This window comes from Palaemon carinicauda, chromosome 3 (assembly GCF_036898095.1).
Source record: "Palaemon carinicauda isolate YSFRI2023 chromosome 3, ASM3689809v2, whole genome shotgun sequence".
Lineage (NCBI taxonomy): Eukaryota > Metazoa > Arthropoda > Malacostraca > Decapoda > Palaemonidae > Palaemon > Palaemon carinicauda.
This window is the reverse complement of record NC_090727.1, coordinates 154,253,297-154,322,101: the sequence shown is the minus strand read 5'-3', so window position 1 is coordinate 154,322,101 and position 68,805 is coordinate 154,253,297. Positions and strand designations below refer to the sequence as shown.

The 68,805-nt window shown below is 39.3% G+C and overlaps 2 protein-coding genes across 5 annotated transcripts in view; one reads left to right on the top strand and one right to left on the bottom strand.

Moving 5' to 3' along the window:
- The first annotated feature begins 13,740 nt into the window (after positions 1-13,740).
- On the top strand, positions 13,741-57,306 carry Dus3 (Dihydrouridine synthase 3). The gene is made up of 12 exons (XM_068371012.1): positions 13,741-13,906; positions 16,053-16,195; positions 18,596-18,824; positions 20,259-20,361; positions 31,994-32,230; positions 32,380-32,574; positions 41,203-41,319; positions 41,599-41,775; positions 48,997-49,156; positions 49,366-49,517; positions 50,079-50,257; positions 57,206-57,306. Exons 1-12 carry the CDS (start codon positions 13,860-13,862, stop codon positions 57,273-57,275), a joined length of 1,809 nt encoding a protein of 602 aa, XP_068227113.1. The 5' UTR covers positions 13,741-13,859; the 3' UTR covers positions 57,276-57,306.
- A 1,681-nt stretch (positions 57,307-58,987) lies between these two features.
- Positions 58,988-68,805, bottom strand: part of LOC137638695 (glycerophosphocholine phosphodiesterase GPCPD1) — a 73,827-nt gene continuing 64,009 nt past the window's right edge. For all 4 annotated transcript variants that reach the window (XM_068371008.1, XM_068371011.1, XM_068371009.1 and 1 more), the window contains 4 exons: positions 65,654-65,866; positions 63,918-64,121; positions 63,437-63,597; positions 58,988-61,383 (listed from right to left, as the gene is read on the bottom strand). In XM_068371008.1, the coding sequence (XP_068227109.1) occupies positions 61,224-61,383; positions 63,437-63,597; positions 63,918-64,121; positions 65,654-65,866 (738 nt within the window). In that variant the 3' untranslated portion in view covers positions 58,988-61,223. The remainder of the gene's footprint in view (positions 61,384-63,436; positions 63,598-63,917; positions 64,122-65,653; positions 65,867-68,805) is intronic.

The following is a 68,805-nucleotide window of genomic DNA, read 5'->3' as shown; positions in this document are numbered from 1 at the left end:
ATGTTTATATCTTCAATATGAATTTCAAGCTCTGCGAGATGACTATTCTATATATGTAAGGCCACAGAGAGAGAGAGAGAGAGAGAGAGAGAGAGAGAGAGAGAGAATTAACCTCTACGACATTAGAGGAAAAAGGAAGGAGAGACAGAGAAGGACAAAGAAACGTAATGAAATCAGGGAAGTCTTATGTAAGTGGAGAAATCAGGTAATGAGGTTGGAGTAATATATTGGAGTAATAAAATCTCGGTTGGGTAATGGAAAAAAGAAATCATGTTTTTAAAAATAACAATTTAATAATAAAAAAGCAAAACAACTTAAAACAAATAATTTCAGAATTATTTCAATTCTATTGACCCAATATGAATTGTCAAAAATTGTAAATGTACTGTATATTTCATAATAAAGAAATTAACAAGTTTGAATCAAATCTTGAAATACTTCGTACTATAAATTTTCAAAAATTTTAAAAATACATTCATAATAAAAAGAAATTAACAAGTTTAAATCAAATCTCCAAATTCTTCGTACTATAAATTGTCAAAAATTGTAAATATACATTTCATAATAAAAAGATTAACAAGTTTAAATCAAATCTTGAAATACTTCGTACTATAAATTGTCAAAAATTGTAAATATATATTTCATAATAAAAAAATAAATTAACCAGTTTAAATAAAATCTCGAATTACTTCGCTCCATAAATTGTAAAAAAAAATACTTTAAATATATATTTCATTATAAAAAGAATAATTATCCAGTTTAAATCAAATCTCCAAATTTTTCGTACTATAAATTGTCAAATATTGTAAATATATATTTCATAATAAAAATAAATTAATCAGTTTAAATCAAATCTCGAAAGAATTTATACATCTCCCATAATTTCTAACTAATTTCCATAACTTTCATAATAAATAATGAATTTTCCTTTGATATATATTTCTTAGTAAAAAAAAAATTAACCAGTTTAAATCAAATCTCGAAATACTTCGTTCTATAATCTGTCAAAAATTGTAAATATATATTTCATAATAAAGGAATTAACCAGTTTAAATCAAATCTCGAAATACTTCGCTCCATAAATTGTAAAAAAAAAATACTTTAAATATATATTTCATTATGAAAAGAAAAATTATCCAGTTTAAATCAAATATCCAAATTCTTCGTACTATAAAATTGTCAAAAATTGTAAATATATATATCATAATAAAAAATAAATTAACCAGTTTAAATCAAATCTCGAATGACTTTATACATCTCCCACAATTTCCTCTTCCTAATTTCCTTAACTTCACAATAAATAATGAACTATCCTTTGATCCATTCAATTTCCTTTGATATTATATATTTCTTAATAAAAAAATAAATTAACCAGTTTAAATGAAATCTCGAAAGAATTATACATCTCCCATAATTTCTAACTAATTTCCATAACATTCACAATAAACAATGAACTATCCTTTGATCCATTCAATTTCCTTTGATATTATATATTTCTTAATAAAGAAATAAATGAACCCGTTTAAATCAAATCTCGAATGACTTTATACATCTCCCATAAAATCCTCTACCTAATTTCCATAACATTCACAATAAACAATGAACTATCCTTTGATCCATTCAATTTCCTTTGATATTATATATTTCTTAATAAAACAATAAATTAACCAGTTTAAATCAAATCTCGAATGACTTTATACATCTCCCATAAAATCCTCTACCTAATTTCCATAACATTCACAATAAACAATGAACTATCCTTTGATCCATTCAATTTCCTTTGATATTATATATTTCTTAATAAAACAATAAATTAACCAGTTTAAATGAAATCTCGAAAGAATTTATACATCTCCCATAATTTCTTCTGCCTAATTTCCATAACATTCACAATAAACAATGAACTATCCTTTGATCCATTCAATTTCCTTTGATATCATATATTTCTTAATGAAAAAAAAAAAATAACCAGTTTAAATGAAATCTCGAAAGAATTTATACATCTCCCCATAATTTCTAACTAATTTCCATAACATTCATAATAAATAATGAACAATCTTTTCATCCATTCATTTTATGTGATCCCAAAATGTCCTTCCAAAAATGGCAGGCATTGTTTTGCCTCTGGAAATCTCCCAAAACCACAGTCTCCTTCCAAAAAAAAACCGCTGACATTTAAGGAAGATCTATGAGGAATAAGCTTAGGTCAGATTGGGTCAGCTAAGGTCATCTCTGGTGGTTTTGCCCTAATCGAGGGACCTCGTTTCGGATAACTGAATTAGATGACCGAATCGTACCTCTTAAGCTATTTGATTTTCCACCCGAGGGGGACCTCCAAGGAACAGGAGTTAGTGATGGCACAGGGCCAATTTTTATTTTTAGGACTCCAGAATAGATACGAGGTCAAAGGGATTTACGTCTTGTGGATAAGTGGGCCACTTTTACGAATTTACTTAATGAAGTGCCACTTAATTGAATTTACATCTTGTAGTGAAGGGGACCACTTTTGCGAATTTACTTAATGAAGTCCCACTTAATTGAATGTACTTCTTGTAGATAAGGGGGCCACTTTACGAATTTACTTAATGAAGGCCACTTAAAGAAAGTCCACTTTAATGCATGTGAAGTCCACTTTTGCGTTATACAGAAAGTTCAGCATTATTTCATAAAGTCCACCTTACGTTTTATGAGAACTTTCAACGTCATATTGGAAGTCCAAATTTACTTTTAAAAAATCAATCTTTGTGTCGTAAATGAAGTCCTGTGCGTCATTGATGAAGTCCACTCTTGCGTTATAAGTGAAGTCCTTTGAGTCATAAACGAAGTCCACATTTGTGTCCTTTAATTCATAGATGAAGTCCACTCTTGCGTTATAAATGAAGACCTTTGCGTCATAGATGAAGTCCACTCTTACATCATAAGTAAAGTTCTTTGCGTCATAGATGAAATCCACTCTGGCGTCATAGATAAAGTCCTTTGCATCATATAAAAAGTCCTTTGCGTCATAGGTAATGCCCTTTGCGTCATATATGAAGCCCACTCTTTGAGTTCCTTTGCGCCATAGATGAAGTCCACTCTTGCGTTATAAATGAAGTCCTTTGCGTCATATATAAAGTCCTTTGCGTCATAGTTAAAGTCCTTTCTGTCATATGTGAAGTCCACTCTTTGGGTTCCTTTGCGTCATAGATGAAGTCCTATGCGTCATAGATAAAGTCCTTTGCGTCAAAGATGAAATCCACCCTTACATCAAAGAGAAAGAGTCCACCTTTTTCTACCCATGAAAACCTACACGGAAACCTGGAGAGAGAGAGAGAGAGAGAGAGAGAGAGAGAGTTGAGCAATTTGCATTTCAGTTTTGATTAAGAAATGCAGATTTGGATTTTTTTAAGAAATACCATAACAATAATAATACATCTCAGCCTCATTGAGAGAGAGAGAGAGAGAGAGAGAGAGAGAAATGTAAAATTATCCTTAATACAATGATTATCATTGAGAGAGAGAGAGAGAGAGAAAGAGAGAGAGAGAGAGAGAGAGAGAGAGAGAAATGTAGAATTATCCTTATTACAATAATTATCATTGAGAGAGAGAGAGAGAGAGAGAGAGAGAGAGAGAGAAATGTAAAATTATCCTTAATACAATAATTATCATTGAGAGAGAGAGAGAGAGAGAGAGAGAGAGAGAGAGAAATGTAAAATTATCCTTAATACAAAAATTATCATTGAGAGAGAGAGAGAAATGTAAAATTATCCTTAATACAATAATTATCATTGAGAGAGAGAGAGAGAGAGAGAGAGAGAGAGAGAGAGGTGAATGGCAAAAACTGGCAAAAATGATGACCAATTGATCCAGATAATCAGAGCTTATTAGCATAATGATTTCCCAGTACTTGTTAGCTTGGAGTGTCCGAACCAGGAGACACTTTTTGACGTTCGCTTCTACATGAGTTGGGTGACAGGCTGAGGGAATTTTTTTGCGAATGTAGAGGAAAATATCATGGCAGTTTTATATACATATGGATGTATAATTAGGTTAGAAGCAGAGGTTTACATATATACATATACACATGCATGCACACATTATATATATATATATATATATATATATATCTGTAGTTTTCTATACATATGGATTCATAATTAGGTTAGAAGCAGAGGTTTACACATATACATATACACATGCATGCACACATTATATGTATGTATATATATATATATATATATATATATGTAGTTTTCTATACATATGGATACATAATTAGATGAGAAGCAGAAGGTTCTTCTATACATATACATATACACAGGCATGTACACATTATATATATATATATATATATACATATATATATATATATATATATATATCCCCTTTCTGAGTGGAGCTACCTTAACGTGGTAAAAGACTTTGTATATCACCATGATCAGCAAATCTGTACTAGTCAGGGCCACCCATACTAGGTTGGTTTGCTGCGAGCGATCAGACAAAAGTCTCCCACCATCACCAATCTGCAGTTGGCCAAGGTGGTGATGAAAACTGTCCAAACCCCAGACATGAAAAAGGACATGTCTGAGGCTTTTGTCCTGCAGTGGACTAGAAACGGCTGCATATGTTGTTGTTGTTGTTGTTGTTGTTATTGTTGTATATACATAAATATACATAGAAACTAGACCGATAGAACCACAAGGGATGAAACCGTTACCCTCACACCCTATTTCAATCTAAAAACTGCTCATTTTACCTATTCATATACCAAACCACTGCCTTTGCAAATGCGAGCTCAGTGCTTTACCACTAAGCTATACGTGTTAGAACGAGCATTATATATTCCATAGCATAACTGATACAGTTGGAAATTATTACCTAGTTGTTTGGAGACTATGATAAAAGCTTCGATAGCCCCAGGCCGTGTTCTGGGAAATTCTATGTGTGACTGTATGAAATTACAGTATGTTTTAGACATTTTTCAAAAAGGTGGGTGGTGGTTTTATATATGGTGTTAGTGATACACACACACACACACACACACACACATATATATATATATATATATATTTATATAAATATATATATGTATATATATATATATATATATATTATATATATATATATATATATTTATGTGTGTGTAAACTCTATTATTATTATTATTATTATTATTATTATTATTATTATTATTATTATTATTATTATTATTATTATTATTATTATTATTATTATTAAACTTGAAGTAAAGTAAATTACCTTAAACGTTTGCTATCATAATAAAAGTATGCAAAATATACATTTAAAATCAATTTAGAAATAGAATATTGAATTTGTATTAAAAATCAATCGAAAAAAATATAGATAAAAAATCCTTTCTTTTTGTGGCATTTTATTTATCACAGATATTCTATATATCTATTTAGAATGCCAGTCCCGACGGCCTTTAGTTCAAAGTTTAGAAAAGATGAGAGAGAGAGAGAGAGAGAGAGAGAGAGAGAGAGAGATTGTCTCTCTTCTCGACCTTAAGTCTCAACGTACAAATTTCGTTGTGTTCTAAAATTATTTAGTAAGACTTCTTTTTCTTCTTCACGAATTCCACGTGAGAGTTCACCATCAAACATAGAAAGTATATTAATAATACCTTTTTTTCTTTTTTTTTGCATAGTTCAAGAACTGTCGTTTTTCTTCGCGCGAGAACTCACAGTCACAACATCCATTATCAAGAATTTGAAGAAGAGCTCTCTCTCTCTCTCTCTCTCTCTCTCTCTCTCTCTCTCTCTCAATTGTCTTTTCTGTTTGCGTATTTAGACAGTCCTTCATTTCTGTTGTAGTAAATATTTTCTTAGAGTAGACAAAATGTGTGAGAAAGGATAATTTAGTTTTCTTATTTTCTTATTTATTAATTTGTCAATGATAAACTACTAGTTTTCTATCTTTCAAAGTAAGATAAAGATAGTGTTGCTTTAAAAAATCATGTAATTTGGCTTAGCTTAAATTATATATTTACAATTTAGTGCTTAAAAAAATAAACTCAAAATTCTAATGGCGTTAACCAAACTTGCATTATCAAAGCCTATAATTTTTTACTTCTGATAAAAGAAATAGCTTTCTGGCACCTCAATCATGTCGAAAAACTAGTCCTGGACAATTTTATTAGAGAGAAAATAGCCTCGCCTTCAATAATAACAGAGAGAAAACCATAAAAGATTGCCTTTTAAGTTTATGATGGAGAGCTGTTTCTATCAATAGAGGTTGTTCGATGGGGAAAGAAAACGGAGAAGGACAAATTGGGAAAGAAAACGGAGAAGGACAAATTGGGAAAGAAAACGGAGAAGGACAAATTGGGAAAGAAAACGGAGAAGGGCAAATTGGGAAAGAAAACGGAGAAGGACAAATTGAACTCGCGGGTAAACTGAAGTAAAATTTGACACTGCTTCGAGAAATTTTTATGTCACATTTTTATTGTTCTTTTAACGACGGCTTCGTCCTTTATGGCATCAACCAGACCCTTTTTTTAATTATATCTTGAAGATATTAATGTGTTTTGAAATGTAGGAATTGATATTATCTATTATTTTCTTATTTATTATGTTTTAAATATGCAGTTTTTCTTCAAATTTCTTCACATTGAGTTCATTTATAAATGAACATTGAGATTAGAGCTAATAATAATAATAATAATGATAATAATAATAATAATAATAATAATAATGATGATGATAATAATCATCATCATCATCATCATCATCATCATCATCATCATCATCATCATCATCATTATTATTATTATTATTATTATTATTATTATTATTATTATTATTATTATTATTATTACAAGCTAAGCTACAACCCTAGTTGGGAAAGGCAAGATGCTATAAGCTCAAGGGCCCCAACAGGGAAAACTAGCCCAGTGAGGAAAGGAAACAAGTAAACAAACTTCAAGAGAAGTAGTGAACAATCAAAATAAAATATTTTAAGAACAGTAACAATATTGAATTAGATATTTCACATATAAATTATAAAAAACTTGAAAGAAATAAAATTAATGAAATAATTATATTTATTTTATTGGTATTACAAAAAACAACAGATTAAAAATACAAAATAACCAGGACTAAAAATTAAAAAATATAGAAGTTTGCTAAAATATATATGAAAGAACAACATTAAATTAGATATTTCACATATAAACTATAAAAACTTAAAAGAAAATGATTGAAATAATTTTGTTTATTTTGCTGGTATTAAAAAAAACAGAATGATACAAAATAACAGAGTAAAAACGAAAAAAAAAAGTATAGAAGTTTGCAAAAAATATATAAAAGAACAACAGCAAGAACTCAAAGTGGAAAATTTTGATAGGTATCAAAAATATTGGAACATTTGTCCTTCCATGTTGACACAGCCCTTGGGAACTTGGGTTGAGGGGCAACTCAGTGTTTAAACAAGCGGTGCCTTAACACGTGAAAATGAAGAGTTTCTGCTGTTATGTTGGTAATAGTTTCATACAGTTTCATTCTGTTTCATGCTGTTTCGTGCTGTTTCACTTTTCAAATAATTGTACTTGGGTTAAATTAATTTAATTCTATCCCATTTGTGGTCTATAGGCATAGTTTTATAGTCATTTTTTTATGGCATGAGCTATAATTTAGTATTATTCTATTTTTTCATACCATAGGCTTACCAGTTTCACTTTTCAAAATAATAATACTTGGATTAAATTATCTTAATTCTATCCCATTTATGGCCTATAGGCACAATTTTAGAGTCATTTCTTTATGGCAAGAGCTACAGTTTAGTATTATTCTATTTTTTCATACCATAGGCTTACCAGTTTCATTTTTCAAAATAATAATACTTGGCCTAAAATCATTTAATTCTATCCCATTTGTGATCTTTAGGCATAGTTTTGGAGTCATTTTTTTCATGGAAAAGCTACAGTTTAGTATTATTCTATTTTTCATATCATAGGCCTACCAGTTTCACTTTTCAAAATAATAATACTTGGATTAAATTCATTTAATTCTATTTCATTTGTGGTCTATAAGCACAATTTAGAGTCATTTTTTTTATGGCAAGAGCTATAATTTAGTATTATTCTATTTTTCATATCATAGGTGTATCAGTTTGACTTTTCAAATAATGATATTTGGATTAAATTCATTTAATTCTATCCCATTTGTGGTCTATAGGCACAATTTTGGAGTCATTCTTTTTATAGCAAGAGCTACAGTTTAGTATTATACTATTTTTCATATAATAGGTCTATCAGTTTCACTTTTCAAATCATGATACTTTTATTAAATTGATTTAATTCTATCCCATTTGTGGTCTATAAGTACATTTTGGAAGTCATTTTTTCATATAACAATAACTACAGTTTAGTATTATTCTATTTCTATATCGTAAGCCTATCAGTGGTCTGTAGGCATAATTTTAGAGTCATTTTTGTTTTTCATGGTAAGAGCCCGTGCTATACAAGCCAACTTTAACTAACAACAACTACAATTTAGTATTATTGTATTTTTATATAATATGCCTATTAAATCTAACTGTGTTTTCTTCGTCTTCTTTTCATTGGTTAAACCCTTTTTTTCATATAATCTATATATATATATATATATATATATATCAAATAAGCCATATATGTTATCACATTAAAGTCTGGATTCTGTTAACAACCTCGGGATCAGAGCCCCAGGCGAAATCACTCAAAGACTATAGTATCTGTCCGGCCGGGTTTCGAACCCTGGTCCATGATACTTGTGTGACATTGACCATACCATTCAGCCACTCAGTGGTATATATATATATATATATATATATATCTTTTGGGAAACCAGTCCAATATTTCCCAGAAGAAACTCTGAAAGTGATCAAAAGTGATCAGGTCACGAGAGAATTGTAGGGCTTCTCCAATGAGTACACCTTTCTCTAAAGCAAATCTCGAAGTCAACGACGTGGAAGGCAGACGAAAAATGACAGGATAAAATCGAAAACTTCCAAGAAAAAGACGAAACAGAATACGAGAGAAGGAGAAACATCACTTCCATGAAACGACGTAAAAGAAAATCAAGGGGGGGATGAATTGCGAAGAGATAAAACAGGTTAAGGTAAGCTTCATTAATTTATGGAGTATATTATAATGGTGATAGTATACCGATGTATACAGCAATACCATTACTCTTGCCTTCCTCCTCTTCCATCTCCTCTGTTCCGTGATTCACACTTCTTGACAATGGACCGTAGGAATCTTGTAAGGATAGGAGGGAGGGGGTAGGACGATACATGACATCTTGCCAAAATGGAGGAGGGGGTCCTTTCTTAACCATGATACCACAGACGGTAGTTACAGTCGTTGGAAATCCGGAGAGGAAGCGTTAAATAAGCCGAGATCAGACATCGGGGAGACTTACGGTGTCATGAGATACACACCACTCCTGGCTATATCTCCCCTTTCCAGTTCATGGGTTTTCCAGGGATAATCAAAGGATGCATTCTTAGGTGAGCTGTGACACGTAGCTGATGCATTGCGACTCGAAAAGCTCGTTGTAAAGACAGTTTCTCTGGGAAGGAAGTCGTGGGAGACAATACGATGGATAGATTCTTTGATTCTTTCAACTTTGAGAGGTGGTAGATATTGAATGGATCTTGATGGAGGTCGTAGAAGTCTCTCTCTCTCTCTCTCTCTCTCTCTCTCTCTCTCTCTCTCTCTCAGAAGAAGAAAAAGAAAAGATATCGTATTATGTTAGAAGGGAAAAGAAAGTATACACTAATATGATAATGGACGGGAATTATACCGAATTTGAGATGTCATATTGACATTGTACCGACATTATAACCAATTTTACGGGCATTACACTAACATTGTACTGCTATTATAACAACAGTAACTGACATTGTGCCTACATTAAAATGACATTGTACTGACGTATCAACATTACACTGAAATCTCACATAAAACTGCTTGCAAGGACAAAGAGCTTATAAATATATTAACACATTTCTTTTGACTTCTTTCTGTAGCGATTTGATTAACAAATTTTACTTAACCTAGCCATTGTTTGGTTTGCTTTTTTCAATCTTTCACTAAACTCTAATTCTAAAGACCCAGTATTGAAATAACATATAAAAATAATGCTATATATATATATATATAATATATATATATCGGTTTAGTGAGATCGGTGTTCTATATGGACAAAAATCATGGTATGACAATGAAACAATCTCCAATAGATTTAGTAGATTTGAGAACAAAGCCCTTAGAAGGATATTGGGAGTTAAATGGCAGGACAGGATTAGAAATGAAACTATAAGAGATTACTTGAGTGCCATATGTGGATGAGATCATGATGAGGGGTAGATGGAGATGGTTTGGGCATGCTCTTCGCACTCCCCAAGAGCGATTAGTTCACCAAACTTTTAATTAAACTCCACAAGGCACTAGAAGAGTTAAAAGACCCAGGCATACCTGGCTGAGGACTATGAAACGTGAAGTAGGAGATGATGAATGAAAAAGTGTTGATTTAAAAGCTCAAGATAGAGACTGTTGGTGAAATGTAACCGAGACCCTTTGCGTCAATAGACGTTGCAGGAGATGAGGATTTCTGATAGCTGGTTTAAGGCAGCCGTTACACCTATATATTTCCCCATAGATAGAAACACCCCCCCCCCCCCCTGTTTTAGGAATTATCTTGTTTACAGTTATTGGTTGAAGTACGTCTGTATGCCTAAAAAAAAGTTGACTTATTCCAAACAATGATGATAGAAATATTAGCACCGGATTAACTAGATATTTTACCATTAAACTTCTTTCAATTGCATGTAACGAATAAAATCCCATAAAGGAATATAGAGGATATATATAAATACACATAGATATATGTGTATGTAGATGTGTATGTATATATACGCCTGAAAAAATATCGATGGAATGAGGCCGAAAGGAAGACTTAGACAAAAAAAATATTTGGATAGGTTGGTGAGAATGATTGGAGAAAGAATATCTTCAAATCGGTTGCTGCAAAAAGACGGAAAGAGAGAGGAATAACGAGCCATGATTACTGACGTCCTTGGGGATATAGCACCTGGTTGAATATATATATATATATATATATGTATATATATATGTATGTATATATATATATATATATATATACATACATATATATATTACAAGTTAGGCTACAACCCTGGTTGGAAAAGCAAGATGCTATAAGCCCAAGGGCTCCAACAGGGAAAATTATCCCAGTGTCGAAAGGAAACAAGGAAATAAATAATCAAACAAAATAAAATATTTTAAGGATAGTAACAACATTAAATTAGATCCTTCACATATAGACTATAAAAACTTCAAAAATAAAAAAGAAGAGGAAGAGAAATATGATAGAACAGCATGCCTGAGCGTGTGTGTATATCTATCTATCTATATATATATATATATATATACATATATATATATATATATATACATATATATAGATAGATATATATGTATATATATATATATATATATATTAGCTGAACAGCTCCCAGCTCATTATCATCAATCATAATCATGACGTTTGCCTCAGGAAATTAATCATAGTGCACTGTAGGCATTAAGAACAGATTGCATCGTGTATCCTGCCAAGAGTTGCACCCACTTCAGAGCCTTCTACTTTACCTCCATTCTCTTTTCCTTTCCTTCATCTTGCTGTCCAGCTTCTTCTAGGTGTTCCCAAGTTGTCATTCAGCTCTGAATGATCTCCCCGGTCTGAGGGTCGAACCATAAGGATCAAATTTCATAGATTTAATGTGTACTTGGGTCTTTTACCCGTCCTTTGGCTGAGTTACCATGGTTGATAACTCTCTCTCTCTCTCTCTCTCTCTCTCTCTCTCTCTCTCTCTCTCTCTCTCTGATGAGAAAAAAATCACATTTTAAACTAAAGCTAGATATTTTGATAATTATATTCTATATCGCTAGGCCAAAGCAATTTCGTTTTCGAAACTTATTCGTTAATCTGTTAATAGTCCAAATAAAGTGTTGTGGAGAATCATCTCTCTCTCTCTCTCTCTCTCTCTCTCTCTCTCTCTCTCTCTCTCTCTCTCGAGGATGATGTTTTGATGTTTACACGTTTTTATAGATACAAAAATAAATTGCAAAATGAAATTGGAAAGGCGTTATAGATGAAAACATGGCATAAAACTGAGTTAACTAAACTAGTGCATAACTAATTCATTCAATCATTAAACTAGATGTTATAAATTTTACTAGAACTATATGTTCATCGCCTAAATGTATAAGTTTTGAGAAGTTTTCTGTTGAAAATTGTTAGTTGAAATTTTATTGTTTGTTTTTTGTAGAGTAATCGAAATGAATATTTATAGCTGGGTAAATGATGCTGACCTTAAAACGTTTAACTAAACGGAATTTAGTCATGGAATATATTCTATTTTTGTTGAAAAAAAAAAAAACGAGGGTGTAATTTTGGCGTGATAGAAGCCTTGAATTATTTACCAAATTTCATCTGTTTAGAGAGACAGAGTAGGCACTATTTGCATAAAATTAAATCATTTGTTGGCAATTGTTTCAGTGTTTGCTTTTCTTTGAGAGAAAAGTCTTCAAAATATTCTCTCAAACCTTTTATACTCTTTTGGGTTGCATGTTTGAAAGTTTTTTTTTTACCCACATTCAAGGTGCATCTTGTTTTTAATCTGAAAATCATCCGTAAATTATGATTCATACACATATCTTCTATGCTGTGTCTTTTTTCTAATATATTTTACATAACGAGAATAATAATCGATATTATAATTGTTATTATCATTATAATTATAATCTTCCCAAGGTAATAGGTTGGCCAGGGCACCAGCCACCCATTGAGGTACTACCGCTAGAGAGTTATAGGGTCTTTTGACAGGCTAGACAGTACTACATTGGCTCCTTCTCTCTGGTTATGGGTCATTTTCCCTTTGCCTACACATACACAACGAATAGTCTAGCCTATTCTTTATATATTCTCCTCTGCCTTCATACACCTGACAACACTGAGATTACCAAACAATTCTTCACTCAAGGGGTTAACTACTGCTCTGTAATTGTTCAGTTGCTACTTTCCTCTTGGTAAGGGTAGAAGAGACTCTCTAGCTATGGTAAGCAGCTCTTCTAGGAGAAGGACAATTCAAAATCAAACCATTATTATTTAGCCTTGGGTAGTGCCATAGCCTCTGTACCATGGTCTTCCACTGTCTTTGGTTAGATTTCTCTTGCTTGAGGGTACACTCTGGCACACTTTTCTATCTTATTTCTCTTCCTCTCGTTTTGTTAAAGTTTTTATAGTGTATATAGGAGATATTTTTTTAATGATTCTTAAAATATCTTATTTTCCCTGGTTCCCTTTCCTCACTGGGCTATTTTCCTCGTTGGGGCCCCTGGGCTTATGGCATCCTGCTTTTCTAACTATGGTTGTAGCTTATATGAGATATTTGTGTTAATGATGTTACTCTTCTTGAAATACTTTATTTTTCCTTGTTTCATTTCCTCACTGGGCTATTTTCCTCGTTGGGGCCCCTGGGCTTATGGCATCCTGCTTTTCTAACTAGCTTAGCAAGTAATAATAATGATAAAAGCTCATAGTTCGAACAATGAAGAAGAAGAATCAATTCACTTTGTTTACATTTTTAAAGGGAGCGATAAGTTCTCAAATCAACCAATCAGAGACGAGATTCAATATGACGTCAACCAATCAGAAGAAAGATCACTAAACCAAACGCTCCTCGTTGATCTCTCCTGAGACTCCATGCTGCCATCTGCATAAAATGTGTCATGTCAGTGTAATTTTATGAAGTGTTCGTAATATTTTTATAAAATACCGGAAGATTAAAAGATAGATATGAGTAATCTTGATATAAATGACGTGGTGGCTCATGTCAAGCCAGAGTAAGTAGCATTATTTTTATAGTTTTCGTAGTTTGTAATTTGCCGGGTTTATTTTACCGTCGGCATGCAAAATAATTCTCTAAAACCACTAGTTGTTTATTGGAATTTTATCTCTTTAGATATATTGGATGAAAGGATAATCCAGCCTAGTCTAATTAATTTGATTATATGGTAAAATGGTATATTAGTTTCTTATGAAAGTCCTGTTTCGTCTATGGTTGCATTGCGACTTGAGTCAGGCTTAGAAAGACCAAATTTCAAGTCTATTAATGATGTATCTTGCACCATTCGCTGTAACGTTATTAAATATATTATTATATGCTTTTTCATATGTTCAGAATGATTCTAAGAAGCCTTTGTAATTCGGCGGACCAGGCCCTTTGGCACACATATAGGCTGGCAATTTTCCTTCATATTATCTAAGTGAATTGTAATATGCCCGTCATCTTTCAACTCCCTTACTTAATTAAGCTTACTTGAAGGTATGTCAGTCCGCAGGATTATTACTATTTAGTTACATTTTGGTCTTTGCTCTGCCATGGCACGCATCAATATAATTTTCGAGGAATTTCCAAAGAAAGGCCATCGTACTCGAGCATCTACTTTGTCGCCGTCTTTTCAAGGAAGAAATGTTCGACAAAAGGAATGGATGAATGAGTAAAGATTAGTAGGGTTCACTCACTCTATTCCTTGCTGTCACAGTGGAATCCCTCCAAGGAGGAAGCTACGTGAACTTTCTTCGCCCCAACACAAATTCCTACTCTGGGGTTTTGTTACAATGGGAGGCCTGGGAACAGAGGAGCAGTGTGGTAATGTTAAATTGCGAGCAATGCCAACCACAGCAGAGCAATGATAAGTAATTAGATATTGCTATTTCGGTGAACCATTATACCTTTAATTACGCTTGATAAAGTAGGGAGTTTGCATGACGATGGACATGGCTATAAATAGGCCTAACCTAGAAAATAGGAAGAAAATTCCCGTTCTCTATGCGCACTTAAGGCCTAGTCCGTCGGTCTACAGTACAAAGATGCCCAGAGTCATTATTAACTGGGTTGTAGTGGCCAATGTGGTAACATCCCTGCTGACTGGTGAACACCAGACTGGGATTCGATTCCCACTCAAACTCGTTACTTTCTTAGGTCGCTGCAACCTCACCATCCATGTGAGCTAAGGATGAGCGGTTTGGGGGAGCCTATTGGTCTATCTGCTGAGTCATCATCGGCCATTGCCTGTTCTTCCTTGGTCCTAGCTTGGGTGGAGAGGGGCTTGGGCGGTGATCCTATGTATATATTGTCAGTCTCTCGGGGAATGTTACGGCCCCTTGCCTCTGCCATTCGTGAGCGGCCTTTAAACCTTTAAACACGAAAATATTATCTTTGGGGTTAGTCAAAGAAGAATAAGCTGGAGTTATAGTTTTTACTGTTGTACCAGGAACAGGTGAATTATCCCACAGTACTTGAACCAAACATCTGCACTGTAGGCCAGGAAACAGTGGGAGAGTAAGTTTTATTTCTGTGATATGGAAGATTGTTCCTTAGCATGGTGAACACCCTGTTGCATACGAAACTTGCCCACGGACTGGTACTTTGAGGGTCGGTTAGTGATTGTGAGCCTAGTGTTAAATCCATCGCTGAATACTCAATTGCAGGTGAACAGCTCTATCCTGACCAATCTCCAGTACTGTATGGTAGGCCAATAGGGTTACTGTTAACTATACTGTACCACCTCATGCCGATAGGTAGATCATTGGTCAGTACCTTTGCGGTGTCTGTGATCATGACCCTTTTGTGAAAGCCACCTATGCTTCATAAGTTGCAGGTGAATGGTCCTAACCTGACAAATCTTCAGCACTGTGCAATAGGCCATTTTCACTATCTCCTCATGCTGGTAAGAATTCTCACATCAACTGTTATCTTCAAGGCTTGTCAGCTATTGTGAGCCTGGTGTGATAATACCACTGTTCATCCTATCCTATTCTATCGGTTCGATTTCGGACACTGTATGGGGGCTTAGTATTTTAATTTTGTTTGAGCAAGCAGTATAAATATTTGAATATCAAGATATGGAGAAGAGATAGTGGAGTAACATCTTTTCTATCACTGACACTAACAAAGCTAAGTTGTCTATTATTGTTTATCTACAGGTTCATCATCCCTTACGAGTCCCAAGCAAACAAGAAAGAGTCGCAGAATGACAATTCCGAGGTTAAAGAATCAACAAAAGTTGAAAATTCCGAGGGTAAAGATTCCACAGCCGAACCACCATCGAAGAAGCAAAAATTTACAGGTTAGATGATGTAGAGTTATGTAAGATATAGAGTACAGGATACTAATGTATGAATGACCTATATTTAAGTTGTTTAAATGTTCAGAATTCCTGTTTCTTTACAATTACTGATCGTATACACATGCTGTTATCAGCTTAAGGTGGACAATAAAGGAGCAACTGTTTCATTTTCCTTGTAAGGTATTGTTGTTGTTATTATTATCCAAGCTGCAACCTTACTTAGAAAAGCAAACTTACAAACCCAAGCAAGGCCAAGGGCTTGACAATTCATTGCTTGTGGCTAACTCACGATATCTTTTATTTTGTATAAATATTTATTTATTTCCATGTGTTGTTTCTACATTGCTGTTAAGGTGGGAGTTACAGTACACTTTCCCTATTTATTCTATACATCAAGTTGCGTACTTTATAGTATGATCCAATACCCTGAACGGAAGATTTGTCTCTTCCTGTGATCATAATCCTTATGAACTATGGGATTTTGGAGTGACTCGTGCCTGCTTTTGTTAGAACCTCCCACAATCATGAACTGTAACCTATACTGTATTGATCGTTTTCTCTTGTGGCAATTTGTTGTTTATGAAGAAGTCTTCACTGTAGGATTCTAAGACTCATTTTGATTAGATATTTAAAGTTTAGCATACTTGCCAGTTGTAGCTGCTAGTCCATTATATTCATACAATGATGTCTACTTAATTGCCTTTTATTTGTTTTGTAAACACAGTGATTTTGTCTTTTTTTAAATCAAAAACTTCTTCACTATGCTTCAAAGATTGTCTCACGGGAAACTTCATTCTTATTCGAGTACTGTAGCCTAAAGAATCAGTCTTGACCCAAACTTCACAATCTTGTGACATGTGTTTGAAATTATATTTTCATTGTTATTTTTCATTCATTGTTGACCTATTATATGTATACCAAATAATTGGCAGAAGGATGCAAAAGGTCATCGTATCTCTCTCTCTCTCTCTCTCTCTCTCTCTCTCTCTCTCTCTCTCTCTCTCTCTCTCTCTCTCTCTCTCTCTCTCTCTCTCTCTCTCTCTCAGTAAAATACAAGTCAAATTAGGTAAAGCCCAAATTAGTTAACCAGGTCTCTCTGTTTAATTATATCATAACAAGTTTCTGTTGTGAATATTCATTGATGATATCATCTCTGTATAGTATTTCCTCAATACCATGTATGACATTTTGGCAATTTTAGATTCATGTACAGGTATCTTGAAATTTCTGTGGACAGTCCTTGATTTCGTGGTACTTTTTATCATAAAAAACATACAAATGAACCTCTTTTATTAATTGATGGATTTAATTTTCAGTTTGGTCACACATGGTACTAATAAATATTTTCTTCTGCATTTAAAAAATTATTTATTCCATTTACATTATTTTTAAAGCTCTGCCTTAAAAGTCATTCCAATTAGGGATATTATTAAAGTTAATCTGTTTAGAACTATCTGTTATGGTGTCAGAGTTGATAATATTTGTTGTCATTTCATTAAGTAGTCGGTGTCAATGATACGGCAGAATTATTTCTAAAATCTATCAATCTAAAGCTTTAACGTTGACGTTGTTAATAGTTTACATAGGACATATTTGTTTTGACGCTGTTACTGTTTTTAGAATGATATATTGTTGATTTATTCTCATCATTTATTTATTTCCTTATTTCCTTTCCTCACTGGACTATTTTTCCCTGTTGGAGCCCTTTGGCTTATAGCATCTTGCTTTTCCAACTAGGGTTGTAGCTTGGCTAGTAATAATAATAATAATTAAGGAATGCCCTTATTAGGCCATGTATTAGTCCACTGTTCCCTTGCAAGCTGATGCTTGGGAGGTATCTTTTCAGTACTAAAAATTCTTAAGCCACAATTTTTCTTGAGTATAAAGTTCACTCTATTTTATATGTAGACCTGACTAGAATGTGAACCTATGTCTTTTAGAGTTGGTAAAGCGATATATCTTAATCTACAATGACCATCTTGATTCCATTGACTGTATTGCATATAGTTATGTAAAAAGAAAACTGTTAAACACACATCTCTGTCTTTTACCTTTGATGTTTTACTTGGTTGCCCAATTTTCCTTACCAGTTGGCTTATTTTTTGTATGTTCAGTAATAGATGGTTTTCTTTATGACAGATTCTTTACTTCGTTTGGTTTTGATTGAAATACTGCTTGATTTCTTGCTGAGACTGATAAATTTTACAAATTAAAATACAGTATGGATAAAAAGATTTTTATCTAAATATTGCCCTAAGCAGTTTTTCTTATGAAAATGTTTAAATTGCTGGCTTCATAATTGAAAATTTGATACTGAAAATACAGTAAAAGCAAATAAATTAAATAATTACTTTCTTTATATTGAATTCTATGTGAATTATGAAGATCTATTTCCAATAGGTACAAATAAACACCGTCCAAAGCTGATCAAGGCCCCAAGAAATACCAAGCTGTGCAAGTCTGTTTGGTGCCTCCGTGTCGGAGAGGACGAGGCCAACAAATGCTTCAACGAGAAATGTGCCTATTCACACGATATCGAGGCCTATATGGAATCAAAACCTGAAGTTCAAGAGGGCGAGTGCCATAACTTCCAAACATTTGGCATGTGCCATTATGGTTTGACGTGTCAGTAAGTGCCAGTGAACTTTTATGTGATATACAGGTCAATTGCAGTACTGTACTTCTACTATAGTGTTCCGCCCTAAGGCAGTTCCTTTCATAGTTTAGTCGCCCTACATAATTCTCTATTCGTGGCCACCTCCTTTAGCTCTTGGTACCTTCTCCCTCCTTTTAGACCATCTGACACTTGACTTCTTTGTCCTTCAAATTAACCTTCTATAATGTCCTTCAGTAACTCATCTCCTCTTAAAATGTGTCAGTACAGTACTGTAAATTACTGTACATGTTACAAATACATTATTGTAGAATGACATCCAAGTTATAATCCTCATCAATTGAGAGAGTTAACCAGTGTGGATAAGCCGAATACGGTACAGTATTGGTTAGGTTAATTACCAATAATTGTGATTTAGAATAATAGTGAGTTGTTTTATTAATTCAGACCTATTTCTATTCATGCTAGACTATTGAAGGTTAATTTTCTAACTAATACAAACTATTTGTAAAGTCAAAATATGTTTTATCTTTAAAAAATTAGTGTACACTACCAAAATTTCTTTGAAATAGACTTAGCTCAGAGTAGGTCGGCTAATTAAGGTATCATAAATTATAACCTAAAGGCTGGTTTACACATGGATAGTTCATTGGCGTCAGTAACTAGCGTCAAGTAAGCTTTCCAGGATAGTAAGCCTTTTCTTACGGATAGTAAGCGTTGGCAATGGCATAGTTTGCTGACGGCAGTAAACTGTCCCCGTATAAACGGGCGTTTAGGAAGTATATATCAACATACAGTACTTATTTAATACTACTGTGCACTGAGAGAGATAATGTTTTATTCAAGATATATTTAAATTTTACTCTTTTTAAAGAACCATCATACAGTTTAGAAATTGTCCTGATAAGCAAGTAATCTGGATTAAGAGAGTCCAAATTATTGAGGGTCTACTATACAGTTTTATAAATATTTTTGTGTTAGCTTTTCCCTTTCTTGAGTTATAAATAGGAAATTAATTATTTTCATGCCACGACAGTGTTTTATTTATTATTGCATACCTTTTGTAAAATATGGGAATACTTATAATGATTAGGAGATATTTGCAATTTCAAGTACCCTATTTTGTTGTTCAATTCTTTGACAATGCTTGCTCATTTCTCGGTTGACCACGTATTCAAAGATTTTCAGAATACAGTATTGACTTTTTGATTTGTTTTAATCTGATCAAATGATTTATTATAGTTGTCAAAGAGTGAAAATCATATGAAACCTTGTCTAGGATGTGCTCCAAGAAGTAAAGTCAGAAACAGAAAATGTTGATGAATTCTGTAGGGTCATGGCTAAGATAAACCAGATATAATTATATGAATAGACAAGTTATAATTTTTTCTAATGAAAAGTGTCTAAACTTTTTAATTTGTGATTATGATTCTACTTGTGATTTTACAGATATGGCAAAGATCACATAGAAGGTAATCGAAATAAAGTCAATGACGAATTGTGGTCGAAGTACGAAAATAACCCGACGGTTCTCAATGTACTCAAGAAAGAGGTAAGTTGTGGTAAACTTTATTGCTTGAATTGATTTAAATTTCATTCCTTAAGTTTTTGATGGCACACTTTTAGTATTACTGTACTTTATTTCATCATCTTATCAATTTTTTGGTCACAGAATACTTTAGGAAGTGCTGTACTTTTTTGTATCTTTTTGTCAATTTTGAGTGAAAATTCTGTTACTCCTCTTGGAGTGTCATCTTTGAAGCCCTTATTTTCTGATATCCTCACTTTGAAAACATTGTAATCTTTTCCTGTTTCTTGGTTTCCAATGGACAAATACTAAATAGACATTTATAGAATTGAACTAACCTATATCTTGACTGGAGGATAAAAAAAACTTTGAGTTTTCATGTCATTCCCCTTTAATCTTGAATTGTATACATTGTGCGTCAGCTATAGGAAAACTTTTATGAAATAATTGTTTATGACATGTTTGTATATTTAGGAAACATTTAAATATTTTGTGAAATCATTATCTATTAGCTAACCATATAAGAATATACAATATGTATATATATTTTAGTAAATAATTTTTCTGAAAGGGGCTTAGTTATGAAGTACTGTGTTGGTATAAAATTGATTTTCAATATTTAACTTAGCCGGTGATTATATAGCTGCAACTCTGTTGCCCGACAGACAACTCTACGGTAAAAACTCGCCAGCGATCGCTACACAGGTTGTGGGTGTGCCCAACAGCACCATCTGTCGTACAGATACCCAGTACTCAATGTAAACAAAGACTCAATTTTCTCTCTGTCGAGCTATCGACAAGACGTACTTACTCGCTGTTGCTAAACTGGAGTTTTTTCACAACTAATTGGTGAAGTACTTTATTCTAGTTTTGAGCTTTCGCTATGCAGGTGTTTTATCTTCATCTTAAATCTTGAACTCGTTTTGAATAGATTTAATTATGGTGACAAAGAGAGTATGGACTTTCTTTCACTTTTAAATGGCCGACCCTTCCCTTAGACGGAAGTGTGTTTAGGCTTTTAGTAATTATATCACGTTATAGATTTTCCTCTATATATTTTATATCTCTCCGCCTTTATTAGGCCTCTTCGATTAACTTTCCATTTATTATAAACATATAAAAATAATTTTAATGTTTTGTTTATTTAGACCTTTCCTGAGAGTAGGCGGTCCTAACTTGGAAACCGAAGTTAATCAACGTTGAGCCCTTTATATCGTAATTAGCTTTTAAAGAGCTAAGGATTTAAAACTTTTTAAATGTAATATTTTATGAAAGAATTTCTTTGATAGTCTTCGTACTGTCTTCAAAGATGAACTAACGTTTAGTTTATTTATGCTACGCAGTTGTTGACGTTCAGGACGTTCAACATGCGCTCTATCGTTACGATAGAGAGAGAGTGTATCACGATTTCACTTTGCAGTAAGAGTAAATCGATTCTGACGTTTTGTTCATTCTTTCTTAGCTTAAATGTTTTAAATTCTATTTTAAAGGAACTTTTTATTTGAAAAACCTTTCAGTTTTTTCCTTTAGTCAAATAACATGTTTTTTTGACGAAATATAATTGGGCTCTTCTCTTAGGTGCGAAATCAAGAGAGAAAGAGAGAGAGAGATAGAGACGGAGGGAGAGAGAGGAGAGAAAACGTTCCGTTCAAGCGGGTAACGTTGTTCTCGAGTTACTCTAGTCCCTAGTCGCTGTACGGGGAGGAAGGATAAAACGTTTTAGTTTTTTATTCTCGTCCCTAGGCTATGTGCGGTGAGAGATTGAAAACGTAGTTATGTGAACTAGTGTTTAGTCTCTTTCCCAGCCACTGATTTTTTCATCTTAAAATATGTTTTCTGTTTTTTGCTGGTATTAATGAGCTTGCATTATACGACTGATTTCGCAATTACTACCTTTTAATGAAGGGTAGAATTGCGTGTTTCAGGTAGAAATCAGTAAAAGTTTCGATTTCAGTGAAATAAGTGCAAAACAGAAAATCGAAGTGATAAAGTGATATGCGCAAAGTGTTACAGTGTTGCGTCCGAGGGTTCGTCTGTTCGTGCCTGTCGTTCACCTAGTCCGGGACCTCTTACATGCTCCCAAGCCCAGGGGAGAAGTAATGTCAAACGACTTATGGGTTCGAGAGGCCTTGACCAACGAACAGACGTTTTCCCTCTATGGTATCGGGTGTATCTTACCAAGATCTCCCCTACCATAAGACGAGAGAGACGTTGTTTCTCCTCGTCATCCGAAGGCTTTTCGCATAAGAAACCTGTCACAAGGTTTCGAAGCCCTTAAGCGAAAGTCAGTCCTTTCAGGACAGGTCCAGCGTCCTGGTTACAACCATTAGGACAGCTCTGACCCTATGCAGTCATTGGATAACTGCTCGCCGCCTAACAAAAGCGTAACACAGACTCCGAGAGTCTTTTTTTGTAGGCAAAGTGTTGCGGTCACAGACGTTACCCTCGTCTCTTACCACAACCATTTCCGTTGATCCTTAATGGGTTGTATGGCAAGACATGCAGTATATGCTTGCCTCCCTTATGGAAGACTATTCTGCTGATTAGTCCGTTGAGTCTAGCCGTTTATCTCATCGATATCCTGGCTTTCAGCCAACCTAACGTTCCTTTGTGCTTACTGTTGACGTTGGCATAGCTTAGTCACGTCAGTCAGGTTGTTTAGAACCACACTCGATGCGGTCTCGTGTGGTTGTTCAGCCGCTTTTGGACGTTAGGCCACTTGCTGATGCTCCTGTTGACGTTCAAGACGTTCACTAACAATCGGAGTTGACTTGTTTTGACGCTGTGCGTCAACCTCCGCATTCTAGAGTTGTTTTGACTGCTCAGTCTAGGCAGTCAAAGCAGTCTCGAGTGGACGCTGTGCGTCCTCACGCACCTGTTGTGGTTGACAGTTCAGTTGTTGACAGTTCACAGACTGTCAAGCAGTTACATGACGTTGCGTTCTGGTCCGCTACTAATGCACCAGTGAGTGTGGACTCTGCTTGTAAAGCATTGCCACCACGGTAGGTCTCTCCCTTGCTTGAGACTCAGCTTTTATCGGACAAGGTTCCTGTAGATGAGGAAGTTGCTGTTCCCCCTCCTACTGATATTCCCTTGAGGACTCTGTCAGATGGAGAGGAGCCTAAAGCTGCTTAGCCTCCTATGGACTTTAATTAAATCATGATGATTTTTTTTAAAGATCTTTGTCCGGATCTTTTTGTAACTGCTGCTCCTCGTTCGCCTAAACGTCAGAGCTTACACTAGGCCTAGCTACTTCGAAGCCGTTGTTTTTAAGCTAGTGCTCTCTCGCTCTCCTAGAGAGCTTTACGTTGGCTAGGCGACTGGTTTTTCACCAGGAGGAGTTTGGGGGATACAGCCTTTGCTTTCCCTTCTTTTAAACTGGTTTATAGAGCGAGAGTCTGATATGACACGAGAGAAGTTCTCGGCTTGGGAGTTCATGCCTCTGCCCAGATAGACTTCTCAATTCTCGTAGACTCTCCCTGGCGCCTGGCCAGGAGACGCTCCAAGTTGTTTACAGGTCAACTTCACAGCTGTTATCGAGCCTTTGAAGTTTTGCTGTACAATTATGTCACGCATAACAAGGCTTTCAGGGATGGTAAACGGTACCGCTTCAGTCGCTAACCCCGTCTGTTGCCACACCTGCTCCCGTAGACCCTAAATGGGCTTTGCTGCAAGACATGCAGTCCAAGCTTGCGTCCTTGATAGAGGACTTTAATGCGGAGAAGGTTGCTACCGAACCTTCTGGCCAACAACCTTCCTACCGGTCGGTTGTGCGCCCTGTTGACGCTGAGGTAACCTACTCGCGTCTGCCAATTGAGGTGGTTCCTCCACCGATGCGACCCAGTGTGGGTTGCCAGCCGCACGTTGACGTTAAGCGACGCTCGGAGGTGGTTGTTGATGTTCAGGATGTTCAACATCCAGCAGAGGTGACTTGTTTTGACGCAGTGCGTCAACCTCAGCAACCCGGTAGGGTGCTGACTGCACAACCCAGACGGTCTAGGCAGTCTCGGGTTGACGCTGTGCTTCCTCGCGCACCCATGGTTGTTGACAGTTCACAGACTGTGCAGCAGTTCCATGATATTGCGTCCGGCTCCGTCATGCATCCACCAGTGCGACCGGACTCAGCGAGCCAGACGTTGCCCACTCCGTTGCCGTTTCCTCATCAGTTTTTGGATGAGGAACCCTCTGATGAGAACGTTGCTGAACAACAAGACGATTAGCCCCCAGAATAGATCAAGCCCTGCTATCCATCCAGAAGATGCTGAAGAAGGAACGCTGCTCAGTCAGGCTGTGGATGAGTCTGGTAGGGACGCTGTCATCCGTGGAACAATTTGTGTCACTAGGAAGACTACACCTCCGTCCTCTTCAATACCATCTAGCTTTTCACTGGAAAAAGGACAAGACGCTAGAAGCGGTCTCGATCCCGGTTTCCAAAAAGATAAAGTCTTGTCTGACTTGGTGGAAGGACAATATCAACCTAAGAGAGGGTCTTCCCCTGGCTGTTCAGACTCCCAACCACGTTCTCTTCTCGGACGCATCGGACGTGGGCTGGGGCGCGACATTAGACGGTCGGGAATGCTCAGGACTGTGGAACTCGAGTCAGAGGAGCCTGCATATCAACTGCAAGGAGCTGTTGGCAGTACATCTGGCCTTGAAAAGCTTCAAGTCTCTCCTTCGAGGCAAAGTGGTGGAAGTTAACTCGGACATCACCACGGCCTTGGCGTACATCTCCAAACAAGGAGGTACCCACTCACTGACGTTGTACGAGATCACAAGGGACCTGCTCATCTGGTCAAAAGGTCAAGACATCTCCCTAGTAACGAGGTTCATCCAAGGCGACTTGAACGTCATAGCAGATTGCCTCAGTCGGAAAGGGCAAGTAATTCCAACCGAATGGACCCTCCTCAAGGATGTGTGCAAGAGACTTTGGGCCACTTGGGGTAAAACCATCCATAGATCTCTTTGCAACCTCGCTGACCAAGAGGCTTCCAATCTATTGCTCTCCAGTCCCGGACCCAGCAGCAATACATATAGATGCTTTCCTCCTAGATTGGTCACATCTGGATCTCTACGCATTCCCACCGTTCAAGATTGTCAACAAGGTACTGCAGAAGTTCGCCTCTCACGAAGGGACAAGGTTGACGTTAGTTGCTTCCCTCTGGCCCGCGAGAGAATGGTTCACCGAGATACTTCGATGGTTAGTAGACGTTCCCAGTAGTCTTCCTCTAAGGGTAGACCTACGTCAGCCACACGTAAAGAAGGTACTCCAAAGCCTCCACGCTCTTCGTCTGACTTCCTTCAGACTATCGAAAGACTCTCGAGAGCTAGAGGCTTTTCGAAGGAAGCAGCCAGTGCGATTGCTAGAGCAAGGAGAGCTTCTTCCATTAGAGTCTACCAATCGAAGTGGGAAGTCTTCCGAGACTGGTGCAAGTCAGTTTCTGTATCCTTGACCAGTACCTCTGTAGCTCAAATAGCTGTTTTTCTCTTATACTTGAGAAAAGGACGATCCCTTTCAGCTCCCACTATCAAGGGCTACAGAAGCATGTTGGCATCGGTCTTCCGGCATAGAGGCTTAGATCTTTCCAAACATAAAGATCTGCAAGACCTCCTTAAGTCTTTTGAGACCACCAAGGAGCGTCGTTTGGCTACCCCTGGTTGGAATTTAGACGTGGTACTAAGATTCTTCATATCAGACAGGTTGGAGCCGTTACAATCAGCCTCCCGGAAAGATCTCACTCTTAAGACTCTTTTCCTGGTATGCTTAGCCTCGGCTAAAAGAGTCAGTGAGATTCATGCCTTCAACAAGAACATAGGATTTTCGTCAGAAAAAGCCACTTGTTCGCTACAACTTGGTTTTCTAGCCAAAAATGAGCGGCCTTCTCGGCCTTGGCCTAAATCTTTCGATATCCCCAGCTTATCGGAGATCGTAGGCAATGAACTAGAAAGAGTCTTATGCCCTGTTGGAGCTCTTAAGTTCTATTTAAAGCGTACTAAACCTTTACAAGGCCAATCTGAAGCTTTATGGTGTTCAGTTAAGAAACCATCCTTGTCTTTGTCAAAGAATGCTTGGTCAGACTATATCAGATTGTTAATACGAGAAGCTCATTCACATCTGAGTGAGGAAGACCGAACTTTGCTTAAGGTGAAGACGCACGAAGTTAGAGCTGTAACAACTTCCGTGGCCTTTAAGCAAAATATATCTCTGCAAAGTATAATGGACGCAACCTATTGGAGAAGCAAGTCAGTGTTCGCGTCATTTTACTTGAAAGATGTCCAATCTCTTTACAAGAACTGCTACACACTGGGACCATTCGTAGCAGCGAGTGCAGTAGTGGGTGAGGGCTCAACCACTACAATTCCCTAATTCCATACCCTTTTAATCTTTCTCTTGAAATGTTTTTATTGTTGTTTTTTGGGTTGTCCGGAAGGCTAAGAAGCCTTTCGCATCATGGGTGATTTGACGGGTGGTCAAAGTCATTTCTTGAGAGCGCCTAGATTAGGGGTTTTGATGAGGTCCTGTTGTATGGGTTGCAACCCTTGATACTTCAGATCCTAGGGGTCTGTCACCATCCTAAGAGGATCGCGAGGCTCCGTAAGGAAGACGTACTTAAAAGGCAGAGTAATTGTTCAAGTCGACTTCCTTACCAGGTACCTATTTATTTTGTTTTTGTTATTTCGATAACTTCTAAAATGAAATAAAAACTCTTAGCTCATTAAAGTGTAAACATATATTGCTGGTCTCTACCCACCCCCCTGGGTGTGAATCAGCTATATAATCACCGGCTAAGTTAAATATTGAAAAATGTTATTTTGATAATAAAATAAATTTTTGAATATACTTACCCGGTGATTATAAATTAAAGGACCCTCCCTTCCTCCCCAATAGAGACGCAGTGGGACGAGGAGAAAATTGAGTCTTTGTTTACATTGAGTACTGGGTATCTGTACGACAGATGGCGCTGTTGGGCACACCCGCAACCTGTGTAGCGATCGCTGGCGAGTTTTTACCGTAGAGTTGTCTGTCGGGCAACAGAGTTGCAGCTATATAATCACCGGGTAAGTATATTCAAAAATTTATTTTATTATCAAAATAACATTTTTCTGGAATAGATTGGACTGGCACCTCTTTCAATCGAACAAGATTTTTTAGTCTTTGAAATTACCTCATTCAATTTCCTTTTATCATGAATCTTTAAGGCTTTAGAGTGATGAACATTAAAAAGACCCTTGAATAAAGATTTGAGAATATCCACCCCTTACCAAAACAGTATAGCTCATGCAGTCTAAGTAAGACTTGAAATTACAGTACTTTCACACCAATAAATATATATATATATATATATATATATATATATATATATATATATATATATATATATATATATATATATATATATATATATATATATATATATATATATATATATATATATATATATATATATATATATATATATAAATCTAACATCAGATTAGGGATGATATTAGGTTAAAGAAAAATATTTTAAATATAATACAATAATTTAACAAAATTTTACTAAGTCAATTAAAGAAAAATCTCTCACAACTTCAGTGATCAGCGAACAAATACACACAATTGCAATTTTCAATCATCAAAATATTTCATTTATTCATTATATTAACATGAATATTTCTTCAAGTTTCTAATAGTCTGCTATTCTCAGTATATAAAGGAGCTTAGTTTATGAGTCAGGTATAAATAGGTGTATAACTAGCTAGTAACTTCTGACCTCTTACACTAATCAGGTAAGACTTAAGCTAAGTCAGGGGTGCCAGGAAATTGATGGCATGCCCATACTGTATTCTATCTATCTATATACCAAGGCACTTCCCCCAATTTTGGGGGGTAGCCGACACCAACAATGAAACAAAACAAAAAGGGGACCTCTACTCTCTATGTTCCTTCAGCCTAATCAGGGACTCAACCGAGTTCAGCTGGTACTGCTAGGGTGCCACAGCCCAACCTCCCACATTTCCACCACAGATGAAGCTTCATAATGCTGACTCCCCTACTGCTGCTACCTCCGCGGTCATCTAAGGCCCCGGAGGAAGCAGCAGGGCCTACTGGAACTGCGTCACAATCGCTCGCCATTCATTCCTATTTCTAGCACGCTCTCTTGCCTCTCTCACATCTATCCTCCTATCACCCAGAGCTTTCTTCACACCATCCATCCACCCAAACTTTGGCCTTCCTCTTGTACTTCTCCCATCAACTCTTGCATTCATCACCTTCTTTAGCAGACAACCATTTTCCATTCTCTCAACATGGCCAAACCCCCTCAACACATTCATATCCACTCTAGCCGCTAACTCATTTCTTACACCCGTTCTCTCCCTCACCACTTCGTTCCTAACCCTATCTACTCGAGATACACCAGCCATACTCCTCAGACACTTCATCTCAAACACATTCAATTTCTGTCTCTCCATCACTTTCATTCCCCACGACTCCGATCCATACATCACAGTTGGTACAATCACTTTCTCATATAGAACTCTCTTTACATTCATGCCCAACCCTCTATTTTTTACTACTCCCTTAACTGCCCCCAACACTTTGCAACCTTCATTCACTCTCTGACGTACATCTGCTTCCACTCCACCATTTGCTGCAACAATAGACCCCAAGTACTTAAACTGATCCACCTCCTCAAGTAACTCTCCATTCAACATGACATTCAACCTTGCACCACCTTCCCTTCTCGTACATCTCATAACCTTACTCTTACCCACATTAACTCTCAACTTCCTTCTCTCACACACCCTTCCAAATTCTGTCACTAGTCGGTCAAGCTTCTCTTCTGTGTCTGCTACCAGTACAGTATCATCCGCAAACAACAACTGATTTACCTCCCATTCATGGTCATTCTCGCCTACCAGTTTTAATCCTCGTCCAAGCACTCGAGCATTCACCTCTCTCACCACTCCATCAACATACAAGTTAAACAACCACGGCGACATCACACATCCCTGTCTCAGCCCCACTCTCACCGGAAACCAATCACTCACTTCATTTCCTATTCTAACACATGCTTTACTACCTTTGTATAAACTTTTCACTGCTTGCAACAACCTTCCACCAACTCCATATAACCTCATCACATCCCACATTGCTTCCCTATCAACTCTATCATATGCTTTCTCCAGATCCATAAACGCAACATACACCTCCTTACCTTTTGCTAAATATTTCTCGCATATCTGCCTAACTGTAAAAATCTGATTCATACAACCCCTACCTCTTCTAAAACCACCCTGTACTTCCAAGATTGCATTCTCTGTTTTATCCTTAATCCTATTAATCAGTACTCTACCATACACTTTTCCAACTACACTCAACAAACTAATACCTCTTGAATTACAACACTCATGCACATCTCCCTTACCCTTATATAGTGGTACAATACATGCACAAACCCAATCTACTGGTACCATTGACAACACAAAACACATATTAAACAATCTCACCAACCATTCAAGTACAGTCACACCCCCTTCCTTCAACATCTCAGCTTTCACACCGTCCATACCAGATGCTTTTCCTACTCTCGTTTCATCTAGTGCTCTCCTCACTTCCTCTATTGTTATCTCTCTCTCATTCTCATCTCCCATCACTGGCACCTCAACACCTGGAACAGCAATTATATCTGCCTCCCTATTATCCTCAACATTCAGCAAACTTTCAAAATATTCCGCCCACCTTTTCCTTGCCTCCTCTCCTTTTAACAACCTTCCATTTCCATCTTTCACTGTCTCTTCAATTCTTGCGCCAGCCTTCCTTACTCTCTTCACTTCTTTCCAAAACTTCTTCTTATTCTCTTCATATGACTGACCCAATCCCTGACCCCACCTCAGGTCAGCTGCCCTCTTTGCCTCACGTACCTTGCGCTTTACTTCCACCTTTTTCTCTCTATATTTTTCATACTTCTCTATACTATTACTCTGCAGCCATTCTTCAAAAGCCCTCTTTTTCTCTTCCACTTTTACCTTCACTCCTTCATTCCACCATTCACTGCCCTTCCTCATGCTGCCTCCAACAACCTTCTTGCCACATACATCACTTGCAATCCCAACAAAATTTTCTTTTACTAACTTCCATTCCTCCTCTAAATTACCAGTTTCTCTTACTCTCACCTCATCATATGCCATTTTCAACCTTTCCTGATATTTACTTTTTACCCCCGGTTTTATTAGCTCTTCAATCCTCACTACCTCCCTTTTACATCCACCTACTCTATTCCCCCACTCTTTTGCTACAACTAATTTTCCTTCCACCAAAAAATGATCAGACATACCGTTAGCCATACCCCTAAACACGTGCACGTCTTTCAATCTTCCAAACATTCTTTTAGTTACCAACACATAATCCATTAATGCCCTTTCTACTACTCTTCCATTTGCCACTCTTACCCATGTATACTTATTCTTATCTTTCTTTTTAAAGAAGCTAGCACCTATTACCATCTCTTGTTCAACACACATGTCTACCAGTCTCTCACCACTCTCATTTTCACCTGGTACGCCATACTTACCAATGACACCTTCTACCTCTCCAGCGCCCACTCTAGCATTCAAGTCACCCATAACAACTACATAATTCCTTCTACCCAGTCCTTCTACACACCTAGTTAAATCATTCCAGAACTCATTCCGATCTTCTTCACTTTTCTCACTACCTGGCCCATACGCACTGACAAACGCCCAACATTCCCTACCCAACCTAACCCTTACCCACATTAACCTAGAGGATATCTCCTTCCATTCCACTACTTTACCTGTCATCCATTCACTCAGCAATAACGCCACACCCTCTCTCGCTCTTCCCCTTTCAATCCCAGACACTCTACCAGACATTTCACCAAACATCACTTCACCCTTTCCTTTCATCTTTGTCTCACACAAGGCCAATACATCCATCCTTCTACTTCTAAACATACTTCCAATCTCACATCTTTTACTCTCTATCGTACTACATCCACGCACATTTAAACACCCCAAAACTAGAGTGCGGGGAGCAGTCACTCTCCCCCCAGCTCCATCTCCTTGTCGATGTCTCGCAGGAATTTTTTACAGGAGAGGGGGTTCCCAGCCCCCTCGTCCCGTCCCTTTTAGTCGCCTCTTACGACACGCAGGGATAACGTTGGCGCTATTCTAATTTTTATATGCCCCCGCGGCCACAGGGGGCATACTGTATTCTAAGCTATTTAAATTTGATTGTACTTAAGGGTTGTGGTATTGTTCCTGACCGAGGAACAACAGACTTTGGTTTGAGTCGTGCACAAACTCGTTAGTTTCTTTGGTCGCTGCAACCTCACTGTCTTTGTGGGCTAAGGATGGAAGGATTTGGGGGAGTCTGTAGGTCTATCTGCTGAGTCATCAACACCCATTGCCTGGCTCTCCTTGGTCCTAGGTTGGATGGAGAGGGGGCTTGGGCACTGATCATAGGTACATATGGTTAGTCTCTTGGGCATTGTCCTACTCGATAGGGCAATATCACTATTCCTTGGCCCTGCCATTCATAGAGGCCTTTAAACCTACAACAGCTCCATAAGGGTCAAGCTTGACTCATTGGACTGGTTAATGTCCTCCGTTTAAATAATAATAAACTCCTACATCTCTCACGCTTTTATTCCAGGTACAGTTCGACTTGCGAAAGCGCAAATTTGACTTCGGGAAAGCACTGAAAATCCACAAAATGGTGCAGTCGGAATTAGACAGAAAGAGAGCAAACAGCAAAAAATTGGAAAATAACCAGGCTGTAGAAAATAGCGAGGTCAAAGAAAATAACGAGGATAAAGTTGTTAAAAAGAAGCCTCTGGGACCTGTAGCAGATGATGATCTAATTAAATTTACGTCAAGAGAAAAGAAAAAGGTAAAACTTCTTGTTGTCTTAATGGTATTATCACTTTATTATGAATCTTTAGTGTTTTTCATAATGAAATTTTAGTGTAAAGATATTGATGTTTATTTTGAAAATCTGTTGTGTGTATATTTTCTTTAGCTCTAATTTTATTTCACTAGATTGATTGGAGAGGAAAGACATACTTAGCACCCCTGACCACAGTAGGAAATCTCCCCTTTCGCCGCATATGCAAAGATTTCGGGGCAGATATCACATGCAGCGAGATGGCTCTGGCCACGAATCTTCTTCAGGGTTCTCCGAGTGAATGGGCCCTTGTCAAACGCCATACATCTGAAGACCTTTTTGGTGTACAGGTAAGGGTTTTAGTCATATTCCAAAATAATAATAATCATTTTGGAATTCAAGGTTGGGACTGATCTGACTGGGTCAGAACAAAATGCATCGTAAAGCATTGAATACATAATACATTTCTCAACCCAATTCCTAATTGTAGGTGTTAAAATCCAACTTTGACAATAATATGTTTCACAAGTTACCCTCACACCAACCTACTAGAAATTTATTCAGAACTTTGCCCCTTAAGCCTTTTGGGTAAGTATATCTGTGAAACCACCTAGTATTCATTATGCTATATTGTTAGACACAAGCTTGATAGATGTATAGAATAAACTAAGGTTTAGATTTTATTTTATGGAGGAGTCTTGCTAGAGAATTGGAACACCACCAATAGGTGGCATTAAATCTTCAAACCCTATTTCAATGGTATTCTTTATCTGTGCTTTGTCGATGACTTAGGGTGTGGAGATTTCCTGCTCGACCTTATGGTCGATGATTTTGATAAGTAACTTTTTCCTTCATTCTTTTTTATGCACATCAAGATTACATACCTCCACTCTCCACTCTTAGCTTTGTTTTACTTGACTATTGCCCAAAGATATTGGTTTTGAAAGATGAATTACACGATTATTTTCTCCATTTAGATTTACTTTGATTCAAATAATTATCAGATTATTTTTCCCACTACCAAGAGATTTAGTATGTTTTTTACCCTAGAGAACAGCTCTCTCATTATTGCCTAGTTGTTTTCCTTCTGTTGCATACAGTCAATCCTCAATTTTCACGGATTCTAGATTTACTTGTTTCGATTGATGCACATCACGGTGTTCTTGTTCCCCGCTCCTTCTCTTTCCTTTTTTCAACTCCTACTGTATAAAATATATTGTTGTAATGACATAATACTCTTGATTTTAAGATATAATATATTAGTAGTAAAAGAATAATGAAAAAAACAAATAAATATACTCAAAACTTAATGTTTTACACCTGCAAAATATTTGGTGCAAAATCCATGCCTAAAAAGTTTTACCAGAAATATTATTAAGAGGCTCTTACCTATAGTATTTTAAAATATATTTTATAATATAAAAGGCATGATAAGAAATATAATTATCACTCCAGTATAAGAAAAAATTTCATGGGAAATAAAGGTAAAATTTTTTGAATTTGAAGTTTTTTCTTTTGGCTTATGCTTCAATAATTTTCTTTTACATAAATTATGTTTTTTCAATATTAATCTTACCCGTTGATCATGTAGCTGCAGCTCTGCTGCCCGACAGAAAAAACCTACGGGCGGAATACGCCAGCGATCGCTATACAGGTGGGGGTGTACATCAACAGCGCCATCTGTCGAGTAGGTACTCAAGTACTTCTTGTCAACACAGAACCAATTTTCTCTCTGTCGTGCCACCGGCAAGACCTACTTGATACGCTGTTGTTTTCTGGAGTTGATTTTCACGTTAATTGGTGAAGTATTCCCTCTAGTTATTAGCTTTCGCTGTGCAGAAGTTATCCTCAATACTTTCTCACTTTCATTGATTAGATTTTGGATTATTTGTTGACGACTTGGATAGATTTTGGATTTCCCCCCTTTGACTAATTCAAGATGTCTGACCCTACTCAAGTCCCCAAGTACAGGAAGTGTAGCGCTAGGGACTGTTCTAGGCGTCTTCCGAAGGCCTCTATCGATCCGCACACCGTTTGTTCCAATTGTAGGGGTAAAGCCTGTCAATTGGAAGATCGATGTGAGGAATGCACTGGGCTTTCGGAATTCGATTTTCAAGAATTCCTTAAGTATGCACGTAGGCTAGAGAAGGATAGGATCAGGAGGAGTTCGTCTCGCTCTATTGATTTTTCCTCTCCCCATGCCCCACAACCTAATCCTTCCCCTGTAGTGGTTACACCCGACCCTCCTACTAGCTCTCATCAACCTTCGATGGCGGATATGATGCGTGCCATTCAGGCTCTTGGTGAGAGAGTTGAGTCATTAGCGAATGACCGCAATCAACTCATGGCTGACGTCAGGGAGTTGAAAGGTAAAAGTGCAGTGGGAAGTGAAGTGAGTGTCAGTGCAGTGAAAAGTGTCAGTGTTACGCATGAGGGTGCGTCTGTTCGTGCCTGTCGTCCTCCCAGTCCGGGACCTCTTGCAAGCTCCCAAGCCCAGGGGAGAAGCAATGTCGTACGACCAAAGGGTTCGACAGGCCTTGATCAGCGGACAGACGTTCCCTCCGTGGTTGAGGACTTATCTTGCCGAGATCGTCCCACCCACAAACAGACGAGTGAGCCCATTCATTCCTCGTCTGCGGAAGAGGTTTTTCGACAGAAACGCTGGACCAAGGTCTCACGACCTCTCAAGCGCAAGGTCCCTTCCGAGCGAGTCCAACGGCCCAGGTGTAGCCACTGGGTCAGTTCGGACTCGCCGCAGTCCTCCGAAGACTGCACACCTCCCAAGAGAGGTAGAGTGGTTCCGCAGCAGGCAATCACTCCGTCTGTTGCCGCACCAGCCGCTGTAGACCCTAAGTGGTCTTTGCTGCAGTCTATGCAGACTCGGCTAGCTTCCTTCATGCAGGAGTATCGTGCTGAGAAGGTTGACGCTGCACCCGTTAGCCTACAACCTGCCACGGTTGTGCGCCCAGCTGACACTGCGGCTGCCTGCTCCCACACTCCGGCTGTGAGAGCTCCACCACCTATGCGCAGTCGACCCTGCCAGACGCATGTTGACGTTAGCCGACGTGCGGCACCCTCCGTTGACGTGCGTGAGCTACCGCATCAGCAGGAAGGTGGAGTCAAGCTGCCGTGTTTTGACGCGGTGCGTCAGTCTCCGCAACCCACGGTGGTCCCCACCACGCACCACCACTCCGCTTTGGTTGTTGCCAGCTCTCAGACTGACCAACAGCGGCATGACGTTGGATCCAGTGCAGCTACGCATGCACCCGTGCTGCCGGATTCAGCCGTTCAGCTTTTATCTCCTCCTTTGCCGCTTCCTCCTCAGCATTCGGATGAAGGAATCTCTGATGACGACGAAGCTGCGCATTTGGACGACCAACACTCCGACATAGATGAACCCAAGACTACGCCTCCCTCCTTAGACTTTAGGAAAGTCCTTGCCCTGTTTAAGGAGTTGTATCCAGACCAGTTTGTGTCTGCAGCTCCACGCTCACCTCCCTCTGAGTTCGCTTTAGGCATGCAGTCAGTAGCTCCTGCCTTTACGAAGCTCGTACTCGCTCGCTCGTCCAAGAGAGCTTTAAGGGTACTGGGAGAGTGGTTGCAGGCCAAGAAGCAACTTGGGAAGACATCCTTCATGTTTCCCCCGGCCAAGCTTGCTTCCAGATCTAGCGTCTGGTATGCCACGGGAGAGGTTCTCGGCTTGGGAGTTCCTGCCTCTGCCCAGGGCGACTTCTCAAGTCTGGTAGACTCTCCCCGCAGACTGGCTATGAGACGCTCCAAGATTTGCTGGACTTCTTCGGACATGGACCATCTTTTGAAGGGAGTTTTCCGTGCGTTCGAGATCTTTAACTTCCTGGACTGGTGTTTGGGAGCGTTGAGCAGGAAGACCTCCTCTTCGGATAAGGATTCTGCCATACTCATCATGTCCTGCATGGACAAAGCCATACGGGATGGGTCTGGCGAGCTTGCGGCTTCTTTCGTGTCTGGAGTTCTCAAAAAGCGGGATCACCTTTGCTCCTTCTTGTCGGCGGGAGTCACCCCATGTCAGAAGTCAGAACTGATGTTTGCTCCGCTATCGAAGTGTCTCTTTCCTGAAGAGTTGATCAAGGGGATTGCCGCCTCGTTGATCCAGAAAGACACTCATGACCTGGTGGCGTCATCCGCACGTAAAGTCACAGCTTTACCTTCCGTGCCTAGACCTAGGATGGACACACCAGCGTCTAGGTTCATTCCGCCCTTTCGTGGCAGAACCTCCAGCAGAGGAGGTACTCGTGCCGATAGTCAACGTGGCAACAAGAAGAAGGATTCCAAGTCCTCAAGAGGCAGAGTCTGACTGCCACCTTCTTCAGACAGCAGTGGGAGCCAGGCTCAAGAACTACTGGCAGGCCTGGGAGAACAGGGGTGCAGACGCACAGTCTGTGAAGTTACTCAGAGAGGGGTACAGGATTCCATTCTTGCGCAAGCCCCCTCTAGCAACAACTCCCATCGACCTCTCTCCCAGATACAGAGAGGAGGACAAGAGGCTAGCTTTACAGCAAGAGGTGTCTCTCTTGCTACAAAAGGGAGCGGTAGTCATAGTCCGGGACCATCAATCCCCGGGCTTCTACAACCGTCTCTTCTTAGTGGCGAAGAAGACAGGAGGGTGGAGACCGGTGCTAGACGTCAGTGCTCTAAATGTCTTTGTCACCAAGCAGACGTTCACCATGGAGACGACGAAGTCGGTTCTAGCATCGGTCAGGAAGGAAGACTGGATGGTCTCGTTAGACCTAAAGGACGCGTACTTTCACGTCCCCATCCACCCAGATTCCCAACCTTTTCTAAGGTTCGTTTTTGGGAAGGTGGTATACCAGTTCCAAGCCCTGTGCTTTGGCCTAAGCACAGCACCTCTAGTGTTTACCAAACTGATGAGGAATATTGCCAAATTCCTGCATTTAGCAGACATCAGAGCCTCCCTCTATTTGGACGACTGGCTTTTAAGAGCTGCGTCAAGTCGTCGCTGTCTGGAGAATCTAAAATGGACTCTGGATCTGACCAAGGAATTGGATCTCCTGGTCAATATGGAAAAGTCCCAACTCGTCCCATCCCAAACTATAGTATATCTAGGTATGGAGATTCAGAGTCAAGCTTTTCGGGCTTTTCCGTCGGCCCCCAGAATCAGTCAAGCCCAAGAATGCATCCAGAGCATGCTGAAGAAGAACCGATGTTCAGTCAGACAGTGGATGAGTCTGATAGGGACGCTTTCATCTCTGGACCAGTTCATCGCGTTAGGGAGACTCCACCTCCGACCCCTTCAGTATCACCTAGCTGCTCACTGGAGAAAGGACATGACGCTAGAAGCGGTCTCAGTTCCTATCTCCGAGAAGATGAAGTCTGCACTGACTTGGTGGAAGAACAGCATTCTTCTCAGGGAAGGTCTGCCACTGGCTGTTCAGACCCCCGACCACCTTCTCTTCTCGGACGCATCGGACACGGGCTGGGGTGCGACACTGGACGGTCGGGAATGCTCGGGCACGTGGAATTCGGATCAAAGAGCACTGCACATCAACTGCAAGGAGCTTCTGGCAGTTCATCTGGCCTTGAGAAGCTTCAAGTCCCTCCTTCTAGGCAAGGTGGTGGAGGTGAACTCCGACAACACCACAGCCTTGGCGTACATCTCCAAGCAAGGAGGGACTCATTCGATGACGTTGTTCGAGATCGCAAGGGACCTCCTCACCTGGTCAAGAGATCGAAACATATCTCTAGTAACGAGGTTCATTCAAGGCGACATGAATGTCATGGCAGACCGCCTCAGCTGGAAGGGTCAGATCATCCCAACAGAATGGACCCTTCACAAGAATGTTTGCAACAGACTATGGGCCTTGTGGGGTCAGCCCACCATAGATCTGTTCGCAACCTCGATGACCAAGAGGCTCCCAAATTATTGCTCACCGATTCCGGACCCAGCAGCAGTTCACATAGATGCCTTTCTTCTGGATTGGTCCCATCTAGACCTTTATGCGTTCCCCCCGTTCAAGATTGTCAACAAGGTACTGCAGAAGTTCGCCTCTCACGAAGGGACAAGGTTGACGTTGGTTGCTCCCCTCTGGCCCGCGAGAGAATGGTTCACCGAGGTACTGCAATGGCTAGTAGACGTTCCCAGGACTCTTCCTCTAAGAGTGGACCTTCTGCGTCAGCCGCATGTAAAGAAGGTACACCCAAGCCTCCACGCTCTTCGTCTGACTGCCTTCAGACTATCGAAAGACTCTCAAGAGCTAGAGGCTTTTCGAAGGAGGCAGCCAGAGCGATTGCCAGAGCAAGGAGGACATCCACTCTCAAGGTCTACCAGTCAAAATGGGAAGTCTTCCGAAGCTGGTGCAAGGCGAATTCAGTATCCTCAACCAGTACCTCTGTAACTCAGATAGCTGACTTCCTTTTACACCTAAGGAAGGTAAGATCCCTTTCAGCTCCTACGATCAAAGGTTACAGAAGCATGTTGGCATCAGTCTTCCGCCACAGAGGCTTAGATCTTTCTAACAACAAAGATCTACAGGACCTCCTTAAGTCTTTTGAGACCTCGAAGGAGCGTCGGTTGGCCACACCAGGCTGGAACTTAGACGTGGTTTTAAGGTTCCTGATGTCAGCAAGGTTCGAACCGCTTCAATCAGCCTCTTTTAAAGATCTCACTTTGAAGACTCTTTTCCTCGTCTGCTTAGCAACAGCTAAAAGAGTCAGTGAGATACACGCCTTCAGCAGGAACATAGGATTTACATCTGAAACGGCTACATGTTCCTTACAGCTTGGTTTTTTAGCCAAAAACGAACTCCCTTCTCGTCCTTGGCCCAAATCGTTCGAGATTCCAAGTCTGTCCAGTTTGGTTGGAAACGAACAAGAGAGAGTCCTATGCCCAGTAAGAGCTCTTAAGTACTATTTAAGACGTACGAAGCATTTACGAGGACAATCAGAAGCTTTATGGTGCTCTATTAAGAAACCTTCTTTACCGATGTCGAAGAACGCAGTGTCTTATTACATCAGACTTTTGATTAGAGAAGCTCATTCTCTTCTGAATGAGGAAGACCATGCTTTGCTGAAGGTAAGGACACATGAAGTTAGAGCTGTCGCAACTTCAGTGGCCTTCAAACAAAACAGATCTCTGCAGAGTGTAATGGATGCAACCTATTGGAGAAGCAAGTCAGTGTTCGCATCATTTTACCTTAAAGATGTCCAGTCTCTTTACGAGAACTGCTACACCCTGGGACCATTCGTAGCAGCGAGTGCAGTAGTAGGTGAGGGCTCAACCACTACATTCCCATAATCCCATAACCTTTTTTTAATCTTTCTCTTGAAATGTTTTTATTGTTGTTTTTGGGTTGTACGGAAGGCTAAGAAGCCTTTCGCAACCTGGTTGATTTGGCGGGTGGTCAAATTCTTTTCTTGAGAAGCGCCTAGATTAGAGGTTGTGATGAGGTCCTTTAGTATGGGTTGCAGCCCTTCATACTTCAGCACCTAGGAGTCGCTCAGCATCCTAAGAGGATCGCGAGGCTCAGTAAGGAAGACGTACTTAAAAAGGCAGAGTAATTGTTCAAGTCGACTTCCTTACCAGGTACTTATTAATTTTATGTTTGTTATTTTGAATAACTGCTAAAATGAAATACGGAATACTTAGCTTCTAATGTTAACATGTATGCTGGTCTCCACCCACCCCCCTGGGTGTGAATCAGCTACATGATCAACGGGTAAGATTAATATTGAAAAATGTTATTTTCATTAGTAAAATAAATTTTTGAATATACTTACCCGGTGATCATGAATTTAAGGACCCACCCTTCCTCCCCAATAGAGACCCAGTGGACCGAGGAGAAAATTGGTTCTGTGTTGACAAGAAGTACTTGAGTACCTACTTGACAGATGGCGCTGTTGATGTACACCCCCACCTGTATAGCGATCGCTGGCGTATTCCGCCCGTAGGTTTTTTCTGTCGGGCAGCAGAGCTGCAGCTACATGATCACTGGGCAAGTATATTCAAAAATTTATTTTACTAATGAAAATAACATATTTCAGGTTTAAAACTAGTTTAATTACAATTTATGTGAATTATGACAAACAATTATTTTATTTAGTAATGAAAGAAAAATTGTGTAACACGCTCCTGCCCGAGACAAGTTTGCCTCTCGTCTCGGGTAACATGTTTGGCATAAGTCTCGAGGAAAGGTGGAATGATTTGCCCTTCTACCATTGTCTTGTTCTCCTCTCGTAAGGATGATTGATTTTGAGTTTTCTGGCATCCTGACATCGGTCACTGACGCCGTCTCAAGAGGATGAAGTAGCCATAATCATTATTATTATTACTGTATTATTATTATTATTATTATTATTATTATTATTATTATTACTAGCCAAGCTCTACAACCCTAGTTGGAAAAGCAAGATGCTTTAAGCCCAAGGGCTCCGACAGGGAAAAATTGCTCAGTGAGGAAAGGGAACAAGGAAATAAATAAATGATGAAAACAAATTAACAATAAATCATTCTAAAAACAGTAACAACGTCAAAACAGTTATGTCATATACAGTATAGACTATTAACAACGTCAAATCATATATGTCATATTTAAACTATTAACAATGTCTAAACAGATATGTCCTATGTAAACTATTAACAACGTTAAAACAGATACGTCATATGTAAACTACTGTATTAACGTCAAAACAGATATGTCATATATAAACTATTAACAATGTCAAAACAGATATGTCATATATAAACTATTAACAACGTCAAAACAGATATGTCATATATAAACTATTAACAATGTCAAAACAGATATGTCATATATAAACTATTAACAATGTCAAAACAGATATGTCATATATAAACTATTAACAATGTCAAAACAGATATGTCATATATAAACCATAAAAAGACTCATGCTGGTCAGTTAAGCAATGGATCGCAAGTAAAAACGAGTAATTCAAAATGTTTTAATTCGTCATTTTTATTTCAGCTATGTGGAAGTAACGCCGAAGCCATGACCAAGTGTGCCCAACTTCTGGACGAACAGACCAACATTGATTTCATAGATATTAACATGGGTTGCCCTATTGATCTCATTTACAAACAGGTAATATTTGTAACAGCCGATCTGTTTATTGCCTCTTGTTTTTGTTCTCAAATATGCATTACTTTTTCTTGTGTCTGATATAAGGCGAGATATTAATCTTTTTATAAAATCTGAAGTAGCGCAATTTGATTGTTTTAAGACAATTACCTCCCTAAAATAACTAATATTCAATTAAAATTAAGTTTCAGCTTAGATATTAGTCCTCCATCTATTAAAAAAATCTCAAGGCCTGTGATTGGATATACCATGTGGCTCACTACCTTCAATATTTATTTCTAGGGAGGCGGCAGTGCACTATTACGTCGTCAGGGATGTCTCGAACATATGGTGGAGTCGATGACAAAGGTATTGTCAGTTCCTCTAACACTGAAGATGAGAACGGCAGTCTACCACGATACCCGGGTGGCGCATAACTTCATCGAGAAAGCCAAGTCCTGGGATGTATCATTAGTTACAGTGAGTGTAACATTTTGTCTTTTCAGTATTTATACTCGTCAGGCTGGGAGGGGAGGAGTGTAGAGAGAAGAGGTCCCCTTTTTTTCTTTTCTTTTTTGATGTCGGCTACCTTCCAAAATTGGGGGCGAGTGCCTTGGTATATAGATAAATAGTTTGGTGTTAAGTAGGTAAATTGCATTATAGAATAAATGCTGTACAGTACCAAATGCTAGTGAAGTTTTTATGGCTAATTTTGTGTCCCTATTCAATTTAATTATGAATATTGACTGAATTGTCTTTGATTTCTGTGCCATACAGTATGGCAGTAATATGTTCCATCTGTTGAATGTCAATTTTTCAATATTAAACTTACCCGATAATCATGTAGCTGTCAACTCCGTTGCCCGACAGAATTCTATGGAGGGATACGCCAGCTATCACAATACTAGAAGGGGGTGTATTTACCAGCGCCACCTGTGGCCAGGTACTCAAGTACTTCTTGTTGACACCTCCTCAATTATTCCTCTGTCGTGCTTCCGGCAAGACGTTCTGGGATACGCTTATGTTCTTGGAGTATTTTCACGACTTTGGTGAAGTATTTCTCTTTGATTTCGGCTGTCGCTTTACTGGAAACTTCTATATTAGCTTAGTTAGCTTTTGGAATTAATTTGATTAATTATGGTGACGAGAGAGTATGAACTCTCGTTCACCTTTCAATGGCCGACCCTTCCCTTAGACGGAAGTGTTGGTGTCTAAGAGAGTATAGACTCTCTTTCTTAATTTTGCTTAACAAAAGTTATAGATTTATTTTATATCTCTCCGCCTCTTATAGGCCTCTTCGATTAACTTCCTTTTATTATAAACTCATTAAAATTAATTTTTATACTTGTTTATATTCGACCTTCCTAATAGTAGGCGGTCTTTTACCGAAGTTAATAAACTTTGAGCCCGTCATTTCGGTTTTACCTGTTAACATATTATGCTATTTCCGCCACAGAGTTTGAAAGAATTTCTTTGATAGTCTCGTACTGTTTTCAAAGTTGAACTAACGTTTTGTTTTGTCTCTGCAGTTGTTGACGTTCAGAACGTTCAACTTGCACTCTATCGTTACGATAGAGAAAGAATGTTCACGGTTTCACGTTGCAGTAAGAGTAACCGTGTCTAGCGTTTTGTTCATTCTTTCTTAACTTAATGGTTTTGATCCTAATAAAGGAACTTTTCAGTTTTTTCCTTTAACAATAATATGTTTTAACGATATATATGATTGGGCTCTTCTCTCAGGTTCTAAGTCAAGAGAGAGAGAGAGAGAGAGAGAGAGATAGAGACGGGGGAGAAAGAGGATAAACGTTTCATTCAAGCCTGCCAGGCGTACGAGTAACGTCGTTATCGTTTTTGCTCTTCTCCCTAGTCTCTTTAGGGGAAGAAACTAAACGTTTCTAGAGTGATCTAGTGTTTAGTCTCTTTCCAGCCACTGAATTATCTTTCATTAGATTTTTCTGTTACATTGTAATTCTGTTTTCGCAATTACTAACTTTGAGAAAGGATAGAATTGCGTATTTCAGGTACAAACCACTTAAAGTTTCGAGTTCAGTGAAATAAGTGCAAACAGAAATCAAAGTGATAAGTGATTAGCGCAAAGTATGTCAGTGTTGTGCGTGAGGGTACTTTTGTGCGCGCCAGTCGTCCTCCCAGTCCGGGACCTCTTGCAAGCTCCCAAGCCCAGGGGAGAAGCAATGTCGAAGGGCATAAGGGTTCAGCAGGCCTTGATCGGCGCACAGAAGTATCCTCGGTGGTTGTGGGCGTGTCTTACCGAGACCGTCACTCCCACCCGCAGACGATTGAGCCCTTATTTTGCTCGTCTGCAGAAGAGATTAGGGGAGAAAATAAAGGCAGAGTAACGCTGGTCTCAGGTCTCAAGACCTCTTAAACGTTAAGTCCAGACCTATGCCAGACGTACGAAGTTAAAGTTCAACAACCCGAATGCAGTCATTGGGTTAGCTCTGACTCTCCTCAGTCATCAGTTGATTACACTCCGCCTAAGAGGAGTAAGGTTCTGCCGCAACAGATCTCTGCTGTTAAGGCTTTACCTCAGCAGACCTTAGTGTCTGCCGACCCCAAGTTGACTCTACTGCAGTCCATACAGTCACAACTTTCGGTCTTGATGCGTGAGTGTCGGGCTGAGAGTGTTGCACCGCCTACACTCCCCCCCGCCTATGATCGCTCCGCCTGATCGCAGTACCACCTGCCAGGCGTACGATGTTGTGAACTCTACTACAGTCCATGCAAGCACAGCTTTCGGACTTGATGCGTGAGTGTCGGGCTGAGAGTGTTGCTCCTCCGCCTCCGCCTACACTCCCTCCACCTACACTCGCTCCGCCTGATCGCAGTACCACCTGCCAGGCGTACGATGTTGTGGACTCTACTACAGTCCATGCAAGCACAGCTTTCGGACTTGATGCGTGAGTGTCGGGCTGAGAGTGTTGCTCCTCCGCCTCCGCCTACACTCCCTCCACCTACACTCGCTCCGCCTGATCGCAGTACCACCTGCCAGGCGTACGATGTTGTGGACTCTACTACAGTCCATGCAAGCACAGCTTTCGGACTTAATGCGTGAGTGTCGGGCTGAGAGTGTTACTCCTCCGCCTCCGCCTACACTCCCTCCGCCTACGCTCGCTCCGCCTGATCGCAGTACCACCTGCCAGGCGTACGATGTTGAGCCACGTGCTGAGTTTGCTGTTCCCTGTGGTGTTCAGCCTCCGCCTTCCTTAAGGCAACCTTTACAATGGGATCAGGAGGATTATACCTCTCTTCCTCCGCCTCCACTTGCTGCTCCACCAGTGATGCAACACTCGGTTGAGGTACAACAACCTCTCCCGTCCATGAGTCAGTCTCCTCAGCTCTCGCTGCAGCGAGCTCAACCCTCCACAAGGCAAGCACCACAACACCTTAGCCTTGCGCCTCAGGAGCCTCAGCTTGCGAGACATTTACCTTGTTCTGCGCAGCCTCTTCCTCATCGCGCTCCGCTCACACCACAGGAACTGGAACTTGCTACTCCGCTTCCGCCAACCGCTCAGCAAGCGCAACCCTTGGGTTCAACCACTCATGCTAGGAGTCAGCCTCCTCCACCCATGCGCCTTCCTTCTGCTTGTCTTTTATACAGCCTTTGCAGACTGAGCCTCAGGTGTTCCCTCAACGGAGTCTTGAAGAGGAAACCACAACTATTGTTGTTCCAGCTCGTTCTGACACTGCTGTTCAGCATACCTTACCTCCATTTTCATACCATGGTTTAAACCCCATGCAAGCATGCATAAAGCACTCTAGCACTGGTCATGGAATTTCTGAGAAATGTTAAACGCCATGCACACGCTCTGCTTTCCTTACAGCAGGCTCTGCTTACAGCAGGCTCTGCTTACTACATGCTCAGCATACAGCATGCTCTGCATACAACATGCTCTGCATACAGCATGCTCTGCATTCAGCATGCTCTGCATACAACATGCTCTACATACAGCATGCTCTGCATACAGCATACTCTGCATACATCATGCTCTGCATACCTTACCGCATGCTTCTCAGTCACACATCTTGGGTTGTTGCCAACTCACTAGACTGTCAAGCAGTTTCATAACGTTGCCTTCTAGTCTGCTGCTTTTGCACCAGTTAACCCTCACTCAGAGAACTTAGCTTTTCTAGGATAAGGTCCCTGTAGATGAGAAAGTTCTTTTCTCCCTCCTTCTGATATTCCCTTGAGGACTCTGTCATTTGGAGGGAGCCTTTAGCTGCATAACCTCTTATGGACTTTTATTCAAGCATAACATGCTTACAGGGAAGGTAATGGTTCCACTTCAGTCGCTAATCCCGTCTGTTACCACACCTGCTCCCATAGACCTTGAGCTGTGTTGCATGACATGCAGTCCAAGCTTAGTCCTTGTTAGAGGATTTTTTGTTTACGGAGTCAATGTGTCACGGGGAAGACGTTCAACAACCAACAGAAGTGACTTGTTGTGACGCAGTGCGGCAACCTCAGCAACCCGTTAAGGAGTTGTCTGTACGACCCAGACAGTCTAGACAGATTCGGGTTGTCACTGTACTTCCTCGCTTGCCCATGATTGACAGTTCACAGACTGTGCAGCAGTATCATGATCTTGTGTCCGGCTCCGTCAGACGACTGGCTTTTAAGAGCTCCCACAAGTCGTCGCTGTCTGGAGATTTTCAAATGGACTATGGATCTGACCAAGGAACTGGGCCTCCTGGTCAATTTTGAGGAGTCTCAGCTCGTTCCATCCCAGACCATTGTCTCCTTGGGTATGGATCTTCAGAGTCGAGCTTTTCGGACTTGTCCGTCGGCCCCAAGGATCTTCCAAGCCCTAGAATGCATCCAGAGCATGCTGAGAAGGAACCGATGCTTAGTCAGGCAGTGGATGAGTCTAACAGGGACACTTTCATCGCTGGCCCTGTTCATCGAGTTAGGGAGACTCCACCTCCGCCCCCTTCAGTATCATCTAGCTGCTCACTGGATAAAGGACATGACGCTAGAGACGGTCTCAGTTCCTGTTTCCGAAGAGATGAGGTCTACTCTAACGTGGTGGAAGAACAGCATTCTTCTCAAGGAAGGTCTACCATTGGCTGTTCAGACCCCCGACCACCGTCTCTTCTCGGACGCATCGGACACGGGCTGGGGTGCGACACTGGACGGACAGGAATGCTCGGGAACATGGAATCAGGAGCAAAGGACACTTCACATCTATTGCAAGGAGTTGTTGGCAGTTCATCTGGCCTTGATAAACTTCAAGTCCCTCCAGCTAAACAAGGTGGTGGAGGTGAACTCCGACAACACCACAGCCTTGGCTTACATCTCCAAGCAGGGAGGGACTCATTCGAGGAAGTTGTTCGAGATCGCAAGGGACCTCCTCATTTGGTCAAAAGATCGAAAGCTCACGCTGGTAACGAGGCTCATTCAGGGCGATATGAATGTCATGGCAGATCGCCTCAGCCGGAAGGGTCAGGTCTTTCCCACAGAGTGGACCCTTCACAAGAATGTTTGCAGCAGACTTTGGGCCCTGTGGGGTCAGCCAACCATAGATCTATTCGCTACCTCGATGACCAAGAGGCTCCTCTTGTATTGTTCTCCGATTCCAGACCCAGCAGCAGTTCGCGTGGATGCCTTTCTGCTGGATTGGTCCCATCTCGACCTGTATGCATTCCCGCCGTTCAAGATTGTCAACAGGGTACTTCAGAAGTTCGCCTCTCACAAAGGGACACGGCTGACGTTGGTTGCTCCCCTCTGGCCCGCGAGAGAATGGTTCACCGAGGTACTGCAATGGCTGGTCGACGTTCCCAGGACTCTTCCTCTAAGAGTGGACCTTCTGAGTCAACCTCACGTAAAGAAGGTACACCCAAACCTCCACGCTCTTCGTCTGACTGCCTTCAGACTATCGAAAGACTCTCAAGAGCTAGAGGCTTTTCGAAGGAGGCAGCCAGAGCGATTGCCAGAGCAAGGACGACATCCACTCTCAGAGTCTATCAGTCTAAATGGGAAGTCTTCCGAAGCTGGTGCAAGGCCAATGCAGTTTCCTCAACCAGTACCGCTGTAACCCAGATTGCTGACTTCCTGTTACATCTAAGGAACGTAAGATCCCTATCAGCTCCTACGATCAAGGGTTACAGAAGTATGTTGGCAGCGGTTTTCCGCCACAGAGGCTTGGATCTTTCCTCCAACAAAGATCTACAGGACCTCCTTAGGTCTTTTGAGACCTCAAAGGAACGTCGGTTGTCCACTCCAGGCTGGAATCTAGACGTGGTCCTAAGGTTCCTAATGTCATCAAGATTTGAACCGCTCCAATCAGCCTCTTTTAAGGACCTCACATTAAAAACTCTTTTCCTCGTGTGCTTAGCAACAGCTAAAAGAGTAAGTGAGATCCACGCCTTCAGCAGGAACATAGGTTTCACATCTGAAACGGCTACATGTTCCTTGCAGCTCGGTTTTTTGGCTAAAAATGAGCTTCCTTCCCGTCCTTGGCCTAAGTCGTTCGAGATCCCAAGCCTGTCCAACATGGTGGGGAACGAACTGGAGAGAGTACTTTGCCCAGTTAGAGCTCTTAAGTACTATCTAAGAAGGTCAAAACCATTACGAGGACAATCAGAAGCCTTATGGTGTGCTATATAGAAGCCTTCTCTACCAATGTCTAAGAACGCAGTTTCTTACTACATCAGGCTTCTGATTAGAGAAGCAAATTCTCATCTGAAGGAAGAAGACCTTGCTTTGCTGAAGGTAAGGACACATGAAGTGAGAGCTGTGGCTACTTCAGTGGCCTTCAAACAGAACCGTTCTCTGCAGAGTGTTATGGATGCAACCTATTGGAGAAGCAAGTCAGTGTTCGCATCATTCTATCTCAAAGATGTCCAGTCTCTTTACGAGTACTGCTACACCCTGGGACCATTCGTAGCAACGAATGCAGTAGTAGGCGAGGGCTCAGCCACTACATTCCCATAATCCCATAACTTTTTAACCTTTCTCTTGAATACTTTTTATGGGTTGTACGGTCGGCTAAGAAGCCTTCCACATCCTTGTTGATTTGGCGGGTGGTCAATTCTTTCTTGAGAAGCGCCGAGGTTAAAGGTTGTGATGAGGTCCTTTAGTATGGGTTGCAGCCCTGTATACTTTAGCACCTTTGAGTTGATTCAGCCTCCCAAGAGGAACGCTGCGCTCAGTAAGGAAGACGATCTTATTAAAGGCAGAGTAACGGTTCAAGTCGACTTCCTTACCAGGTACTTATTATTTCATTGTTATTGTGGATAACTGATTATATGAAATACGGGATACTTAGCTATCCTTTAGTCTTGTACACTGGTTTTTCACCCACCCCCCTGGGTGTGAATCAGCTACATGATTATCGGGTAAGTTTAATATTGAAAAATGTTATTTTTATTAATAAAATAAATTTTTGAATATACTTACCCGATAATCATGATTTAATCGACCCTCCCTTCCTCCCCATAGAGAACCAGTGGACCGAGGAATAATTGAGGAGGTGTCAACAAGAAGTACTTGAGTACCTGGCCACAGGTGGCGCTGGTAAATACACCCCCTTCTAGTATTGTGATAGCTGGCGTATCCCTCCATAGAATTCTGTCGGGCAACGGAGTTGACAGCTACATGATTATCGGGTAAGTATATTCAAAAATTTATTTTATTAATAAAAATAACATGTTTCTAAACTAACTAAAAATTTATCCGTGCAGCTTCACGGTAGATCCAGAGAACAACGATATTTGAAGCTTGCCGACTGGGATTACATCGCCGAATGTGCAGCTCTGGCTGATCCGTTGCCCCTTTTTGGTAACGGGGATGTACTAAGCTATGAAGATTATCACCACCACATTGAAAATTCGAAAGTCTCGGGTAAATATGACTGAGTTAGCATGAAAGTATAATTGTTAAAACAGTATAGTTAAATTGGTTTTATTTTATTTTATTTGAAAGCTATCAATGTGTTTCATCTATTTTGAATTGTTTTTAATACTATGCACTTTTCACTTGAATATTTTAGCTCCCAACCCCTGTCTACGTTAATTTTTTTTTTTAACTGAGAACTAACAATATGTTTTCAGGAATCATGATGGGAAGAGGTGCACTCATTAAACCTTGGATTTTCAAAGAAATTAAAGAGAAGAAACACTGGGACATATCTTCCAACGAACGGTTCGATTTACTCAAGAAATACGTAAATTACGGAATGGAGCACTGGGGTAGTGATTCCGAGGTAAGAACACAAGTCTTGACAGTATTTTAGATTTTGTGAAATGCTGAAGAATAGGATTAAAGAATAAAGCTGTAAAAACAATTCAGTAATAGTACCTTTAGTTTTGTTACATATTTATTATATCAGGATGGAATTTTTAAAAGGAAAAGTTACAATTACAATTCATAATGGTCTTCCACTGCCTTGGGGTAGAGTTCTCTTGCTTAAAGGTATACTCAGACACACTATTTTATCTGATTTTTCTTCTTGTTTTTTTTTTTTTCTTTTTTTTTTTTAAGTTTTTATAGTTTATGTATGAAAGATTTATTTTAATGCTGTTACTGTTCCTAAAATATTTTATTTTGAATTTTTAATACTTCTCTTATAGTTTATTTACTTCCTTATTTCCTCTCCTCACTGGGCTATTTTTCCCTGTTAGAGCCCTTGGGCTTATAGCATTCTGCTTTTCCAACTAGGTTTGTAGCTTAGCTAGTAATAATAATAAGGTTGTTTTATTATTTATATCATTCTTAGTAATGAAATACTGTACTTACCTAAAGATATTGGTCACATCTTTCTTAGGGTATCGAGAAGACACGTCGATTTTTATTGGAGTGGTTATCCTTTGCGCATCGTTACATCCCAGTTGGAATCCTTGACCAAACGCAAAAGATCAACCAGCGTCCTCCGTTGTTTAAAGGCCGAGATGATCTGGAGACCCTTTTAGCATCACGTAGCGTAACCGATTGGGTCAAGATCAGGTGAGTTGATAATAAGTTATTTTCATTAGTAAAATAAATTTTTGAATATACTTACCCGATGATCATATAGCTGTCAGCTCTGCTGCCCGACAGAAAAAACCTACGGGCGGAATACGCCAGCGATCGCTATACAGGTGGGGGTGTACATCAACAGCGCCATCTGTCAAGTAGGTACTCAAGTACTCGATGTCAACATAGAACCAATTTTCTCCTCTGTCCACTGGGTCTCTATTGGGGAGGAAGGGTGGGTCCTTTAATTTATGATCATCGGGTAAGTATATTCAAAAATTTATTTTACTAATGAAAATAACATTTTTCAATATTAAACTTACCCGATGATCATATACTGTAGCTGATTCACACCCAGGGGGGTGGGTAGAGACCAGCATTACATGTTGACATTATTATGAGCTAAGTATTCCGTATTTCATTTTAGCAGTGATTCAAAATAACAAGCATAAAATAAATAAGTACCTGGTAAGGAAGACGACTTGAACAATTACTCTGCCTTTTTAAGTACGTCTTCCTTACTGAGCCTCGCGATCCTCATAGGATGCTGAGCGACTCCTAAGAGCTGAAGTATGAAGGGTTGCAACCCATACTAAAGGTCCTCATCAAAACCTCTAATCTAGGCGCTTCTCAAGAAATGACTTTGACCACCCGCCAAATCAAGTAGGATGCGAAAGGCTTCTTAGCCTTCCGGACAACCCAAAAATATTTCAAGAGAAAGATTAAAAAGGTTCTGGAATTAGGGAATTGTAGTGGTGGAGCCCCCACCACTACTGCACTCGTTGCTACGAATGGTCCCAGAGTGTAGCAGTTCTCGTAAAGAGACTGGACATTCTTAAGATAAAAGACGCGAACACTGACTTGCTTTTCCAATAGGTTGCGTCGAATATACTTTGCAGAGATCTATTTTGTTTAAAGGCCACGGAAGTTGCGACAGCTCTAACTTCGTGTGTCCTTACCTTCAGCCAAGCTTGGTCTTCCTCATTCAGAAGGGAATGAGCTTCTCGTATTAACAGTCTGATAAAATAGGATAAAGAATTCTCTGACATAGGCAAAGATGGATTCTTAACTGAACACCATAAAGCTTCAGACGGGCCTCGTAAAGGTTTTTAAAATAGAACTTAAGAGCTCTTACAGGACATAATACTCTTTCTAGTTCATTTCCAACCATACGATAAGTTTGGAATATCGAACGATATTGGTCAAGGCCGAGAAGGCAGCTCGTGTTTGGCTAGAAAACCAAGTTGTAGAACATGTAGCCGTTTCGGATGAGAATCCGATGTTCTTGCTGAAGGCATGAATCTCACTGACTCTTTTAGCTGTGGTTAAGCATATCAGGAAAAGAGTCTTAAAGGTGAGATCTTTCAGGGAGGCTGATTGAAGCGGTTCGAACCTGTCTGACATAAGGAATCTTAGAACCACGTCTAAATTCCAACCAGGTGTAACCAAACGACGCTCCTTCGTGGTCTCAAAAGACTTAAGGAGGTCCTGTAGATCTTTATTGTTGGAAAGATCTAAGCCTCTGTGACGGAAGACTGATGCCAACATGCTTCTGTAACCCTTGATAGTGGGAGCTGAAAGAGATTGTTCTTTCCTCAGATATAAGAGGAAGTCAGCTATTTGAGTTACAGAGGTACTGGTCGAGGATACGGATACTGACTTGCACCAGTTTCGGAAGATTTCCCACTTCGATTGGTAGACTCTAAGGGTGGATGTTCTCCTTGCTCTAGCAATCGCTCTGGTTGCCTCCTTCGAAAAACCTCTAGTTCTCGAGAGTCTTTCGATAGTCTAAAGGCAGTCAGACGAAGAGCGTGGAGGCCTTGGAGTACCTTCTTTACGCGTGGCAGACGTAGCAGGTCCACCCTTAGGGGAAGTGTTCTGGGAACGTCTACTAGCCATCAAAGTACCTCGGTGAGTTATTCTCTCGCGAGCCAGAGTGAAGCAACTAGCGTCAACTTTGTCCCTTCGTGAGAGGCGAACTTCTGCAGTACCTTGTTGACAATCTAGAATGGAGGGAATGCATATAGATCTAGATGTGACCAATCTAGTAGAAAGGCATCTATATGAACTACTGCTGGGTCCGGGATAGGTGAGCAAAGTATTGGGAGCCTCTTGGTCATCGAGGTTGCAAAGAGATCTATGGTTGGCTGGCCCCAGGTGGCCCAAAGTCTCTTGCATACATCCTTGTGGAGGGTTCAATCTGTTGGAATTATTTGTCCCTTCCTACTGAGACAATCTGCTATGACATTCAAGTTGCCTTGGATGAACCTCGTTACTAGTGAAAAGTCTAGACCTGTTGAACAGGTGAGGAGGTCTCTTGCGAACTCGTACCATGTCAGAGAGTAGGTCCCTCCTTGCTTGGAGATGTACGTCAAAGCAGGGAGTTGTCCGTGTTCACCTCCACCACTTTGCCTTGAAGGAGAGACCTGAAGCTTTTCCAGGTCAGACGTACTGCCAGTAGCTTCTTGCAGTTGAAATGCATTGTCCTTTGACTCGAGTTCCATAATCCCGAGCATTCCCTACCGCCTAATGTCGCACCCCAGCCTACGTCCGATGCGTCCGAGAAGAGAACGTGGTTGGGAGTCTGAACAGTCAGGGGAAGACCCTTTCAAAGGTTGATAAAGTCCTTTCACCAAGTCAGACCAGACTTTATCTTTCCGGAAACCGGGATCAAGACCGCTTCTAGCGTCTTGTCCTTTTCCAGTGAAAAGCTAGATGATACAGAAGAGGACGGAGGTGTAGTCTTCCAAGTGACACAAAATGAACCACGGATAACAGTGTCCTAACCAGACTCATCCACAGCCTGACAGGGCAGCGTTCCTTCTTCAGCATCTTCTGGATGGATAGCAGGGCTGGGGGTTGATCGTCTTGTTCAGCAATGTCCTCATCAGAGGGTTCCTCATCCGAAACTGATGAGGAAACGGCAACGGAGTGGGCAACGTCTGACTTGCTGAATCCGGTCGCACTGGTGGATGCGTGACGGAGCCGGACACAATATCATGGTACTGCTGCACAGTCTGTGAACTGTCAACCATGGGGACGCGAGGAAGTACAGCGTCAACCCGAAACTGTCTAGACTGTCTGGGTTGTGCAGTCAACCCCCTACCGGGTTGCTGAGGTTGCCGCACTGCGTCACAACAAGTCACCTCTGCTGGTTGTTGAACGTCTTCCTAGTGACACACTGACCGTCCACAACCACCTCCGAGAGTCGCTTAACGTCAACGTGCGACTGGCAACCCACACTGGGTCGCATCGGTGGAGGAACCACCTCAACTGGCGGACGCGAGTAGGATACCTCAGCGTCAACAGGGCGCACAACCAACCGGTAGGAAGGTTGTTGGCCAGAAGGTTCTTCTCCGTAAAAAATCCTCTATCAAGGACACAAGCTTGGACTGCACGTCTTGCAACAAAGCCCATTAGGGTCTATGGGAGCAGGTGTGGCAACAGACGGGGTTAGCGACTGAAGCGGAACCATTTACCATCCCTGGAAGCCTTGTTATGCTTTAATTAAAGTCCATAGGAGGCTAAGCAGCTTAAGGCTCCTCTACAAATGACAGAGTCCTCAAAGGAATATCAGTAGGAGGGAGAACAGCACTTTCTCATCTACAGGAACCATGTCCGAGAAAAGCTAGGTTATCTCAGTGAGGTTCTCACTGGTGCATAAGCAGCAGACCAGAAGGCAACGTTATGTAACTGTTTGATAGTCTGTGAACTGTCAAAAACTGAACTGTCAACCACAACAGGGCGTGAGGACATACAGCACTGGTGCATTAGTAGCAGACCAGAAGGCAACGTCATGTAACTGCTTGACAGTCTGTGAGCTGGCAACAACCAAAGCTGTGTGGGGAAGCCTCAACTCCTGACTGACTAGTCTGCTACGGGCGAGTGGCGGTAACCACAGTGTGTTGCGGAGGCTGACACACCGTGTCAAAACACGGCAGCTTGTGGTAGCTCACGCACGGCAACGGAGTGCTCCGTGTGTCTGTGGGAGTCAGCATGCGTCTGGCAGGGTCGACTGCGCATGGGTGGAGGAGCTCTCACAACAAGAGTGTGGGAGCAGGCAGCCATGCTGGGCGCACAACCGTGGCAGGTTGTAGGCAAACGGGTGCATCGTCAACCTTCTCCGCAGTCGGAGTGTGGGAGCAGGCAACAACCAAAGCGGAGTGGTGGTGCGTGGTGGGGACTGCCGTGGGATGCGGAAACTAACGCATCGCGTCAAAACACGGCAGCTTGACTCCACCTTCCCACTGCTGATGCGGTAGCTCACGCATGTTAACGGAGGGTGCCGCACGTCGGCTAACGTCAACATGCGTCTGGCAGGGTCGATTGCGCATCGGAGGTGGAGCTCTCCGCAGCCGGAGTGTGGGAGCAGGCAGCCTCAGCGTGAGCTGGGCGCACAACCGTGGCAGGTTGTAGGCTAACGGGAGCAGAGTCAACCTTCTCCACACGAAACTCCTGCATAACCGCAGCTAACTGAGTCTGCATAGACTGCAGTAAAGACCACTTAGGGTCTACAAAAACGGCAACAGACGGAGCTACTGTCCGTTGTGACTGAGGGTCTAAAACAGCTGGTGCGGCAACAGACGGAGTTACTGCCTGTTACGGTACCACCTTGCCTCTCTTGGGAGGTGTGCAGTCGTCGGATGACTGCAGCGAGTCCGAACTGACCCAGTGGCTACACCTAGGCCGTTGGACTTGCGCGGAAGGGACCGACTTGCACTTAAAAAGCTGCAAGATGTGGTCCATGGTTTCTTACGAGAAACCTCTTCCGCAGACGAGGAATAAATGGGCTCTCTCGTCTTTGTGTGGGTGGGGCGATCTTGGATAGATACGCCCGAAAACACGGAGGGAAAAAACGTCTGTTCGTTGATCAAGGCCTGTGGAACCCATAAGTCGTTCGACATTACTTCTCCCCTGGGCTTGGGAGCTTGTAAGAGGTCCCGGACTAGGTGAACGACTGGCACGAACAGACGAACCCTCGGACGCAACACTGTAACACTTTGCGCATATCACTTTATCACTTTTGATTTTCTGTTTTGCACTTATTTCACTGAAATCGAAACTTTAACTGATTTCTACCTGAAACACGCAATCCTATCCTTCATTAAAAGGTAGTAATTGCGAAAACAGTCAGTCTTACAATGCAACAGAAAAACATAAATAAAGATAAAGAATTCAGTGGCTGGAAAAGAGACTAAACACTAGATCAAATAAACTACGTTTACAATCTCTCACCGCACAAAGCCTGGGAACAAGAATAAAACCCTAGAAACGTTTTACCTTCTTCCCCTACAGCGACTAGGGAGGAGAGTAAAAAACGAGAACAACGTTACCCGCTTGAACGAAACGTTTATTCTCCTCTCTCTCTCTTCTCTCTTGATTTCGCACCTGAGAGAAGAGCCCAATTATATATCGTTAAAACATGTTATTTGCTAAAGGAAAAAACTGAAAGGTTTTCCAAATAAAAAGTTCCTTTAATTTAGAACTTAAACCATTTAAGCTAAGAAAGAATGAACGAAACGCTAGAATCGGTTTACTCTTACTGCAAAGTGAAACCGTGATACACTCTCTCTCTATCGTAACGATAGAGCGCATGTTGAACGTTCTGAACGTCAACAACTGCGTAGACTAAAAAACTAAACGTTAGTTCATCTTTGAAAACAGTACGAGACTATTAAAGAAATTCTTTCATAAAACATAATTAAAAAGTATTAAATTCTTTAAAGGTTAAATACGATATAACGGGCTCAATGTTAATTAACTTCGGTTCCAAGTTAGGACCGCCTACTATTAGGAAAGGTCGCATATAAACAAACATAAAAATTTATTTTTTATAAGTTTATAATAAATAGAAAGTTAATTGAAGAGGCCTATAAAGGCGGAGAGATATAAAATAAATAGATCTATAACGTGTTAAGCAAAATTACCAAAAACCTAAACACACTTCCGTCTAAGGGAAGGGTCGGCCATTTAAAAGTGAAAGAGAGTCCATACTCTCTTCGTCACCATAATTAAATCTATCCAAAACGAGTTCAAGTTTTGAAATGAAGAAAAAACCCCTGCATAGCGAAAGCTCAAAACTGGAATAGTGTACTTCACCAAATCGTTGTGAAAACAAATCCAGTTAGGGACGGAGTATTTAGTAGGTCTTGCCAGTGGCACGACAGAGGGAAAATTGGTTCTATGTTGACATCGAGTACTTGAGTACCTACTTGACAGATGGCGCTGTTGATGTACACCCCCACCTGTATAGCGATCGCTGGCGTATTCCGCCCGTAGGTTTTTTCTGTCGGGCAGCAGAGCTGACAGCTATATGATCATCGGGTAAGTTTAATATTGAAAAACCGTGGTTTGTGATATTTTTTCTGCTTGGGAAATTCCTTATTCTTCCTTTACTAGTATTTGAAATAATGAGTAAATCTAGATATAAATTTCTTTAAAACAAAATTACATGTAACTCAAAGATGATTATTAAAGGTTGCCTTTTACATGAAAACATTTGCATTGGATGATTATAATTCCAGGATACTTTTATGTAAACTTACAAAAGTGAGTCAGTAACTTAAGCTGATGTCCACCCTAGCAGTATCTTATACCGATTTGTAACTTTCATTCTAAGCTATTATATTTTATCTTATTTAAATGCTGAACTCGGCTGAGTCCCTGGTTAGGCTGGAGGAACGTAGAGAGTAGAGGTCCCCTTTTTGTTTTGTTTCTTGTTGTTGTCGGCTACCCCCCAAAATTTGGGGAAGTGCCTTTGGTATATGGAAATGCTCTAAATGATAGGGGCATTCATGTTCCAATTGGAAACTAAATTAATTTGTTATTTTGTATTTGCATAATGTATTCAACTGTCATTAGCTTATTGCATTGATTAGGTACAAAATAAGTCATTATATACACAAAGTGTTACAAATTATCTACGTTTATTCCTTACAGTGAAATGCTGTTGGGACCAACTCCTTCAGACTTCGTTTTCCTGCCAAAACATAAAGCAAATTCATATTGATGGAAGATATACTAATATAATGTAAAATATCCACATTTTTATTTTCACTCGAACACCACCAGAGGATTTCTTTTAAAGCCACACCTTGGCTGATCAGTCAACACTGGAAAAGTTTATGATTGATAGTAACAGGTTTGGCAGCCATTTTACAAATTGCTGTGGGTAAATAGTGTTGAGATGATGAAGTACTATACTGCAAAGTTATGGAATTTAAAGGTACTATTGTTTCATCTTGTAAGGTGAGTATTATTTTTCTTCTTCCTATTTTTGTTCCATACTGGGTTCGATAAGATCAAACTTATATAACTCATATTCTTGTTTATTAAGATACAATATTCAGTAGTGTACCTGATGTTCTGCAAATATTATAACATTACATTAGAAACGTTTACAGTATTTTTAACCATTTTCTTTTCTCTGTTAGTTTAGCCCAGGTTAAGGTTTTAGCTTTCCTTTCAATTATCATGACACTCAAAGCTTAACAGCAACCATATGTATTGGCATTGCTTGGACTTACATTTATCCCGCACCCCCATAGTGTGAAGGGAAAACTATTTTTAGTTCTGCCTTCGAGAAGCAAACCTATCTTAGGCTCAGTCTTCCATAACCAGTAATTAGTGGCAGTTTTTAACAATAGCTTGAGAAGCTGTTTTCTCAAGATGATGGCTGCCAAATTTTTTGTATTCTCAAGTAGCATATAGATAATAAGAGTTATATTGCTAAGGAATTATTAAATGTGAGATAAGATTACTATTTTTGTCTTTTGGAGATGTCTTTTATAAGACATTTGACATTGGGAAAGAGAACCCTAGGGTACTGATTGGATTTCTCAAGGACCTTCATGTCTGTTTCCACTGGCCTACATCTTTGTATTTTGGACAGAATAATATTCCAAGTAGGTTCCTCCTCTTTAGACATTGCTCCGTTCAATGAGCACACAGAAATATTTCTGCATCCTCTTTCTTATCCAAGCATATTACCATATCTGTGAAAGATTATGAACTTAGGTGTTCCTTAATGCTAGCCTTTTTAGGATGGAGAAGTTTCTGAATGAAGGATTCTATCAACATCAGCATGGATGCTTAGTGAGGCCTTAGCTTTCTACGTTTGAAAGCTGTTTGGAACTAACTTGATATCCCAGCTCATGGTTGTCTCTTCAGCGAAGAATATGAAGAACATTCATGACCGAAAGTCGTAAAGTTTGTATTGAAAGCTGAGGCTATTGTATCGTTACTGGAATAAGGGTAGACTTCTGAGCAATGATTTGACAGCGTTTTCCATCACCGTTTGAAACATGTCACATCTTTATGGAGGAGGCCAGTTTTAACCAGGGCAGCACCTGTTGCAAACATGACATGTTTAAAAGGAGGTCATGTCATTCTGATGATTTCTTCATTGTCCAGACCGTTCTTCTGTTAGTCTTTATCCGCTGCATCATCTGTACGCAAGGTTCTCCTTAACCTTTGAAATTGGCACAGAGAACCTCTACTCTTTATTCCAGGCTTTCTTGCCCTTGTAGGATTCATCCTTCCTCTTCATCATAGAAATGCAATTGCATAACCAGGGCTAATAGTTGTTCGGAACAAATATTCTCTATGTATTCTACCGTAAATTAAACTAAACACAATTTTTTCATGACTAAACTTCGCAAGACAATTTGAAGGAGAGTAACAAACAAAGTATCAATTTGAAGGAGAGTAACAAACAAAGTATATGTTAATTTACTTTTTATTTCTGATTTTCAAAATTAGTTTTGTAACAGTAGTCTACAGAAACTTTTCTTTTATTTCAGTTCGGTAGTCTCATATGTAATTTCCTCCACAGGAAGCTGAATCAAAGGTGGTTTACGTTCAGGGAAAATATTAGCTCTTGCGAACATAGATTCCATTTAATAGAGCTCATACATACTTGTGATGTACTGTACTCTTGAGGTGGATGTATGATACAAGGCTAAATTTATTACCCGAACCCAAAGTAACTAACTAGGCCGTGAAAATATAGTACCTAGGTTTAGAAGCATCTTCATCGAGTGACAAAACCCCAACCTTTGAGTCATGAATAAAATCTTAACAATAAGTAATTGAGCATCTCAACATACCTGATGTCCGCTTCTGCCAAAGATACTGAAAACACTAAAACGTGTCTTTTGAAGTTAAGCTATTATTAACAATGACATCAGTTTATGTTCTAACAAAGTATGATTCTCACCATAGGTATGACATGAAAAATCTTAACTCGTCAAACTTGCAACTTAACACACGCTTTCTACGGAAGCTCTTGCCCAGCAGCACTTAGCATAAATAATCCTTATTATAAAGGAAACAACTTTAGAACAATAATTGTATGAAAAACTCTCGCCATTAGTGAAAAATTAAAAATCCTTTTACAGACACTTGTAAGGTGAGTGGCAAAACTATTGTATAATAAGGCCCCTCCCATTGTTTTTATAACTATCAAAATTGTGCCTACAGTACTGCCTTCATATTCATAATCGGTAAGTACTGTACTTTGTCGACACCTTTTGGGCAAACTTGAAAGGGGAATTATCTTCACACTTTGATGCAATCACCCGTAAGCATTATAAGTTCATGAAATATTTAAAAAACTAGTTCATGCTATCTAACAAACCTAAACCTTCAATATGACAATCTTTAATATCAAAATTTTAAATTTGATACCTGGGTTATAAAAAATAAAGAGCTTTTTAAGTATAACATTGCTTTCTTATTAAAGTTTTCAAAAACTTAAATCCCTAGATTGTTGTTGCACATTCCACATTAATATTGGTCTTTTAAAGGTTGTACATCCATACTTAATGTAACCCATCCTTTTAATAATGTTACATTCAACACCAAGTGTCAACTCAAAAATTACCCCTCACACTTTCTGGTATTGACAAAATTAGTTCAAGAAAACCAGTTACCTGAACTAAAATTTATAAACAAATGTTAATGTGAATATAGTTACAATACATTAACGATTACTTCTTAACTTTAAGTCCACTACAATTAAATGATTAAATCTCATTTTACTTATTCTGATTTTACTTGCAACACAGCAGTGAAACTAGTGGTAAAATCTTTGTGGAAAAGCTTTTAGCATTCAGCTTCAGGAGACCAAACTAGCATCATAAGAGTACAGATATGAAAGAATTAGAGGCTGAAATGTAAACAAAAAAATTTCCTTCACATACTGCCCAATATTAAAAAGTGTTCTGTATACTAGCTACCTTATCAGTAAGATGACTATGCAACATGATGTGAAAGCTAGCTAGCTTTGATAGTTTATAATGAGAAGAGTGTGGTGCCATTTATTCTACGTATTCTCTCTCCAAGATAATTACGTATACTTCACAAAGATGAAAATTTATTATGTATCATGTCACTAGTTGTCAAAACTTATTTCGACAAATGCTGGTTTTATGTTCTCACATGGCCGGCATGGTTTTGATTTCTCCTAAAGTACTTCAGATTTTTTTTTGTTAATCCAAATATAAAAAAATATAACCTTACTCCTTAAAATAAATATTGCGTCAAAATGACCATGGATTCAGATCAAGTCTTAAAATAACTTTTTCTTAAAGATCACAACAAATTGTTCTTTAACAAAATGCTCAATTAAAAAATGATGATGGTTATGGAAGGAGAAACTGCAGTGTGCACTATGACCGCATTTTGAAAGTCCAGTGGGCATTCTATAACTCGTGGTTGTGTTCATAATTGAACAATGCAATCGTGTGTGTCCAGTCCTCACTTTAACAAGGTATACGGTACGAAAAAGTAACACTTAAGAAAATACAAGTTATTACTTACATCTTCTAAGTTACCTACAAAATGCTTCTGTAAATTCTTCAACAGAAGTAAAGGGAGTGATATTTCCCCGATCTTTTTTAATGCCATTTCTCATTTCATTTTGTTTTCCACCATATATGTGATCTGTGGCTTTCACTTATGTACATGTGACAGCAAAACCACCTGTTGTATCGCCTTCATTACTGGCATGACCTACGCATTCTCCATTTGTGGCGGAAATCATAGGCCGGCCAGATTCTCTTTCCTCACACAGGAAGACACTTTCCTTCTTGACTTTAGTATTGTAAACATCAATCCTGTAAAGAAAAAATTAAATTAGTTCTATCAACTCTACTCATTTTAACTTAACATTTACAAATTTGATTTACACTATTAATTTATTTTAATGTTGTTATTGTTCTTAAACTTCTCTCGTAGTTTTTCCTTATTTCCTTTCCTCACTGAGCTTTTTTCCCTGTTGGAGCCCTTGGGCTTATAGCTTATCTAAGTAAGGCTGTAACTTAGCAAGTAATAATAATTACAGTCCTAGTTACCTAGGACTTACCATCTCTCACAAATATTCCTCAATAAAACTATCCAGTAGTGATAGATGCTATCAATAGTACTTGGGTATTTCGTATCATTCCTTCAACACTTATCTACATTTATTCTATCCTATCCTATAATTGACTTAGGTTTCTTATTACCATCTGTCCTAGCTCTTCAGCCTCTTATCTTGCTTGGGTCACTCCTCATTTAGAAACCACAAGTCAATTGAAATGTTAATGGATAATACGATCGGCAGGAAGAAGCCCACTAAAAGGAGGGATCCAGAGTGAAAAAATAATCCGTAGAAGTAAAATAGAATGTAAAATAATTGAAGTTGGTAGGAATATACTCTAGGTGGCATGTACGTAGGCACTATTTAGCTCTAGAAGGTAACCAGGTAACAAAAATTACGTTAATCCAGTAGTTCACTAAATATCTGACTTTTAACCCGGTTTCTGCAGTTACTGGCTGGTGGAGGGTAAGCGCCCCTTACCTAACAGTAATCAATGCTCTCACTTCCGACTTTAAAGTTGCAGGGTGGTTGAGGCAAGAATAGAAAAGTACTCCAGTTTGTATAGGGAAAAATGCAAATAACTTCAAAAATTTTAGATTTGTTCCTACACAAATACAAATGATTGTCCTTAAATGAGAAACTTATTCCTAGGAGGGGGAAATTGCTAGACCCCACAGGCTAATTCACTTTCCCCGGATTGTTAAGGTAAGGCACTTGGTCAAGTAAAGAAGCAGAAATGATGACTCCTGTCCACCTGGCCATGAAGATATCAAAGGTGTTGAGGGAGGCCACTACCAGGTGGCGCTCGTAAAGGATTTGACTATAAACTTTTCAAAGCAATACTGCTAGGTATTTTGAATATAGGATACAAAATCAAAAGAAATTCTTCCTTCTAATTACAGCAATACCTTGTGATGGCATAAAATAAAAATGTCTTATGCACCAATTCTCTTGACTGGACAACTGAGGAGTATCGAAACCATATGCGAGAGAAATGTTTAACCTTTAACCCTCTGGTAATCCTGGCCATGACTTGCAACCTTTTTTTCGGTTAGCAATAATGTCATGTTGAAGTTTCGTAGCATAACTGACGAAGGAATATAGAATTGGAGAACTAAATACATATTCTATGCTGCTACATGAACAGAATATACAACAAATGCAATAGTTTCTGGTCCACTGCAGGACAAAGGCCTCAGACATGTCCTAATTCATGGCTGGGGTTTGGCCAGTTTTCATCACCACACTGACAACTGCAGATGGGGGAAGATTTTTGTCTGATCGCTAACGGCAAACCAACTTTGGTTATCAATCCAATACACAAACCCTTCAACAAAGTTAAGGTATCCCACTCAGAAAGGGGATATACATGTAACCTAAAAAAGCAAATGAACAGCCAAACAATTTACTGCTTCACAAATACAGTATTACAAACACTCACATTCATTAATGAAATTCTTTTATGGCACATAACCACTGTGTGATACAGATATTACCAGCTTCAACAGTTTATAATATGAAATATTTTTAATGAAAAATGAAATTGACAATTGCTGACCCATTGGGTTAGTGGTAAGTAAATTTACACCTAACAGATAACTAGATAAAAAAAAAGGATCAAATAAAGTTGCTGATGTCAGCACAAGGCTACAAGAGGATGAGTGTAGCCTGTATGAAAATAATTTTCTCCTTACTATTATTTTTTTCAGTGTTTGTTAGCTTGAAACTTCTAGGAATACAAAGTGCTGATAATTCTAGGCTTTCAATGTTTATTCACAGAATTTAACAAAAGGCAAAACACCACTTACTTGTCATATATTATACCGTGAAGACCTAGTTCCTTCAAGAACTTGATTGTTTCCTGATCGTTGTTGTGGTCACCCCAACAAAACACAATGAGACTGTGCTCTAAAGCCAACTTTACCAAGGTCGAATCACGCATCAAATCCTCCGTGTGGACATTGATTCCCTGAAAGAGGATGAGGATATAAAATGAAGTGAAGTCCCCAAGTGAACTTTGCCCACAAAAGACTCAAGAAAGATTAGTAATAATTGTGTTACAACTGTTTGTGTCATATTTCCTAATACAGTATCTAGTTTATTAACAATTTCACAGCAGATTTGACTAAATTACTAATTTGCATCGAGATAAATGAAAAACCGAGGTAAAATCAAATAATTCTCTCAATATCAATACTGCTCCTAAAGGCTTTCCTTCAGTAAATGAGTTATACAGGTCATGCAGCCTTCATAATCATGGTGCCTTAACTTCAAAGATCAAACACTCACAAGAATATCAGCATTTGTAGCATAAAGAATAGCGTGTTCGATCGTGGATGTTCGCTGATCTTCGTAAGGAGGCCATTCTTCTGATTCACCCTGAGTCAGGAACATCACAGGGTAACGATTCTGCTTCAAGCGCAGCATTGTGCAAATGTCAGGATGGAAGCAGGAGAAAACGATTTTTCTCTTCCCCGCGTAATCGAGGATCACCTGATAAAGTAGAATAACGTAATTAACATCTTTCTTTTACATTATAGTTGACCATAACTCATAAACTTATTTGATGTCTCACAGGATTATAATACAGGAGAGGGGTTCCAGCCCCCCCCCCTCGTCCCATCCCTTTTAGTCCCCTCTTACAAGGCTGGGAGAAACATAGAGAGGGGAGGTCCCCTTTTCAGTTTCATTTGTTTGATGTCGGCGACCCCCCCAAAATTGGGGGAAGTTCCTTGGTATATGTATGTATGGATAACTCATAAAATTATTATTTCCTTTTCCCTACATGCCATATCGAAATAGAAACTCATTACAATTTCAAACTAAGACTGAATGGGATTGGAACAAAACATTTTGTATTTAAGGTCGCAATCATGTTATAAATATATAAAATTATTTTTCAGTTAGTAAACTGTCGTGACTATATTTTAAATGCTTCTATACTTTTAATAGGAAAAAACATAAAAAAAAACCTAGCTATTCATTATTCATCAGATCATTAATTATTAGAAAAAAAGGCTTTACAGTATCTCATAATTATAGATATACAACAGACCTTATTATTCACTGAAATTAGGTTTAACAGACACCAGTGAATGCTGAAAAACTCCTAATGACAGTCCCTATTTTTTTATATAACTGAGGACATTCCGAATGAGTTAAACACTTATTACAGGAATGCATTCCCAGTTACCTAATACTAAATTTAATACAGTAGAAAATACCAAAAGCTATCAAGACTCAAAGGCTTGAAAATTAACTTACTGTATAAAACAATATCAGTTTCAAGTTCCCTATATCCTGTTATATAAGTACAAACAGTTAAACTGTGCTCTGTTCTTATATATCTCTATATTATTTTGGTCTTTCCAGTTAACAGTTATAAGCGCTTTGTTGTTGATAACTTTATTTTACAGCATCAGGTATTTTAACTGCCACTATGATCCTTTGCTTGCCCTTGATGGCTGTCAAAATCATTGTAGGAAGGCCATTAAAGCTTTACTTACTACAAAATGGGTTAGTTATCTTTAAATTTCCCTTCCCATATCTTTTCTCCTCTTCACCAATTAAAGATCTGCCAAGGCTTTTGATAGATATAACTGTTCACAGAATGATAAGAAATGGGTTATCAAAGAAAATCACTAGTGTGCTAAACCACAATGATTTTAACCTTGCTAATCACAAAAAAGATTGAAGCATCTCTCACTGCGGGCTATATCGGTATCATTGCAATGTATTAAAAGCAGTGCTAGGCCACTTTGCACTGTTTTCTTTGCATGATCTATATTTACCAAGGTACTTCCCCCAATTTTGTGGGGTAGCCAACATCAAAGGAACAAAAGAGGACAGTTCCTCTCTCCGCTCCTCCCAGCCTGATGAGGAATTCAGCCGAGTTTGGCTTGATAAATTCTAAATTTATACATCACACAATAAACCAAATTCATATCAACATCGTAAATCGCAGAGCAGTGTTAAAAAATCTACCCTGTAATTTCTTACAAGATCCAAACCCTTATCTAGCTTACCTTAATGATGAGGTCCAAGAAATGGTTGAGTTCAAAAGGATGTTGCAACTCGTAAGTTCCGTCTCGCAACTGCATGGTCCACTTGACTTCTACGTTGAATCCACAGGTGTGAGGAACCGTCTCTAGTGCCTTCTGGAGCGTGGGAAAGGGTTGGTGGTCTTCAAAGTCCTCGTCGCGGAACTTGCTCAGTCCCTTTTCCATTTTATGATAGACCTACGGGAGGAATAGAAAATAGGTCTTTAAATTGCAAGAAAACTATGTGTACCACAAGAAGTGACTTGGAAAATATCAGTTAACAGACCAGATTTTTTTTGTGGAGTTGAATTATAAATTAAAGTATAAGGGAATCTGTAGTTTTCAAATTTTGTGGCGTTGAATTTTAAATCAATGAAGTATTAGGGAATCTAAAATTGGTTTTACAATTACATTATGCGTAAGAATTTACGAAAACAAAGTTTAATCTGATTTAGTTTCAATACTGGATAACAGTTTTAAAGTGGTCTATCTACTCAATGTTCAAAGACTCTATATATGAAGTACAATAGCTGGCAGAGAAATAACTTCAGAACAAATTGCCAAATAAAGAAATTTACTGAGCGTAACCTCCAATCATGAATGTAACCCTCGGAGGCGAGGCAACCGAGGTTTAAAAATGGATCCCAAATGATGGACAATAGTTAACAGCAGCCACAGACAAAAAATCTCTAAGAATGCACAGGAACATATGTTAAAACACAATCCATTGGGGAATGAGGACACTGCAAGGATATTAAAGCACTGGTTAAAATAGCAAAGTGATAATCAAAACCTTTTGAATTAAGAAAAATTGCTATGTACACTGCTTGACGATGTAGGGTTAAGGCGAGGGAACGGCTTGTATAAACCAATGCATAGTGATGTATGATTAACTCGTATGTGATGATGATGTAGAGTGATTGATGAAAGCTTCATCTATGGTGGAAATGTGGGAGGTTGGGCTGTGGCACCCTAGCAGTACCAGCTGAACTCGGCTGAGTCCCTGGTTAGGTTGGAGGAACGTAGAGAGTAGAGGTCCCCTTTTTTGTTTTGTTTCTTGTTGATGTCGGCCACCCCCCAAAATTGGGGGAAGTGCCTTTGGTATATGTATGTGATTATCATCACTTAAAATTAGGTTGGTAAATTTTTTCCTATTATTACTGAAGCTTACGGTGATGACCATATTGAGTTTATATGGCTTGAGGACCTAAGGCTATATTTCATATAGCTGGAAACGGTAAGGTTCATTTTTTAACGGAAGGTGATAAATGGAGGACAAACCAAACAAGAAGTAAGGAAAGGAAAAGGTTCAAATTGTGGAACTTCAATATGGCTGTTACCATTTGTGGAACTTCAATATGGCTGTTACCATTTGTGGAAAGGGTTCAAAATAACTAAAAACGATCCTGGTAATGATGAAATACTAAATTCAACCTTCTTTTATGGGTACTTTCTTTAGTATCTTGGTATGAATAACATGGGTCTAACTAATAACTACAGTACAGTATAAGGGAATATTATATTATCAGTGAAATCATGTCAAATTTCAAAATAAAATGCAGTAAAATACTTAGATTCCTCAAAATAATGTTGCCTTAGCATAACTATTTCTAATTGCATAAAATTATTTTGTTTACAACAGTTGTTTTCAACTTGCCGTCTTACAGATCTAAATTGTAACTATTCTTCCCATTCAATAATCAACAAACATCAATTATTCAGTCCATTTATACCTTCAAGTCTCTTATACTGCATTCGTATTAATTCTACTAGCAAGATTCCAGCCATATACTTAGTTCTTACCGTATTTTTCATCGTACACTACTCCAAAACCCTGGCTAATTAAAAAAACCTATCTCTTGTCTCTGATACACGATTTGAAAAAACCAACAGATACCAAACTCAACATCATTTGAATCAGTCAAAAGTTTTCTTCAGCCACTTACAAAAACCTTGAAAGATTAATTCAATGTGAATGTTGGTAACTGATTATAAAACTGAGCACTAAGCTAGATACTCTTTGCCATTCCAAATGATATCTACAGTAATTGGTTGACTGCCTTTATCCATCATATCAAGTAATCTTCAAATTAAGTAAGCAAACAATGAACTTTATCTAATATCATGCTCTGATATTTCATTTCCTTCATGACAAATCGTTTAGTATAATAACAGTAATTCAGAAACATTAAAAACCAAATTTTCTTGACGATACAAAATATTATTCTTAGAATAAAACAAAATAAGGCCAAAACAGAAGTCAAAACAGTAAAACATCTTTGTTTGTCCGGTAAAAAATATGCACCATGCCTTGATTATATATAGTAGTCTATTCTGATGTGGTTAACAAACCTCTATGCTTTTTTACTTTTTAAAATACCCAGTCAAGAGAAAGTTCTATCTAAAGAATTAGTTAAGTGTTGATAAATATAACTAACAAGCTGCTTAGTACAGTATGAGATTTTTACTTTTCTTCGACATTGGTACATTATTACTTGCTAATAAAACTCCCAACATGAAATTATCTTTAAACTTTGATAACGTTCATAATGAAGTTACATTTTCTAAAAATTTTTGTCTTCGATACTTGAAGGGTTTCCACTAAGCTTGGTGCGACTTAATGCAATTCAAGTGTATTTTCACTTATAAAATGCTGGAATTTATAACTTTTACTTATATAGCCTGGCGGTGGGGCTTGTAAGGCCATTAAGCACCCATGTGTGTGTATATACATCGAGGGTAGATGGTACTCTCGGTCTCAAAGTCATTACAACCTCAAACATAATGCTGGCTTGTTTTCTATGATATTGGACAGCAAGAAGAAAGAAAAGAAAAGGGAACCAAGATAGAGTATAAGAATGAAAAGTCAGTGCAGCTAGAAGCCAAAGGAACTGTCAAGACCGTAAGTAATGCCTTTCCGTAGCACCCTGTGGGGACTTAAGAATGCTGGTTGGTTGCATACCTTCAAGACAAATTCCAGAGATGCATAATTTGTTAAATTTCATTAACTGCACTCGGTTCACTTACTTTGGTGTAACATCTATGATTATTTCACTGCCATGTTCCTCTCTGTACAATATATAAGTATATACATCTGGTAGCGATGGGACTTGGGTAATCATTTCAAGTTTCTCAAA

Bases quoted from the DNA above. Each gene is read 5' to 3' on its own strand.
- Dus3 (XM_068371012.1), top strand. From the start codon at position 13,860: ATGAGTAATCTTGATATAAATGACGTGGTGGCTCATGTCAAGCCAGA. The intron at 13,907-16,052 runs GTAAGTAGCATT...GTTTATCTACAG, and splicing joins GTGGCTCATGTCAAGCCAGA to GTTCATCATCCCTTACGAGT. The intron at 32,231-32,379 runs GTAAAACTTCTT...TTATTTCACTAG, and splicing joins CGTCAAGAGAAAAGAAAAAG to ATTGATTGGAGAGGAAAGAC.